Genomic DNA, 72,089 nt, shown 5'->3' with positions numbered 1-72,089 from the left:
ACCACTGACTCACCCATCTTATAGGAAGTGAAGCTCCAAGTCCTCTGACTCCTCCCCAAAATATAAATGGCCATTGTTTAAAATTCCAATATGTTTTATATCTCTTATTTGAACTACACTATGATTAACTCCAGAGCCATTACTTTATGGCAAACATAGTATATGGTGCTCTGCATGTTATTTTTTTTAATCTGCAGAGCTTTCTGTTACAGTTGCTATTGTTTTATAAGTGAGATGTCTTAGGTTAATGAACCTACCGGAAACACTAGGCAGTCACTGGTGGATTCCAGAGTGAAGCCAGGTGTTCTGACCCCTGGTCACACTGCTCATGCTGACATCCCGATAATAGCTCATATGAAAACATCTTCACGTTTATCTCTTTCCTCTTAAAAAACGGTAGTGCTGCTGTTTAGTGATTTATCACCTCACATCAGATTTCATAGTCACCCCCACATAAATCTGTGGTTGATTAATTAACTAAAATTAGAAAATGTTTTGGTGATGAAAAGTGCTAAGTATTTCTATGAATAATAATTAGCATTAGCATGGGACTCCAGCTAAATTATGTATGTCGGTATTGGAAATCAATCAGCAGAAAGGGGCGGGGTCAGACTTTGGATAATCAGAATGATGGATTAGTCAGGGCAGCACAGATAACTAAAGCAGGTACAAGCAGGGGAAAAAAATTATTGAATCCCTGGTGTGTGTCAAGCCCTCTGGAGGGCATACTGACTGAACATGACAGAAACCACCTCTGACCTGCACATCCTGCAGTCACACAGCACAATCAGAGTTTGCCTTGCAGCACACTGGAGCACATGCCAAAGAAGTCTGTCGCTAGCAAGTCTGTGGCCACAGTGACAGTGAGTGGGGTTCCTGCACTCTAAAACTACAACCCTGGTGACACTGGGAGAGCTGATGGGGCAAACAGGAAGACTTCAATATTGTGAGGAAACCAGAACAGCAGGGTGCCAGTGACTCACTTCAGGAATCCTAGCAACTCAGAAAGCTGACAACGTCCTCAGTACTGTGGGAGTTAGACCTGCAGACTTTCTGAAAGCCATGCACAGCACATTTCTCTGTGAGAGGCACTACCCTTAGGTCCAAAACTGTACTTGGGTAGATTGAAGGGAATAAGCTCTTGCCTTATTACCAAGCTTTCTACTAAGAAATGGCCTGAATATCATTGATGTGACCTTGGAAACTACTGATACAGTTTTGGAAAGTACAAGTCTTCTGAAAGCACATGTGACCTGAGGAAGAAATAAAATATCCTCTACATCTTCCAGAGACACTCAAATTTTTATGTTAATATCTATAATGCTAAAAGAAATGTAAGCTTGCCTCTAAGCACTGATACATAGTACTCCATTTCTTGGACTTGATTTGTTTTTGCAAGGTCATGATTTTCTTGCATGAAGCTCCTGTCAAGAAATATGTGTGAATCAAAATGGATTAAGAGCTGTATGTTTCTTCATTTTATGTTAAACCCTGTTAGTCCAGTGAGGATTGATCCTAATGAATGCTTTGGGATAGGGACTCTGAGTATATCACCCCTTCATTCTGATACAATGATTCCAGCAGCTAGATCTGAACCCTGACTGTGTAAAATAAACTCTTGGCCTGATGAAGGGCCTCCATGCTTGTCTTTGTGTATTCAAGAAAGGAGATAGGACAGATGAGTTACTGCCTCTCAAGTTAGAATTCAGAATGTATTATCCAATAGAAGCAATTATAATACCAACAAATAAATATAGATACAATTTGATCTTTATTGTGATTGGGATTTTTTATTTTCTCTCACTTATTCATTTATTTATCAAAAAAATATTTAGTATATTCCAGGAACCATACATCCATCTGAGATTATAAGAAAAGAGATAAAATAGTGGATTTTTTGCGTTGCTTCTTGGCCATTTGGTTAAGATGAAACATAACATTTGTTCTTACCAATTTAAACAATGAGTTTTATAGGTTGGTCTTAATACACGAGCATGACATATAACAGTGATTGTTTAGGAAATAAAATACTCATTCTTGATAACCCTCTTCCAGCATGTAACAATCCTATCCATCAGCTACACCTTGCATATATAAGTAGTCATTTTTCTGTTTATTCATTAAACAGACATCACCCTCAGCATCTAAACTCTACACCAGCTTTCCAGATCTCAGAATATTGGTCATAACATTTCACTGTTTCCCAAGATGTAACATTAAATTTCTAACATGTATTGTCTCAAATAACACTCTAAACCCAAAAACTTTTGGGAGTTTCCATAATAAGTAAAGCACAGTTACTAAGAACATGTGCTTTGGACCTGGGTTCAAACTTTTTTTATTTTTGTTACTTTGCACAATTTACTAAGATCTTGAAGCCCTAAGATCTCTCATCTGTAGTGTGGAGAAAGTTGTACCTGATTTAGAAGGTTGACATGATCAAATGAAATTAAATGAGCATATATTAAGTCCTGCATACCAAGAAAATACTGAAAAATGTGTTTATTAAGAAGAAATAGTTGTACTTCATCTCCGTAATGAACCCAACATTAAAAATAGTTAATTGGTTTAGATAACTCCTGAAGAAAACTAGGTTTGTGTCCTTTTTTTAAACTTAACTTTATTGTCAAGGTGATGTACGGAGGGGTTACAGTTACTTACAAAAGGTAATGAATACATTTCTTATAGAACATTGCTATGCCCTCCCTTGTTTTTCTCCCACTTTATCTTTTCCTCCAACTCCCTCCCCAAGTTGCACAGTTTATATTCAACATGTTGTCTTGGTATTGGTTCGCCCTTTGTCTTTTGTCTCACCAGTTTGTTGTTCCCCTTCCTGTCCTTAGTTCAGATAAATGTATATACAATATATGGGGTACCAAAATCAAATGCAGTGACAACAGGGGCTAAACCATAGGGAAGAAAAATAGAAGAAAAAGAAATAATTTCACATAGTACATTAAAAACAACAACAAAGAAAAGCCTATTGTTTCCATATCTTGGAGTTCATTTCACTTAGCATCATCTTACATAATCCTATGCACATAGCTATTGAGTTACTGTGACCTTCTACTAGGACTATCCTAGACATACACTATCATTATTACTAATGAGGGAAACCATGGAATCTATGTTTCTTTAGGTCTGGCTTACTTCACTTAAAGTTTGTATCCTATTTAGAGAGGAGTACTTGGAAGGTGAAAACAAACAAGTCTTGATAATTAGGTGACTAATTTTCTCTTTCTTTCTATTTAGTATGCCTATAATTTTATCCTATGCCATCATATGAGTCCAAATATTCCTTTTACCTAACTTTAAGACAGGGAATAAAATAATTCTATGAATACAAAGACAACCTAAGCCTGAGAGCTATTGTGAACATTCCAACCAAATTCTAAAGAAGAAGCTAAAAGTGGTATCTGTTTTTAATCAAATCTCAAAACCCATTTGATCAAATCTAGGAGGCAGATGTGGGTCAAACTGATATATGAATTGTCAGATAGCCACTCCTCACAAATAATTTCCCTGCAGGACTTGGGAATGACATTGATTGAGAGGTGGCAGGTGATTTTTTCACAAGGGCTGTTGGCTAAGATACCTCTTTAACATTGCTTTCTATCACCTGACTCCCCAGGGAAGCATTTTGCTCTACAATGCTAGCCTAGGACTGAATTCCTTCTGAAGGAAAAGAAAGTATACTCAAACTCTGCATGAAAAGCTTCTCTGCTGAGAAAACAGGCTCATATGTCTTTTTCCCCAGCATCCATTTTCCAGTACATTTCCCAAGCTTCTGAAAGATGAGAAAAAGCTCTTCCAATCACTCAAACAGCAAGCAAGAAGGAATGAAAATTGAACTTTAATTAACCTTCTAGAAGAAAACTAATGCTACTCTTTTCTCCATAACAAAAGTCTTTCTGAACCTTGATTAGTGTGTGGTTTCAAAGGAGTCAATTAAAATTAAAGCCTACAGCACAAAGCAAGCACACCTGACCCACTTGGTTAAAAACTGTTCCATTTCATCTGGCATTGGTGACCCTGGTGGTGACAACTCACAACAGGAAGGAAAACTTTACCTAAGTGGTTCCACTTCCATTTACTACATATAGGAAATAATCTGTGATTTCATGTTGCACTCTGGCCTAAAATTTGATCTACAGAATCCAAATATCCACTCTTCCAGAATCCAAACATCCATTTGCTTTGTCCTTGTCTTTCCACACACGTAATTTTCTCCCTATATATTTGTGTAATATTCTGAATCCATTTGCAAGGCTTTAAGTCTACCTGGAAAATAAATTAAGACAAGCAGTACTAATTATAACCACACAGTAGATATGGAATTAATATACTGAAATTGTTGTCCTTTGCCTCTTTAGTTTCTCTGAATATTGTTTTTGCAAACTGTATAACAAACATATTTTTGCAGATGTGGAGCATACATAAACAATAACTTTTATGTTGGAAAATGCATGGAAATAATTTTTATCATGTATCTCCATTTTATACAATAAATTCCTAATTAAAAGTTTACACCTTTGTAGTGTTATGTTTAATACTATTTGGGAAATTTTCACTTCTTCTTTAAATCTACAATATTTGCAGCTCAGTTAGACCCAATATGAAATATGTTACTTAATTCAAGGATGAGTTTGAGATTACACTACTTAAATATATCCAATATTAAAAATAACATCTAGTCCTATGCCAGAAATGTATTATGAACTTACAAAACTTAAAAGTATGTTACACTATATGACAAAGTTAGCACTGCAAATCATTGAGAAAAAAAACTGATGTTTTAAATGGTATGGTGTTAGGAGGAAAGAACAAAAAGATAAAACTGGATCTTTATTACACACTAATAGATAGATCAGAATATAAAATTAAAGAAACTCTCCAATAAAAAATAAAATGAGGAAGGTCTTTATATCCTAAAAGTTGAATAAAAATCACTAATTCAAAATTCAGAAGCAACAAAAGAAATAAAATTTGGCTGTACTAAAATAAAAGGTAAAAATGTTGTCTAAGACAAATGCCATAAATAAGCATAAAAGACAAGCTGGGCACTGGTGGCTCATGCTTGTAATCTTAGTTGCTCAGGAAGTTGAAACCTGAAGATCACAGTTTGAAACCAGGTAGAAATTCCAATTAATTAGCAAAAAGCTGGAAGTAGAGTTGTGCCTCAAGTGGTTAAGCACCAGCCTTGAACAAAAACTCAAGTGAGGTGGGAATTAGGGAGACAGCGGAGGAGCTGCAGAGCACTAGCTGTGCTCCCTCCGACATCGTAGTTTTATCACCCCATAGAAACTCTTACCCCTAGAAAGACAGCCAGAGTAAGTTTTAACAGTACAGGGATTCTGGCCAGGAAAGAAAAATCGACTTTGCTCATCTGAAAACACAGATTTGAGCTCCGGGCAGCGTCCCACCGCTGCACCAGTGCCAGCGCCGGCACAGAGCCCGGCACAGGAACCTGCAAGCCACACAGCTAAAACACACAGCATAGACCAGAGAGAAATACTCCAGATGGCGGCTGAGCACGGACGACCTGAAATCGCAGAGAAAGTGTGAGTACCCCACGAAAGATATTCCCACTCGTGCCCACAGAGCAGCTTCTGGAAGGCAGCCCTTCCCCCACCGCCAGAGCAAAGCGCCATCTTTGCCACTGGCATTGGGTCAGACCAGATTGGAACTAAAGCGGGCCTGGGGAAAGTGAGGTCAAAGTAGCCATCTTTGAAAAGGGCAAGAGGGACCGACCAGTGAGAGCCAGCTTCACCCAGGAGAACGTCCCCTGCCCAGGTGGGAGGCATGCCAAGGCTCAGCCAGAGGTGCCCTGTCCTGCCGGCCGGAATTTCTAAATTTAAATCAAATGCAGTGAGCAGATCCTGGTGGCACAGAAACACCAGACAGGGGAAAAAACAGTTCCTGAGAAAGTTAAACAGTCCCATCACAGAGGAAGCCCAATTCCCAGCCAGAACCGGAGCTGCACTCCATAGCCACCTCCACCAAGGAGGCCGCCCCGCCCAGGAGCGAGTAGCCTCCCCCAGGCAAGCAACTCTCAGTCGGATAAAACAGGCCAGAGGCGCCCCACCCTGCTGAGTTCACAGCCTATTCATAGCCAGGCATTAAAGGCAGCGGCCCCACAGCAGACAGAGGAGCTACGGTTCCTGAGACTCCTAAGTCCCCATCTACAGAGGACGCCAAGGACTGCCAGCAAGCTGTGCAAACCACAGAGACCCAGGATTGCACCAACAAAGGTGAAGGATCAGAACAGATCCACCCCCTGCAAACTGAAATCAACTCTAACACAGCCAAGCAGCAAAATAGACTGCAGACCATCGCAAGGAAACCAGAGACTGGGGAAAGACCACCCAAACAAGTAGGACTCCTTTTTTTTTTTCACTTCTGAAACGTCGTCTTTTTGTTTGTTTGTTTCTTTGTTTTGTTTTCCATTTTCACTTGTTTGTTTTTATCAAGTTTTTTTCTTTGCTGTGTTTTTGGGTTGTTCCTTTTCTGGTTATTTTTCCTTTTTATTTTTATTTCTTTTTTAAATAATTTTTCTCTGTTTGGTGCATCTGTCTTCCACTATCTTTACTTTATTTCTCTCTTTGCGTTCTCTTTCTCTAAAAATAACTTTCCTATGAATAACACCTCCACTCTTTTCTGCTAACTCTCCATTGTCAATCATTTTAACCTTGTGCTTTCTACTGATTCTACTCTTCTCCACATTTCCACGTCACTGAAACTAAATCAAAACCACCACCCCCCCTCCCCAATGCATTTTACTCTATTCTCTTTACTACCTCCAACTTACCTTCCTGACTTACTGCCTGAACCTCCAGTTTCCATTGACTCCTGGTTATTAGATAGAGGGTATCCCAGCTTAATCTGAGTGAATCAAAGGGGTTCATAGAGAAAGCCAGTCCTAAAAGAACTTAATATAAAAACAAGAATTGCTTATAGGGCTGTAACAGTAAATAAGTAACTACTGATTACAGGGCCCAGGATCAGTTGCTATATTGAAATTGTATTCTTTAGGAACACCAAATCTAATTTTATAGACAGGTATACAGGGTATCTGTATATAACTGTGAACTTGTAAAATTTACACAACAGTGCTTGGTAAGGGGTGCTTTGGGTCTTAAACGGTGCTCATAGGTGCTGGCAGATTGGCATTCCCAGTCCAAATGGGCAGAAGGAACACAAGAAAGATGGCAAACAATGAAGTCTTATCCCCCACTCAAAACAAGCAGGAAGATGAACAGTCAATCAAAGACATAGAAGAGAACCCCCAGAATGCTCTACAAAGTCTACTGATAAACATGATAAATGAAAAGTTTGAATCTCTTCAGTCAATTATTCTAGAGCATGAGGAGGCAAAGCAAAAATTAATGGAGACAGAAGCAAATAATTAAAATCAAATCAGAATTAAATCAATTGGAGACGAAAAAACCATCAAAACAATCAACAAAACAAACAGTTGGTTCTTTGAAACAATCAACAAGATAGACAGACCCCTGGCAAACCTGACCAAAAAACGAAGGCAGCACACTCAAATAAACAAGATAAGAGATGAAACAGGTAACATCACCACAGAAATAACCAAAATTCAGAAAATAATAAGGGACTATTTTGCAAACCTTTATGCCAACAAATTCGAGAACTTGGAAGAAATGGATGATTTCCTAGAAAAAATTCACACCCCCAAACTCAAACATGAAGATTTAAACCTTCTAAACAGACCCATATCCAGTATTGAAATAGAAACGGCAATAAATGATCTCCCATCCAAGAAAAGCCCACGTTCAGATGGATTCACTGCAGAATTCTACAAGGCCTTCAAAACAGAACTCACACCAATATTTCTGAAACTCTTCAATGAAATTGAAAGAGAACATTCACTACCAGGCAGGGACTCATCACGAAAAGAGGGCTACAGACCGATTTCCCTGATGAACATAGACGCAAAAATTCTCAACAAAATTCTGGCCAATCGACTTCAACAGGTCATCAAAAAAAATCATACACCACGATCAAACTGGATTTATTCCAGGGATGCAAAGTTGGTTTAATATACGCAAGTAAATTAATGTAATCCACCACATCAACTGGAGCAAGGTAAAGAACCACATGGTTTTATCTCTGGATGTGGAAAAAGTGTTCGATAAAATACAGCACCCATTTATGCTTAAAGCCCTGGAAAAACTGGGATTCCAGGGAACATTCCTGAATATAATCAAGGCAGTTTATGACAAACCAACAGCAGCATAACTCTAAATGGTGAAAAACTAAAGCCATTCCCTTTAAAGTCAGGAACAAGATAGGGATGTCCACTCTCTCCCCTGCTCTTCAACATAGTACTAGAATTCCTAGCCAGAGCAATTAGGCAACAAGAAAATATAAAGGGGATCCAAGTAGGAAAAGATGAAGTTAAACTTTCTCTCTTCGCAAATGACATGATCCTATACCTAAAGAATCCCATAGACTCTACCCCCAAGCTACTAGAGCTGATCCAAAATTTTGGCAAAGTTGCAGGATATAAAATAAACCTTCAAAAATCAACAGCCTTGGGCTAAAGACTTACAAAGAGACTTCTCTGATGAGGAAATGAAAATGGCCAAGAGACATATGAAAAAATGCTCTACGTCACTGGCCATAAAAGAAATGCAAATCAAAACAACATTGAGATTCCATCTCACCCCAGTAAGAATGTCATATATCAAGAAAACTAACAATTACAATTGTTGGAGGGGATGTGGCCAAAAGGGAACCCTACTTCATTGTTGGTGGGAATGTAAACTGGTTCAGCCACTCTGGCAAGCAGTATGGAGATTCCTCAGAAGGCTAAATATAGAACTCCCCTATGACCCAGCAGCCCCACTTTTGGGTATCTATCCAAAAGACCACAAACAAAATCACAGTAAAGCAACCAGCACAACAATGTTCATCGCAGCACAATTTGTCATAGCTAGAATCTGGAACCAACCCAGATGCCCCTCAGTAGACGAATGGATCAGGAAAATGTGGTACATATACACAATGGAATTTTATGCCTCTATCAGAAAGAATGACATTGCCCCATTTGTAAGGAAATGGAAGGACTTGGAAAAAATTCTACTAAGTGAAGTGATCCAGACCCAAAGAAACATGGACTCTATGGTCTCCCTTATTGGGAATAATTAGTACAGGTTTAGGCAAGTCATAGCAGAGCATCACAAGGCCCAATAGCTATACCCTTATGAATACCTAAGATGATGCTAAGTGAAATGAACTCCATGTTATGGAAACAATTGTTATATCACAGTTGTAACTACTTTCAACTTCCCATGTGTATCTGTAGCTTCTATTATTGATGATGTTCTTGTATCACCTTGCTGTGGTTGTACCTACACTATCTCTGTAATCTTATCTGAGTATATTGGAAACCGTGTATACTGGTATTGGAACTAGGAAATTGAAAGGGAATACCAAAATTGAGAGACACAGGGTAAAAAAAGACAAACAACTACAAAAGCAATACTTGCAAAACTGTTTGGTGTAAGTGAACTGAACACCTCAGGGGGGGGGAAGCGTAAGGGGGAGGGAGGAGGGTGGTATGAGCGACAAGGTAACAAACAGTACAAGAAATGTATCCAATGCCTAACATATGAAACTGTAACCTCTCTGTACATCAGTTTGATAATAAAAATTAAAAAAAAAAACACTGAAGTGATAGGCAAGGAGATCAAGCCTAGTCTAGGTCTAGCACAAAAAAAAAGAAAAATTAAAAACATACATACTCTATTACAAAATATGAAATCTAATTATGTGTAATATAAATATATTTATTTAATTTAGTTTAAAATTGCTCTTCAGATTCAGTGTAACCCCTACCAAAATTTCAATGACAATTTTCCCAGAAACATTTTTTGAAAACTCGTTGCTAAAATTTGTGGAGAACTAAAAAAGAAAAACCCCATGTAGCCAAGACAATCTTCAGTAAATATAACTAAGCTGGAATATCACTACCTGACTTCAAAATCCAGTTGTCCCTCAAGGCCCATGAGTTCTGCATCTTCACATCAAAAACCTTTGTGAGGGGCTGGGAATATGGCCTAGTCGTAGAGCTCTGGGTTCGATTCCTCAACACCACATGTATAGAAAACGGCCAGAATTGCTATGCCTCAAGTTGCTGACTGCTAGCCTTGAGCAAAAAGAAGCCATGGATAGTGCTCAGGCCCTGAGTTCAAGCCCCAGGACTGGGAAAAAGAAAAAAAAAGAAAAAAAAAACCTTTGCGAAGACAGTCATATGTAATGAATGTACAGCCATTTCTATTCTTGTAATGACTGTACAAAAATTACAACCTAGAAACTATTTACATATCATTTAAATTGCATGAAGTATTCTAAGTCAAAGTCATCTAGAGATGATATAGGATGGATGACCTCAGTAGATAAGATACACGCAGGTTACACACAGGCACTGTACAGTTTACATAAGAGACTTGAGCAACCACTGATTTTGGCAGATGGTTTCAGCACACGAGGGTAAAATTTCCCTTCCTTTGCCTTTTGATTCTTCCTAGGTCTCCAATCAATTATATGGAGCCTACTCACAATGAGTGTAGATCGTCCCAATCCATTCCACCAATTGCCATATCCATCTACTCCAGAAATACCCTAACAGAAACAATGCTTTACCAATCATTTAGGTATCACTTAACCCAGGCAATTTGCCAGCTGAAATCAACCATTCTACCTATAGTAATCAAAACAAGCTGGTACTGACACAAATGCAGACATGTAGACATAAAAAACTCAGACCAAATTTCCAATCCATTGATATTGAACAAAGGTGGCATGTGATGAAGTGCTACAACATACACACACACACACACACACACACACACACACACACACACACAATGGGGGAAAATGTCTCTTCAATACAACGTACCAAGAAAACAATATAAACAAGCAGAAGAATGAAATTGGATCTTCCTCTCACACCATCCATAAAAAACAACTCAAATTGGATTAAAGAACTTAATATAAGATGTGAATCATGAAACCACTAGAAGAAAACATAAGGAAAGGATGCTTCACATTGGTCTAGAGAATTATATTTATATGATCCTCAAAACACAGTAAAAATAAACAAACCTTACAACAAACTAAAAAGCTTCTACACAGTAAAGGAAAACATTCAACAGAATGAAGAAATTTGGGGGAAAAAAAACCTGAAATTACTATGGAATGGGAGAAAATGTTTGCAATCACATATCCATGGTTTACATCCAAGATGTATTTTCAGCACTCGGGAAATTCACTAACAAGGAAACAAATAACCTGATTTTAAAATGAACAAAGTATCTCAGTGTATATTTCTCAAAAGAGAAGACAAATGTACAACAGATATATGAAAAGGTGTTCAACATCATTAATCACTAGGGAAAAGCAAATAAAAATACAATGAGCTATATCACCTGGACCCATTAGGATAAGTATTCTCTCTCTCTCTCTCTCTCTCTCTCTCTCTCTCTCTATATATATATATATATATATATATATATATATATATATATATATTAGAGAATTAGCTCATGTGACTATGATGCTAAGAACAGCCACCTGAGATATACATATATATTATCCTAAAGTTCTATACTGGTTTTATCTATGATACAATATACATCACAAAAATCTACATAAGCTCTTTCTCCTTAACTGACCAATATTATTTTTTGGTCATGTTGGAAGTTTCCAAAAGCTAATGTCATAAACAAAATCATATCCAACAGGTAAACACTACATTTTCTAAAGAGATTCCAGTGAAGCACCACAAAATACACAGCAATAAACATTAGTCAGAGCCAGTCTTAGAACTACATTGAACAAGATCACTTCAGGTGTTTCTGATCACTAATGCTGCTCTTGAACTCCAGAATATACAATTTCTCAATGCAAACGTATTAAGAGTCAGTCTTACTATGTGAATGCCAGCCCCATTGGAGAGCTAATCCTAATTCATTCAAAGTCCTCCAGAAGCCGTACATGAGCAGAAACACACATTAGAAACAATTACCACAGCTGCCAACACTCAATTATGGAATTTCTTACATGTCTCAGACTCTTCTAAAAAGTACTAACCCCACAGATCTAATTCACAAACGTCAAATTAATTCTAGCCCTATCTCCATAACTAGTGATATATCTTCTATATTCAAAGCCTTAAAGTCACCCATGGGATGTCAGGGACAGAAAGGGACAGATGACTAAGAAGGTAAGTTACAAATCAATTCAGAACCATCACATGATTTACTTAAATATATCTAGAATTTTCCTTGCAATTAGGCCAAATATGTTCAGGAAGTAACTGCTATCAAGTGATTGCCTTCTGTTCCTTCAACATACACCCCAGGACCCTGTGTAATTAGATGAGCCTCCAGATGATTGCGATCAAAATGTGACCTACACTTTGTCAAGTTCATCTTGCCTTTACAAAAACTGAAAGTAATACCCTGTGTGTTTTGTATTGTTCAGGGCACTTGACATGGGAATTTCTCAGGAAAAATCCAAGATATTACTAGGATTTCTTCTTCAGACTGGAGCGTGACTTAGCATTTACAACTAATGGTGAAACACACACACACACACACACACACACACACACTAAAAGAGCCTATGTTTTAGAAGCTTCCATTTATTGGCTAGAATAGTCCTAGCTAATAAAACCAACCCAGCCTATTTATTGACTGACCAACCAACCAACCATCTTTGCGTGATTATAGTATAACACCTGGATACTCACTTCAAGAAAAATAGAAACATTAATTTGAAAGAAAGTAAAAGTCATATAGTTAGAGTTGGCAAGGCTGTTCCATGAAACTTTCTATTCTTGTGTTTGGTTCTAGGTCAACTAAAAATCTTCAGAATGGGATTACAAATATTTCTTGACACAACTGTCCTTACATTTCCTGGTGAATGATATGAATGTACCGAAAAGTTATTGTGTGGCCATTGCACTATACTGATTTCCAGCTATGCCTTAGTTCCTTTGAGCTGCTGTAAGACAGATACCATATTCTTGGACTGGGAGTGTGGCTTAGTGGTAGAGGGCTTGCCTAGCATGCACGAAGCCCTGGGTTCAATTCTTCAGCACCACATAAACAGAAAAGGCTGGAAGTGGTGCTGTGGTTCAAGAGGTAGAGTGCTAGCCTTGAGCAAAGGAAGCCAGGGACAGTGCTCATGCCCTTAGTCCAAGCACCCCCAAAAAAGATTTTTTTTTTAAGAAAGATACCAGAATTTTAGTTCTCACAGGCCTGGAGGCTGGGAAATCCAAGACCAAGGTATTGGCAGATTTCATATCTGGTGAGCCCTTGTTTTCTAGCTGTATCCTCACATGGGGAAGAGGCCAGGGATTGCTCAGGGATTGCCCTCATGACCTAGTCACATGCTAGCCACCAGCTAACTCTGCTACTCTAACATTTCAACATATGAATTTGGAGAGACACAAACATTCAATCTTTTGCAATTCCTCCTGAAGAAAACTGAAAGCAGACTGACCAGCATTGGAAAAACATTATGATAGATGATGAAGTCTTAGCTTAGGTAAAGTGGAGAGTTAGGAAGACATCCAGCAGAGCTCAGTCATAGTCACATCTAGACATGAAACACAACTTTTCATCACAAGGTGTGTTTTTTCCCTTAAACTCTTGGACAAATGCAAGTCTGCTTTGAAGACAGTGTCTCCATTGATGAAATTCAACTAAAAATCTTGTCCATAAACAACAAAGAAAATAATAACATTTCACTGTTCCTAAGACTGTTGGAAGTTTTGCTTTCTTGCTCTTGTTTTGTGAGTGATATTCAGCACATGTGAACTAATATCACCTCTGTTTTTAAAGAAACACAATACATTTGAAAAATTGTTTGATAAGATAGATGTTCTTAAGGCTAACCAAAAATTGTCTTCCACTTACAAAAACAAGAAAAGTGGCCATGTTAGAAGCAATCACATCCAAATAGGTGAAAAAATTCATAGACCAACTGATTCAGTTTCTGTAATAAACAACTGTAGGGAGAATTTCAACCTGAAGGGAGAAATGCCACAGAACAAGCAAGATTTGAGAAACATAAAACCAAATCACCATACTGCATTGCTGGTGGGAGTGTTAACTTGTTCAACCACTCTGGAAAGCAGTGTGAAGGTTCCTCAAAAGGTTAAATATAGAGCTCCCCTGTGACCCAACAGCCTCATTTTCAGGAATTTACCCAAAGGATTACAAACAAGACCACACTGAAACCACCAGCTCAACTGTGTTTTTCGCAGCACAATTTACCATCGCTTAAATATGGAACCAACCCAGCTGCCCCTCAGTAGATGAATGGTTCAAGAAAATAGGGTACATACACACAATGGAATAATATGCTTCCATCATAAAGAGTGATATTACCCTATTTGTAAGAAAATGTAAATACTTGGAAAAAATCATATCAAGTGAAATGAGCCAGACCCAAAGAAACAGACTCTATGGTTTCTCTCTTTGGTAATAATTAGTACATGTCTAGGGAAGTCCTAGCAGAAGATCATAATAGCTCAATAGCTATGTCCATATGAACACATAAGATGATGCTAAGCAAAATGAACTCCAAGTTATGGGAACAAGTGATTTACCATTGTTGTTGTTATGTTCAACATACCATGTGAAATTATGCATTTTTCTTTTGTCTTTCTTCCCCAGGATTTTACCTCTGATGTCACTGTTACTGATTTTGGTACCCTGGGTATTATATATACATTTATCAGAAATAAGGAAGAGAAGGGAACATCATAGTGGAGAGATAAAGGGCAAAAAGTGAACCAATGCAGCAGCCATACTTACAAGACAATATGTTGTAAACCAACTGGACAACTTCAGGGAGGGGAGGGAATTGGGGAGGATTTGGGAAGGTGGAAGAAAAATAAGGCAGGAGGTAACAAGTTTGATTTTTAAAAAATGTACTCACTGCCTTACATATGAACCTGTAACCCCTCTGTACATCACTTTGTCAATAAATAATCTAAAAAATAACAAATAGAACATGTGAATTCCTTGAGACAATCATGAAAGAACTATTATAAAACATCATTGATATAAAATATTGTTGTAGTGTAAAGTGTTATGATAGAATTTAATTTGTGTCAGGAAAGGTTCATATTTTCAGAGCTATTTATTTCAGTGTTAAGAGTGAACTTAAGGGCTGGGGATATAGCCTAGTGGCAAGAGTGCCTGCCTCGGATACACGAGGCCCTAGGTTCGATTCCCCAGCACCACATATACAGAAAACGGCCAGAAGCGGCGCTGTGGCTCAAGTGGCAGAGTGCTAGCCTTGAGCGGGAAGAAGCCAGGGACAGTGCTCAGGCCCTGAGTCCAAGGCCCAGGACTGGCCAAAAAAAAAAAAAAAAAGAGTGAACTTAAATGTCTGAGATTTCCTTTGAAATACACTGTACAGCAAAGATAGGAAAGGAAAAAAAAAAGAGATAAAACTTGCATGATTTTTAACTTGGTTGATTCATGAGCATTACTTTGTGTATCTTCCTTAGTATCTGTTTGAAGCAAGTAATGAAAAAAACAACTTACATACCATGTTGTATATTTTGATGTAAATACTAAGATAGTGTTCTCCATATTTTAGAAATAAAATAGCTGCTAATCTACATGTAATTTTTTCAGCAACAATTAGTAGCACTCATTGCCTAATCACATATGGTTGTTTTTGCTGAACTCAATCCTACAAAGGTAGGTTGCTTAGCCTGTGATTCAGAAACAATGAATAAAAGGAAGAGTCATCAAAGATATAAAGGAAAAAAAGAAACAAAAAGAAAAAATAAAAAGCAAAATAAAAGTATAAAGGAATAAGAAAAATGGAACAAGTTTCTATTGTCAAGTTCAGGTTATGTTACTAACAAATTGAATTCTTTATTAAACAGCTTTTGAAAATACTACCTCATCTATTAATTCAATTATGTTTGATAAGCAGTACTGTAAGGATGAGGAAGTTCAAAAGGCCTGACAAAGAGTTAATAAATGAAGGAAATACATATGTATATATATATGTACATAAATATATGTGCGTATGTATATATGTTTATTTTCTTCCTTAAATCCTCTTCCTTCCTCTTAGAACTTAAATCTAAGAACTTAGTTTTTACATAGCTAATGTGCAGTGTACGAATATCACAATGTTCATATTAAGACTTTTGTTTAAAATGGCTCATACCTGTAAACTTAGCTACTCAGGAGGCAGAGATCTGAGGATCACAGTTCAAAGTCACCCCAGGCAGGAAAAGTCCATAGATTCTTAACGCAATTAATCACAAGAAAGCCAGAAGTAGAGCTATGACTCAAGTGGTAGAGTGGTAGCCTGAACATAAAAGCTCAGCAATAGTGCCCAGGCCCAGAGGTCAAGCCCAGCATCAACAAAAATAAAATAATATAGGTCTTCAAGAAGAAATAAAAATTTTCACATTTTCCCTAGATTGAAGCAAGATCTTGCTAACCTACAGATTCCTCTTACCATGACCTCAGCTTATAACCATCCTGACTCAGCCTCGTGAGTGCTGGGATTGCAAGTGTAAACCACAATGCCCAGCCTTCTCTGATCTGTCTTTTCCAGGCACTTCAGTACTGTCTTCATTGTGTTCTGACTAAAAAGTTTTTAAGTCAAGAAGTTGAGTATAATCCCAAGGGAAACCAATTTCCTGGCCTCAAAAATGTCCGATTTATGGGCTGGGGATATGGCCTAGTGGCAAGAGTGCTTACCCTGTATACATTAGGCCCTGGGTTCAATTCCCCAGCACCACATATACAGAAAATGGCCAGAAGTGGCGCTGTGACTCAAGTGGCAGAGTGCTAGCCTTGAACAAAAAGAAGCCAGGGACAGTGCTTAGGCCCTGAGTCCAAGCCCCAGGACTGGCCCCCCCCCCCAAAAAAAAATGCCCAACTTATGTTCTCTTACTCAAACTGTAAATCAATTCATGAAGAGAAGAGGAAGTTTCAGCAATTGTTGCAAAGATAGTTTCTAACATTATCATTTTGATGCAAAGATTTAGCTATTAATTTTATACCAAGCTCTTCTTATGATTAGAGTGAGTTCATTTCCAGAAAAGTTCCATATAAAACTATCAATAGGATTTACTCATTCCAGTGAGTCATTTTATTTGATATGCAAGTCTTTGTTGGACATGAAGAAAACCCTATAGACAGACAAAGAGATGATAATTAAACATCCCTTTGTTGTAAATAACTAACCTAAAAAGGGAAATGATAAACATAATTGATTCTGCATTTTAAAAAGAACTCTAATGCACTGGAATTTTTTTTTTTTTTTTTTTTTTTTTTTTTTTTTGGCCAGTCCTGGGCCTTGGACTCAGGGCCTGAGCACTGTCCCTGGCTTCTTCCCGCTCAAGGCTAGCACTCTGCCACTTGAGCCACAGCGCCGCTTCTGGCCGTTTTCTGTATATGTGGTGCTGGGGAATCGAACCTAGGGCCTCGTGTATCCGAGGCAGGCACTCTTGCCACTAGGCTATATCCCCAGCCCCTGGAAAAAATTTTAACACTATGGATTGCATTGTTAATAAAGAACACCAGCTTCTCTCCTTGGAATGACCTCCCACCAAAATAAATCATATTGGACAGGCCTGTTTAAGTGTATCTTATCCTTTTTATTTCTAATTAATCTTTAAGGAATTAAATATGATTTTAAAATGATCAAAATGCAGTCACTTGGCTATTTATTTGTGTATGATTCTTTGAGATGCATTTCTGGAAGTCTTCAGATGTAGCTACACAATATCCTAAATTTTTCGCTACCTCAAAAAAAAAAATCTGGGACGGGGGATATGGCCTAGTGGCAAGAGTGCTTGCCTTGTATACATGAGGCCCTGGGCTCACTTCCCCAGCACCACAGATACAGAAAATGGCCAGAAGTGGCGCTGTGGCTCAAGTGGTAGAGTGCTAGCCTTGAGCAAAAGGAAGCCAGGGACAGTGCTCAGGCCCTGAGTCCAAGCCCCAGGACTGGCCAAAAAAAAAAAAAAAAAAAAATCTGAGCTGGGCACCAGTGGCTCACACCTGTAATAATAGCTTCTCAGAAGGCTGAGATCTGAGGATCGTGGTTCAAAGCCAGCCAGAGCAGGAAAGTCCATGAGAGTCTTGCCTCCAATTAATCACAGAAAAATCTGGGTGTGGCACTGTGGCTCAAGTGGTAGAGCAATAGCCTTGAGCTGAACAGCTCAGGGACGGTGCCAAGCCCCAGAAATCAAGCGCCATGACTGACAAAAAAAAAAAAAAAAAAGAAAGAAAAAACCTGTGCATCTAATTTTTAGACTTTGTCACAGATAAAGTCAAATCAAAGCAATTAATTCACAATTCATCTCTACTAATGTTTTCATATCTGACTTTTAATAATTACTCTGTGATTTTCCCCAGACACTTGATTATTAATAGAAAAAAATAATATGACTGTATTAGATAACATCAGCTAATCCTCCAAAGCAACTATTCCTCTCCAGTTTGGAAAGAGAACAACACCCCAGGACTCCTTGAAGACATAAAACAGATAAATCTAGAACCTTCAAATTCTCAAAGCATGGTTGAACATCTTTCATTTCTACAGGATTAACTTAATACTCTTAAAGATAACAGAAAAAAAATATCAAGGGCTTTCTACTAATGTGAACTCTATCCACCTATGCCTTTTGAGCAATGGGGCAGTCTATAAGCGGAACAGTAGTAGACAGTCTAGCACTTGCTCAATCCAAGGGTAGAAGGAAGTATCAGTAAGGCCTCACTGAGCTCAGTCCTCTTGAACCATTTTCAACAATGCCTTATTTTCTATTACTGTGATTCCAAAGGCATTTACTAATGATCTACCAAGTGAATCCTGTAGCTAAGCTCTAGGAAGAATATAAGGATTCATACTATTCTGACTCTTTCCTTTTCTTTTCCCAGTTCTGGGGCTTGAACTCTGGGCCTGGGTGCTATCCCTCAGCTCCTTTTGCTCAAGGCTGGCACTCTATCACTTGAGCCACAGTGCCACTTCTTGCTTTTTCTGTGATTAAAGATAAGACTTCCTTCCCTGGGCTGGCTTCAAACTGTGATCCTCAGATCCCAGTATTCTAAGTACCTAAGATTACAGTCCACCAGTGCTCAGCTCTTACCTTCCCCTTAAAAGGTTTACATGTATTGGAAGTCATTAACACAGATACCAAACCATCAATTTATTAAATACCCATGGCAGTGTATATATGATAACCATTTAGTCAATACAAATGCTACAAGGTAGGTACTATTGCCCTTATTGTATACTGGATTTACCGAGAATCTATTCCTTAATTTGGATGTTCACTGATACCCATTTTTTTAAACACATTGGCTTCAGGGAAAACTGGAAGCTCTTCTGTCTTTGTAGTGAGATGAGGTACAAAATCACCTTTTACTTTCACAGCCAGTTTGGTTTTTTTTTTCTGTTATTTGTAACCAAAAGTCCCCTAACTAAAATGTGATATCTTCTTCTAAAGTTAATAGCTTCATAAATAAGTATGGGTTGTTTTTTCTTCATTTTTGACAACAGGAATGTTTGGCTAACTTCATAGTATAAAAGCCTAACACTTCAAGAAATAAAATACTTGCTGGGCTCAATAAGCAAATAAATAAGTGACCAAAGTACTGAATATGAAATGACTTCTGTTTCCATTTTTCCATTATTCTTCTAAAACAAAATACATAACAGCATATTGTAATTGATAATATCCTGTCTTTCATTTAGTTTTTTTCTTTACTGTTGATAATTGTTTAATCTTTATATTCTATAGTAAGTCACATTAGCCCACCCAACCCCTTGTTAACATTATTTTAAATGAAACAGTTAAAATTAGGAGGCTAGTACTCAGAAACTGAAAATAAAAGAGTCAGAGATATGCTACTTGTCCCTTCTTGCATTTTTTTATGTGTCAGTAATACCAGAAAAAAATTAAAAATAGGACAGTAGGATAAGTGTTTTGTTGTTTCCTTCATAGCAGTCAGAAGCACAATACTTCTCACTGACCTGCCGATTACACTTGTTAAAGACATTAATTCCATGACTTAGGAGTCTGTTCTCCAATGCAGCTGACAAATGTATAGAGATGATACGCAGCCTGAGGGAGAAGTGTATGGTATTCTTGAAAAATATTAGTCACCCAGACATACTAAAGTTCCCTCATCTCATGACTCACAGGGCATTAGCCCTCACATTATACTGGGAGATGACTACAGAGAAAGGGGGGAAATGGTTATTTGTTTCTAGACCTTGCCAATTTCCACATTGCTCTCTTGCTGTGTCATAGTCACAGACCTCTATAATAATTTCTTATATTCCCTCTCAAGAACTAATTTTATTCATCTCCACTTTAATTTTTTGTATTTTCCCCATGAATCAGCATGTCAGACTTGATCCAGTTCTGGTAGGCTCTAATCATTTATCAAGATGCCTGTGGCATTAAACCCATCTTTACAAATGAATAAGCAGTAAAGAAAATTATTTCAGCACCAAGGAAAGAGCTCTGTTGTTTTCAGTTGTGTTTGAAAGCATATACTGTGCATAATGCTAAAGCAAAATTTTGAGGCCAGGCATGGGGGGGTACATTCCTGTAATAACAGGACTGAGGAGGCTGAGATAGGAGGATCATCCCTTTGAAGCAAGCCTAAACTGCATACAAAAAAAATACAAAGAAGAATAAATTTTGAAATAGAAAGCTGCTAAAGAAAAACTTATTTCCTTAATGAGACAAATCTTAATTATGGATTACATGAAACATTAACAGTATTTCATGTGTGATGGTGATTGCAACATGTACTGCTCATTTGGCTTGTAAAGGCATTACAATGAGCAATCCTTTTCCTATTTTTAATCATCAAAACCATAATTTCTGCATGGATTTAGACAGATCCAGTGAGATTACAGAGAGCTAAATTAACAGAGATTAAAATTTCTATGAGAGCAAACCCTAAAATAGACCCATTGCTATATCCTCTGTGCTGAGTATGTTAAATGTTCAATAAATAATGAAATAAGGGAAACATAAATTCATGCCTGGCATCTCATTAAATGTAAAGTGTTTTCTTTAATAAAAGACACTTTTTACAACTGGTCTCAAAGATCCTCAGGTATCACACTGCTTAACCTGAAATTTGAACACATTATTTCCTTGACATAAATCAGTGGAATCTCTGGATCTCAAGAAAAATCATGTCTGGAACCATGGCTTCATCTCTGTATATTTCCACTTAGAGCCCTGAAAAGATTACTGAAGTTTCCATCTGTGTAAAGCAGCACCTCCCGAGGACGGGACGTCCACCTGTGGCTCCCCCAATGCCCTTTTACCAGATGGACCCGCCAGGGATGCAAGAGGCTAAAGGCTTACTCTCACCTACCAGGTCCCCTGGTGAACCATAATTATTGTCCCTAATCCCAAGCAATCATTAGCCCCTTTCTCTGGGCCAAAGGGAAGAGAAACACTAGGCCTCTCCCTTCTGATGTTCTTTTTCTGAGAGACACTCGTGAGTTCAAGGAGTCCAAAAATCTAGCTTGAGCTAGAAAGGATAGGACAAGAGTGCAAGTTGGCTCTGAACTGCCACTACAGCCAGACCTGGGCTCTCTCTAGGAGACCAAGGACAGCGCCAAAGGTGACAGAGAAAACAGAAAAAAAGGGGGGAAGTCATGAACAGTATTTAAGCTATTCCCCCCTCCCTCCGTCCCCTGCCTGAGTATGTAAGGAGTTCTCAGGCCTCTCGATCCTTGTCCTTTTCTTTATGCCTATTTGTGCAATGAAATGTGTGGCCAGAATCAAACCTCCTGACACTCAGGTAGGCACAGCCCAGCTCTTGGCTCCTGGGAGGCTTCCAGGCTTTAAGGCTCCACTCTAGTTGGACTGTACTATCAAGGCCCCCAGAATAGGGGGAGCTGCGAGGGAAGGACTGATTTCCATTTCAAACTGCATTCTGGTACTTTGTACTCCAGCACCATTGGCCGTTCAATATTTAATGCTTGGAGATTCTGACTCTGCGGGAGTCGTGTCGGGGGACCTGGGGAGCCAATCTGCTTGAGCTTCTGAGTGATAATTATTCATGGGCTCCTGCCTCTTGCTCTTTCTCTAGCACGGTCCCACTCTGCAGACTCAGTGCCTTATTCAGTCTCCTCTCTCGCTCTTGCCACTGCTGAAGACCCACCTTTGCCTCCACCACTGCTCCGCATCTGCACACCGCTACAATGGCTAAAACAGCAATGGGTAAGGAAGGCATCTGGGCTCGACCCGGAGCCCACCTTTCCACCTCTCTTAGATATTTGAAGGTATTCGGGGGTAATTTATAAAGAAAAGAACGTGGATGGTAGCAAGGGATCTAGGACGATCAAGAGGAAGCTCTGGAGGGGGTGGAAGGAGGGAAAAAAAAAATCCTTGGAAACCTAAAATGATTTTTTTTTCTTTTAGAGATCAAAGCAGGTGAGTGGTCGCCCTTCCCCATGGACAGGGAATTGATTGCGTTTCCATTTGTTACATCCAACCTCCATCAGGAGCTCTAATGCCTTTAAGTACTGCTTTCACTGCCTTCCATGGGGTGAAGGAACATTTCAGAAAGTGCTTTGTAATGTCCTGCAGTGCTTCTGTAGGAAAGAAAGAAAGAAAGAAAGAAAGAAAGAAAGAAAGAAAGAAAGAAAGAAAGAAAGAAAGAAAGAAAGAAGGAAGGAAGGAAGGAAGGAAGGAAGGAAGGAAGGAAGGAAGGAAGGAAGGAAGGAAGGAAAGAAAGAAAGAAAGAAAGAAAGAAAGAAAGAAAGAAAGAAAGAAAGAAAGAAAGAAAGAAAGAAAGAAAGAAAGAGAGAGAGAGAAAGAAAGAAAAAGAAAATGGGGACTGGGAGTGGGAGAGGTTAGAGAAAGGAAAAAATACAAAGTCAAAGTGATTCCCACTTTGCTGTTTGAAAGATGGGTGGGGACGGCAGTGGGGACCGGGGCGCATTTTATGGTATTGTCTCCTTGGGAAAACCGCTAGTCCTGGGGCGGGGAGGAGGGGGATGGGGGAGGGTGGAGTAGGACCTCGGCTCCTTTGTTTTAGGGAAAGGGAGGGAAGGAGGGAGGAAGTCGGGGAGGGCGTGGAGGGCGCGGGTGGGCAGCTGCAGGGGCGGGGAATCGCGCAGTGGGGTGGGGTAGAGGGACCTGGCTCGCTGGGCGCCGGGGTGTGGTTTCTTTGTGTGCGGACTGGCAAGGGTGGGGGTGGCGGGGGCTTTGGGGGCACCTGCAGAGCCGAGCCCACAATGCAGACGGCCCCACCCTGTGCGCTGTCGCCTCAGCATCTTCCACGGAAGCCGGGCCGTGGTGGGGACAGCCGTGAGGGGACCGCAGCGCCACACCCCGCAACCCGCGCCCCGGACTCTTGGTCTCAGCTTCCGAAAGAGATCTAACTACTAGCTCAGCACCTCACCCTGGCTTCATTGTTGGGGGGCGGGGGGAGGGAGGGAGTGGGAACTAACACTTGTTTTTCTTTTCAGAACCACATTAAATAGGATTTAGATATAGTCACCGATAAAGGATTTTTTTTTCAACTCCTTTGATCGGTTTGGGGAAAACCTTTCTGGATTCTAGATATTGCCTAGATGCAATAATACGGAAAAAGATTGACAAATGTAACAGAACGCAAAAGAGATCAAGGGCTGAAGTTGAGACACCTGAAATTTCTATTTTGTAGGTCAAATAGGGCCAGATTCTGGCAATTTCCTAGGCTTAAACTGTATGAGAGAGATGGAACGAGATTCTAGATACAAGGCCTAATACTTTGCCTAATGGGTCTTGCGCCACGAGTACCCGTGGGCCGGGCGCGCTGGCCCAGGGTTGGACACGCAGGGCAGTGGAGAAGGGGCTGCAACCAGCGACGGTGGAAGCATCCCTTCCCCAGAACCCCGCTGCAGGGTGTGAAAAGCAGGGGGTGGGAGGGAGTTGCAGGAAATGGGAGTCTGACCAGCTCCTCCCTGCCCCACCCTTCCCGCGGCTCTGGGGACCTTGGGCTGGCTGCGGACTGGCCCGCTTGGGGGGGGGGGAGGGGGAGGGGAATAGGGAGCCCCGCAGTGCAGAACAGCCTCTCGCACCCCTGAAGGAAGGTGTGCAGACACCTGGCTCGGCCGTCAGGTTCAGCGCTGAGTCCCGCCCAGCCAAGCTGGTGGATCCTGGAGAAAGCCAGCTGGCGCCCCTCTTAGCCACACAAAGGCGCGGCCCCACCCTTCCAGGCCGCCAGACCCCGGTGGTGACCCCGTTCCCTGGGGGCGCTGGGAGGTTTTCTCTTCTCACCTACCCACACAGCCCACAGAACTCAGTGACATTTTCCCCTAGCCCACACCCCATCCTCTCTTTGCTCCCGTTTTTCCCATCCCTAGGATGCAAACCCCAAAGGGGGTTTCTGGAGAGACCTTCGGTCTACCAGCGGGGCGCGGCGCAGCCCACCCCTCCCAGCCGGGGCTGCTTGCCGGGTGGGGGCGCACGTGGCGATCGATCGGGCGCGGCGCACCGCCAGCCCTGCAGAGCCTCACGCCGCGCCCAGTGCCCCCCCTCCGCCCCCACACACACATTCCGTCTTCTCGAGAGCTGGGAGCGCGCCTCGGGGTTCTGCGCAGTGTCTCCAGCTACCCCGGCTTCCTACGATTCTCAGTTCAGGTCCAGAGAGGTTCTAAACGAGGCGGGACTGTCGGGGCTACCTCGCTCCGCGATCCGCACCCAGATTTCTGCTGCAGAACGGCGGCTACAAACTCAGCAGCACCAGCATTGTTACTATTTCCAATCACTGTTTTCTCCGTGACACAGCTTTATTTTTCCTCATTTCCTCAAGAAAAAAGAAAAGAAATGAAGGGGGCGGGGGAGGCATGGACTGCTTTGAGTTAAAATTTAACCCTTGCACCCACTTTTCTTCTTTCTAATCCCCACCTGGGTTGTTCACTTAAGTTATAAAGCAAATTCATCTTTGTTTCCTGCAAGGATTGTGTATGTTCATGTGGCTGGGCCATATGTGCAGGTGCTTGCTAGGAGCCGGGTGTGTGTCAGCCTGGCTACAAAATTCCCCATAGATGAGCGCTGGTAGATGGGTGGGCAAAATGTAGCCATGTATGTGACTGAGATGTCACGATCTTACACATGAGATTATATTTATAAACATTTCAATATAGTTATATGCAAAATCTTAACTGTTTTCTTCTTCTCCTCACCCATTCACCCACCTCTCCAAAAAAAAAAAAAAAAAGTATTCTTTTTATTGCTAGTTCTTGATACTGTCTCAATTCTACACAGAGACAGGAATGGTGAAATGGAAGCCGCCATGCAGTAAAAATCTCACCCCAAATAGGACAAATGCAAAGATCTTTTTCTGCCATAATTAAGCTGCATTAGCAAATCATGAAAAGAAGCAGGACCGCTACAATGTTAAATACTAGCCATTGAAATCATTCCCTTTACAAAACAATAGCTAAAGCGAACGTTTTTTCTTGATTCATTAAACAATTGTTGTATTCAGCATGGTCATATTAAGTACAACTATTGCCTATTCTCTTCTATAATGAAGTAGGCCTCTTCCAAATGAGTATGTAAATAACTGGAGGTAGAAAGCTGAAGGTTTGATCAGGATTTTCAGGATCAGGTGGAAGGGGACATAAAGGAAGCTTTGACAATTAATGACTGTGGATCCCCGTTATTCGTGGTGAGTAGCTGGGACTAGAGGAAATACTGTGTGACCCAGCAGGCAGCCTTGTGAGAGTACTGGGGAACCGATTTGCTGGTGTTTGTCTATGCATTCCATGAAAGAAATTATAGTGCTAAATGATGATTCAGATTAGATGATTTGTGATATTAAAATCTAGATCTTTGTTGAGAGGAAATTCAGAGTGGTTTTGTAATATGACTTACACAAGTGTACTAAATTATACTAAGGGATAGGGAAGAGATTTATTGTTAGAACACTTGCCTTTTCACGGAGTCATGAAAATTTTGTTGCAATCAAGTTTCCATTACCTTCAGTTTTTAATTGCTAATGGACAGATTGTGAAATTAGCATATGATCATTTGGCACAATATAACTCAAATCACTCAGTGGCAGTAGAAATGCTTCAAGAAGTTACAGTTACATTGCATTTATATTGAGGAAATGTCCCCTCAATGAAATAGAGATGATTCATACGATAAAATAGTCTTCCGGGCTGGGGATATAGCCTAGTGGCAAGAGTGACTGCCTCGGATACACGAGGCCCTAGGTTCGATTCCCCAGCACCACATATACAGAAAAAACGGCCAGAAGCGGCGCTGTGGCTCAAGTGGCAGAGTGCTAGCCTTGAGCGGGAAGAAGCCAGGGACAGTGCTCAGGCCCTGAGTCCAAGGCCCAGGACTGGCCAAAAAAAAAAAAAAAAAAAAAAAAAAATAGTCTTCCTCTTTATAGTGTAGGATCAAAACAGCTAGTTCCGTGACTATCTAATAGTAGGTCTCAAGGAGAAATTTTAAGTTAAACCTGAATGGCTGTAAATGAAATTAAAGGTGAATGAATTTACACACCAAATTGAAGATTCAATTAGAACATTCCTAAGCTGCCATCACCATGTTGTTTTTCCTTCACCCAGTAGCTCTTTTCTTGCACACTGTAGGATAAAGCAGCACAAACTAGATCTGGGTGTGGTCCATCCCACATAGCTGAGAGCTAGTCCTAACTCACACCAATTTCCTTTGATTTTGTAAAGGCACACCTTATTCTGTTACCACAAAATCTATGAGTTTATATGAAAGGGGAAAGAACTGGCAAAACCAGAAGGTGATACAGGATTAGCTAGTGACCTAGCTGTTGTGCTAGTGTGTGTGTGTGTGTGTGTGTGTGTGTGTGTGTGTGTGTGTGTGTGTTTTCAGAACCCAGGCTATTTCCTGGTTTTCTTTGGAAAGCCTTGGCGTCTGCATTGACTTTTATCCCCACTAGGGGGCAATCTTTTTTCTAAAGTAGAAGATTGATTTAAAGCTTCAAATATTCACTGTTTAATAAAATCTTTTATTGGGATTATTCAATTGTTTATTCAATAAAATAATGTCATGCTTTGCCATAGTGGATGAAAAGACATTTGCATCTTTTCAAGTAAATAAGATGAATGATCATAATCTACAAGTTAGCATGGCTCTGCATAATTATTCCCTTATGGTTTTACTTTGTTGTTTAATTACCTTTCTATTAAAATGACATTTACGTTACTTTTGGGATTTTATAGTGGCTAAGTGGTGGAAAATAGCAATAAAATAAATGGTAGCAATAGCAATATTATTTAGGAACAGAAGTTTTAGTTCTTAAGTAAATGAATAAATTAAAATCAGTTTATTTATTCATGTATTTTAAATGTACCCTATGCTTATATCACAACTAATGTCAAAGTTAAAAAAGCAAGAAGGGAAAGCAAATAGGTAAATAATGATACTGAGGAGGGTTTTAAGAATTTAATGATTGTCTTATCTTCCATTTCTCTTTTCCACTTACAATATGCCTTTTTAAACCAAGTTTCATATAGTTTCATTCTATTTTTTGTCAGCACTTAATAAATATCACTTGTACTTGGTAAGTATTGAGTGCTGACAAAAATTAGGTTTTACCAATAAAACCTTGTAGTATTTTTATTACTCTAGTCAAAAGATGATGCTAATTTTAAGAAACAAGAGAAGCATACACTAACATTTAGGATCATCTACAGCAAACAATTTAACATTTGCATTAGAAGAACAGTTCTTTTTCTCTCATACTTTATATAACTATAAACTACCTGTAAAATATTTAATTGTGTCTTATTATTGTGTTCCTCGAACTTTGAGGTACTATGAATTACCCATGATTTATATTAAAATCCAAATTCTAACTCTCTGGGCCTGGGTTAAGTAAGGCCTGTTAAAATTTATTCCTGACAAACACTTATATGAAGCTCATTCTAACATCAAACCAGTTCCAGAAATATTAAGTTATAATATTCATGCACTCCTCATAATAAGCTCTAGTATCATGTCCTAACATTTTAAAATTCAAGGCAATCTTTGCAGAATATTTCACATGCAAAGTCATCTGTAGGGATTTTATTCCTTGGGAGCTTATATTCTGTGCCACTGCTTGCTCTTCATTAAACTGTTCCAAATATATTTATATTGCAGGACACAACAGACCACCTCCAACAGAAATGTGGGTACATAAGAATTTGAGTCAGTATTTGTATGTGTGTCTGTCTATGAAATTAATGTAGCTAGTGGCACACTTGAGAAATGATAATAAATCCTAAGTCTAACTGATAAGCATTATGCAGAGTAAAACTTCCACCCAAAGCCTTCTAGATGTGGAATAATATGCCAAAGTTTGTAACCCCATTTACCATTAATGGTTAACTAATTCACCACATATACCTTACAGGAAACAATTAAAAGAGGTTTGAGCCATAGTGAAATGTATATACTCCATGCTTATTATTTACTAAACTATTCTCACAATATTTCTTCCTAGATACCACATGAAAAAATTAAGAATTTATTGAGCACAGTTGTACATTTATACAGGCTATGTTTTATTTTTTTCCCCTCTGTATACTCAATCCTTCAAAGACTTCCATTATTCAATAGTTCCTTTCTATGAAAGTTAACCCACAGGGGCAAAAACAGATTTTCTAAGAATATCAACAAAAATATCATATGTCAGTTCCCCACACAGTGGGTGGGCGGCTGACCACCTCACTTTACCATGCTCACATTACTACATTTCCTGAAACACTACCCTTCAGAATTGGTACTCTGCATGAAATGTCTCAAATTAGAAATACAGTATTTCCTAAATAAGGGACTGAAAACAGCATCCCAAAGACAACTGAGTAGAGAGGTGGTAGAATATACTATTAGTTAATAGGAAACTGGGTTAAGTCTCAGGGTTATATATTGCTTAGTTCTTTTTTTTTTTTTTTTGAAGGTTCATAAGGAGGTTTAATAGTGGGGGCCATAGTTCCCATGGGAGAGAGAGATACATGGGGTCTGCACCTTATCCAGGTGGCAACTTCTCTCTCTGGGGGTAAAGGGGAAGTAGATAGGTAGTGAGTAGGAGTAACTCATTAGGTATGGGTGGGTCTGGGTTCTAGTGGGAGGAGCTGAGGACCTGAGGCTAGAGAAATGCTAACATTCCTCATTTGTTGTTTATTAATAACAGGGGAGGGGTACCAGGTGGGGAGTATGAGCAGAGGTTGTTTCTTCTGGAGCTACTTCCTGCTGTAAAGGGGCGAAGTAGTCAGGGGTCCCTGATTCATCATTTGGCCTGGTACCATCCAAGAGTATTAGTTTGACAGTTTGATTGGTAAAAGTCCTCATCATTTCCATGAGAATGGTTATCAGGGCCAATTGGTGTCATGGTCTCTTCTGGCTACCTCCTGCAGCTTGGGCACATCAAGGAGTCCCTGGGGCTGGGGTCTTCAGGGTCCAGATCTGCACTGGGCAGAGCATTGTAGTAAGAGGATGGCCTTGAACTGCAAGTTTCCAGGTTGTGTCCTGGGTGAGGGATGTTATCCTGTGAAAAGAGACTTTTGGAAAGGTCAGGCAAAAGGCTGACAAGTTCACAGGACCAGTTAACATGAACAATATGGGAGAACATACCCTGGGCACAAGCCAAAAAAGTTCTATTTGGAACATAAACCCAATTGTGGAGGAATAACTGAACTGAGGGCAGGAAGGAAGTGTTTAGGGATGGTAGACTGGTTGGGAGTAACCAGTCAGAAGCTAATATATATATATGTGTGTGTGTGTGTGTATATGTATATATGTATATGTATATATGTATGTATGTACATATATATGTGCATATGTATATACATATGTATATATGTGTGTATATATATACATATATATATATATATATATACATGCATAGCAAGTAACAAAGGCAAGAATGCAAGTTTCTGTCCAGATGGAAAATGGACAGGTATGGACATTAGGTGGGTAAACAACTATTCCTCTTGATCTACAGGCTCTGATTAATTTTGAAAGGGCAAGTTTAAATTGACTCCGTTTAAGATGAGACTTCATCTCCTCTTACTCCTCTCCATGGTTCCTCATTGTCAGGATTGACCTCATCCTGAAGGTCTAGGTGCTCATTGCTTGGATAGTTTGTCCCAGTTGGCATTCACTGGGTTTGAACTCAAGGCCTGGGCACTGTCCCTGAGCACTTCTGCTTGAGGCTAGTGCTCTACCACTTGAGCCATGGTGTCGCTTTCAGCATTTGGCTGGTTCTCTTGAGCCAAGCTTCCAGTCTGGCTCTTTGCTGGTTAGTTGGGAGATGGAGTTTTAGAGGGATATTTTTTTTCTGCCCGGGCTGGCTTTGAACTTCAATCCAAGCCATAAAAGCCCTTTTTATTTCCAATTAGAGCAACAGGAGAACAATAGGAGTAGAGCTTACCTGTAACTTGTTGAGAATTGACCAAGTACTTGCCAGAGTTCTGATGTAACACTTAGAGAACAGCAAACTGAATGAGATCCATGTGCCATCAAATCAAATCATATCACTTAACCTTACTGGCAGGTGGAAGAGAACACAAATGAGTAACAATCAAGAGGGCAAAGGGTCAGGACAATGTAAAAGTCTCAGCTTCAGTGGATCCAAAGTGGCTACATTAGTCAGGTGTGATGGAGGCAGGCAGGAGTGATGGGTTGGATCTAGGTGAGGCTGTAGTGGCATCTCTCAGAGTCCACTGGATAGATTGTCACACCTCCTGCTGGGTTGCCTGCAAATTTCTACACAGACTGGTTAAAGACATTTGAAATCTCCCATTGTTCCCTGGTTGCTTACTCTGAGTACTCTGGGCTTTTGTAGGCTGGTGCCCTACTGGTTTAAGCAGGGTGACAACTTTACAAAGATTTTAGAAGGCTTGGGCCTTTAACCATCTTCCTAGTCACAAAATCCACACAGAGACCAAAAGCCAACCAAGTCTGCTCTCTGCAGCAGCCACGACAGTTTCTGAGACATGGAGGGGGAAGACACCAATGCTACCCCAATGCAACCCTGTGGCCACCAAACACAACTCTGATGCTTTTGACCTTGGACTAAGTCTCGGTTGCAACTCTGTCATGACAGGCCAGCTATAAACCCAACTCTAATCTGGGGGGGAGAGAGGGCAGAGCCAGGGCAGGACACTCTTGGCCTGTCAAAATCTTCACAGGAACACCATCAGTGATTCCTAGATTCCCTGAGCAGTTTTCCATGCAAGAGAGAGAGAGAGAGAGAGAGAGAGAGAGAGAGAGAGAGAGAGAGAGAGAGAGAGAATAAGGAATCACTAGTAGTGAAACCAGGCAGTTTGGGAGCAGACTGTGGAGGTAGCTTCCTGTAGCCACGGACCGCCACAGTCCACGCAGTTTATTGTTTAGTTCTCTCTGGAAAGCTGGGAAACTCAATTGTTACAATTCCATCACACTAAAAGGAAGAAAAGTGTACTAAGTCAGCATTTTAAGAATTTATATTTGGGGTTGTTTTATACTTTTTCTTTTTTAAATTTTATTGTTAATTTTTGAATTATTATTGTAAAAGTAACATACAGAGATTACAGTTCATACATCAGGCAAACAGTACATTTCTTTTTGGACAATGTCACCCCTTCCCTTACTCTCTCCTAGTTTTTCCTTCCCACTCCCACCCACAAAACTGTATGTTTTAAAGCATGCTCCTAGCAGTCTGTCTATAATATTTGGAAATGACAAAAATCCTGAACTTGCAAACCTTGAACCAAAAAGTCTTCCTAATTCTTCTTTTAATCAGCACTTTCTTGCTTTCTTTTTAAGAATCATTTTTCTAGTATAGGTATAAACTGTCCATTTCTATAAAAAATGATTTATTTTTACCTTTATGTCACATACATACATATGAGGCTAAAATGTCACACATGCTGTGTTCATCACCTAACAATCTTAGCAAGAGCACTCCTAGTACAGTTGAGGAAACTGAGGCACCAAATGTTAAGGTGATTTGCCCAATGAGTGCAGAAACCTGTGTGGAACCTATGTCTGCATGCCATATCTCTGCCCCCACCATGGAGGTAAATACTGTCTAACAAGCCCAAGATGCTCTGTGCCTTTCTGGATGCAAACTCACTTTGAGGAAGTACTTTCAAAATGATGGTTAGGATTAGCCAAGATTTATTATGATAATTCTCATCACTTAGACTTTGGAGGAAAGAGAGTTTTGAGACATTGGAGGCAGTAATACATGGAACAAACACAAGTCTCAGTAGAGTCAGTTCAGAGCACTGTAGAGATTTCAAGTGTGAATAAGCTATTGTGAGTTGTTCTAGAAAAAAAATGGATTCTTAACTCCTTTCATAGGCCTCAGAAATTTAATTTGGATATTATGTTTTATTAAATTATTAAATTTAGATTGAAAAAAGAGACATACAGCCCAGGCATCCACTTTTAATATAATTATTAAATGTTATTCAATATGCTCTTCATCTGATTACCTCAAAAGCAGGCAGGCAAGCCAGAGAGATCACTAGGAAGGCTCTGAGTCCCTTATGAAACATGTTTAATTATCTTTAATAAAAGAATCAGACACTGTAATTTGTCAAGGAGACATTTGCAGTAGTAAAACCTGTGTTTATAATAACCCATTTTATTAATCATGATTAAGGATAACTTTTTGTTTATATTTGTTCACACAAAATACTTTTATGTGACTGTAAAGGTTAATTAATGTATTCAGTACACATTTTGCTAGTCATCCGAAATATAGCTTCTCTAAGATTTGTACTTAAGAGTAGCCGCATGTTATACATAAAACTAGTATAAAAACAGTTTATGGTCTTTCTCCTTATAATGATATGGACCCTGAGACTAAAATACTTAATACTCTGAAAAATTACAGGTTCTAAATTTTGTTTTTGTGACAAGACATACAAAATTATAGTTGTCCAATAAAACAGTAAAAGTCATTCATGTTTATAGAGTGAGAATATTATCTAAGAATGAATTATTTTTAATCAGCATTATACAGCAGTGCCTGAAAAATGCCCACTTAACAGTTCTTCAAGCCAAATCATTGAATCAAGGAAGTTGGAGCTTGCACAATTCGCTACTGTCACAGTAGTAAGCAGAACAAAGGATCATCAGTAACACACATCAGTCAATCTTTTAGTTGCATACCTGTCAGAATAAAGACAACCGGATGACATTTGTCTAAATCTAGTCCTACAAATAATGTTAATATGTATTTAAGCTTAAATTAAATTTTTATTAGCCTTCACATTTTTAGGAGATTGTTTTCCTATGACTTCAGGCATAAAGTTTAATTTCCATTATACAAAACTGCTTACAGTCATCCTAATTATAATCTTCCAGTTTGGGTTTCCTTGTAGAGGAAAACTGATGTGAAAAAAAAAAAAAAGTCCCATCAAAATGACACTGTTACTACTTCAGCCTGAGTACTATAGGCAGTTCACAGACCCAGTGAGATTGGATTTATCACACCCTCCCTGGGAGCCCCGTCCCTGGACATAATTATCTCTCCCACTACATCATTCTCTTTATTTCCAATGCAAGTATTTATTATTTGGAGAGTGTTATAGAACAATTCCAGTTAGTGTCTTCCTCATAATTGTTAAGACACATGAAGCATTATCAAAGTCTAGTCTTTTTATGTCACAGGATTCTCACTCCCATCACTTAAAAATCTTTCATTCTACTTTAGAACAACTTTTGCCTCATTTAGTTAAAGAGTAGATAAGCATAGAATATTGAAAACTGTTCCCTAAGAACAGTTAGACAGCATGACATATCTATAGAGGACTTAGTAGTTTTTAGAAAACATTTATTAGTTGCATCTTTTTTCAATCTTCATGTAATCCTCTAGGCGATGGAGATGTGCAAATAACTCATTCAATCAAGATCACACATAGTAAGCAATTAAGAAACACTTATATGCAATTAACCAGCAAAAGGTTGGTAGTAGAGAAAAGGCTCAAATAGTACAGCACCAACTTTGAATGAAAAAGCCAAGCAAGAACAGAAGGCCCTGAGTTCCAGCTCCAATACCAACACCAAGAAAAAAAAAAAAAAGGTAAAGACTTCAATATGGATTAGATGTGGATATGTAACTGATAAGTTTGAATATATCATATGCTTATCATATATTTAAATATGCACAATAAGGAAACTGAGTACTAGATATTATAAGAATACAAGTAAACATGGTCCTCACCATTTTTTTTTGAAGAAAACAAGGTCTTCTACATACCAAAAATAAAAGAATAGCAATCATGAAAATTTATAACTAGGAATAGAAGAGTTTGCCTTTGTTACACCATTATGTCTATCCTGAAAGACAGTGCATGTTTTAATACAAACAGCAGTTCAGAAGTACTAAAATGCCCTGAATGGCTTAAATAACTAGCCGGTCCAGACAGAATCTTTTAGCTAAAATCCATCTCAAGTCTTCCTGAGCATCAGCAGCACATGGGGGGCTAGGACCCTTTCCCATATGCTGTGATTCTGTGGGTGAGACATGGGCCCACGAACTTGCCTTCCAAACCCGTTCCCAGATGGTGCCAATGCAGCTGGGCCAGAATCAAACTTGGAGTAAATTAAGCAGCACAGCAGTGACCAGTGGGGTGCCTGGGGCAACATGGCTCCCCAGCAGGAGAGTTACCTCCTCTGACTAAATCCAAGCCCTTGACATCTCTCCATCTCTAAACCAAAACTGTGATGTACTCAGACCAAAGAGTCAGGAGCCCTAACTTTTTCTTTTATTGTCACCAGTTGATTTTGGTTGAGGTGATTTGCCTCTCTGCACCTGCCATTCAGTACCAATCTATCAGCATTGTCCCTGTCTGGTAGGGATCATTATCAGGTCCAAGAATGCAAATGGGAAAGACATTAGTATCTGTCAAGTGCAATATTATTGCAAAAGCTTCCATTCTTCTATCATTTTTTAAAGATAAAGACTTCTTAATATATGAATGTGTGTGTATACCAATGGGCATGCATTTAGAAAGAGCAAACAAGAACACAATCAGAAGCTGAGTCATTTTGTTGTTTTAAGTATGTCCTAAATAATGAAAAGTAAGTCAAGATATTGATTGAATCCCTTAAACAATAGTATTTGACATTTTGAAGAGTTTGTGATGAGTACTTCCCTGACCATCTCTGAGCCTTCTTCCTGAAGACTAGCCCAAAAGGAACAATGAAGTCACCCAAGGTTTTGTGATAGCCCTTGCTCAACTTTTCTCAGATCCAATCTTCAAGGGTAAATCCTGGCCCAAGATGAGAATCAACACAACCCAGGCAGCCCAGGTAGTAGACACAGAAAACATGGGTGGGTAGATAAGACAATCAGGAAAGTACTCACCTTTCTTCTAAGTTTGTGTTGGCCCCTCATGGCACCACATTGGCCTTCCATTGTTTGGGTCCACCTGAGACTGAATAAGCCTTGCATAGACAAAGTAGCCCAGGCCTGAATTCTCAAGGGTGCTGAAAGCTTGGTTCAAAGCTTCCTTTAGAGGCTAAAATTGAAGAATATACCTGTAAGGAGTAAAAAGAGCAAATCAGGGACCTCAGAAGAGTGTAAATGACTGTGAAAAGTAAAAGGCAATCCTGTAAGTTCCCCCTGAAATGCTTGGTTAGTAAGGACTGCTCCTGTTTCAGGCAGGAAGAGCCATAACAGGGTGCATTAGAGAAGCATTAAACCCTGTTCCACTGCTTGCTACCTGGGATTGATTCCTTGAGCAATTGAGTCATCATTCCTATACTATAGTTTTCACCACTACAAAAGGGAAAAGTAAGGCCCAGTGGTGGTGGCTCATGCTTTTATTCCTAGCTACTTAGGAGGCTGAGGTCTGCAAACCACAGTGTGAAGCCTGTCTAGGCAGAAAAGTCCCTGAGGCTCTCATGCCAAAATCTTATTGCAAAAGTCTGCAAGTATAGCTATGTCTCAAATGGTAGAACTCCAGCCTTGAAAAAAAATCCAAGCAAGAGAATGATATCCTGAGTTCAAACCTCAATAAGAGCACAAAAAATATTTTTAGTTTTTTCAAGTGAGAAAAGTTATCCCTAAATTGCATAAATCTTAGGAAAATTAGGTAAGCAATTAAATAACAAACAATGTAAAAATACATTGATCTCTTTCCCTGATTCCTGAGATGAATGATAAATATTTAAAATTAAAATAAACATCCCAATGTTCCTGTTAATTTCAACACCTAGGACCAAAGTTATAAAAATTACTTAGAGCCAGGCATGAGTAACTCACACCTACAATCCTCCCTACTCAGAAGGCTGAGATCTGAGGATCACAGTTCAAAGCCAGCCTGAGCAGGAAAGTCTATGAGATTCTCATCTCCAATTAACCATCAAAAAGCCAAAAGTGGACCTGTGGCTCAACTTCTAGAGCACTAGCCTTGAGGGACCAAAACAAAACAGAATCTCAGGGATATGCCCAGGTCCTGACTTTAAGGACTGACACACAAAAAAATCATGCTTTTGATACAGCTGCTGATGCTGTATGTCTCCAATGTAAATCTACTCTGAACAGTGCCACAACGTCATACATATACACATATATATGTATATATATGTATATATATATATATAAAATAACAAAGCACAGTAGGTATGAAGGTTCATAAAGTAATAGTCTATTTCTTTGCATATTTTAATCACACTTTCCTATTATCATTAATCCCGTTCTACTTAAAAAATATGCATAATACCAATAAGACTGAGCCATCTCTACACAGGATGGCACATCAATAGAAATAAAAACTAGTCCAGAAGCATTAAAATGTAAAATTTTATACTGAGGTCATACACACACACACACACACACACACACACACACACACACACACACTCACTTTAAATGTTCCCGACACATAAATCCCCTTAGCTCCCAGCTCACTTGAGCCTGCCACCTCCAGGCTCCTAAGTCTGACTTCCTGTTCTCCAGCCCCATTTTCAACACCCTTCCTTCAGCTAGGTGTTTTCTTTGAGCAAATGTGAACTTCCTGTTCTCCAACCATTAGTAGATGAGCACAGCAGAAACACTGCAGCTGACAGCACAAATGAAATACTCCTCTCATGGGTGGAGGGGAAAGGAGATAGAGACATGACTTCAATGTTATTCTTCCCATTGTACATGAAGGTAATACCATTCAACCAGTAGTGATTCAGGAACCAAGCACTTCTATTGCTATTGTTTAAAAATGTCTATCAGGAGTTAGCAGAGCAATAAAAGTATCTTGAAAAATCAAGATACATTCATCATGCAGCTGACTTTATAAAGGCTTCAGGGAGAATAACATTATAGAGTGACATTTTAAAAATAGATTATCAGTAATGTATGCCAAATTCTAACTCATAATTATCTAGATAGGTCAAACATTTGATTCTATGTTTGCCTTCATTTTTATTGGAAATATTTATAACCAATAAACATAGTATTTGTCACTGGAAATAATATTCCAGTCTCAGCCATTTATAACTAACATGTAATCTTTATCATCTCCTAAGACTATTATGAATTAAAAGGGAGTTCTAGATGGTGTCCCAAAAGCTTATGTTTTATGTATCACTTACTCTGCCTGAGAAATGAATATTTGAAGTAAAAAATAGATCTTTTATGTAGTACAGGAAAGAGTAGAATTTTCCCTGATAGTTTAACAATTTGAAATGCAAGACATGAGTTGCTTCATGAAGAATTTGTTAAATTGTTTATAATATTCACATCTAGCATCTACCTTGTATATAATATTGGGAATCAGCAAAAAAATTAACAAAATGGGAATACAATGATTCAGGGTTTCTTTTCCCCTTTAATATGAGGTGCTATAAAAATAGTTTGTCTAAAATAAGGCAGATTAGAAAGAGAAAAAAAAGCCCCCATCAATATGGTAGCACATGGGCTGGGGATATGGCCTAGTGGCAAGAGCGCTTGCCTCGTACACATGAGGCCCTGGGGTCGATTCCCCAGCACCACATACATAGAAAATGGCCAGAAGTGGCACTGTGGCTCAAGTGGCAGAGTGCTAGCCTTGAGCAAGAAGAAGCCAGGGACAGTGCACAGGCCCTGAGTCCAAGCCCCAGGACTGGCCAAAAAAAAGAAATATATAGTAGCACATGACTCTAAGCCCAGCTATTGAGAAGGTGGAGTCAGGATGTCAAAAGATTGAAACCAGTTTAGGAAATTTGGAAAGAACCTGTCTCACAAACAAAATATACAAAGTGGCAGGCTGCTAGATTGCTTGTCTAGTGTGCAGGAGTTCCCTGGTTCAATCCCCAGTATCCTGGGAAAAGAAAGAGCATACTACAGCAACATGTAAGGATGAATGTATATTAATGGGATAATCACTCTGCTTAAAAACAACTTGAGCATTGAAAAGCCAATTGCAGATGACAAAGTCCGGAGAGGTAAAGATGTTAGCATTAAAAAAAAAAAAAAAATGAGCCAGGTACCAGAGGCCTGTGATCCTAGCTACTCAAGAGGCTTAGAGGTGGAGGGTCAAGTTTCAATGACAGCTTGAGCAGAGAATGACTCCTCTAAAATAACTAGAAAAAAAGGGGGGTGGGCTGGAGGTGTGGCTCAAATGTTAGAGTGGCAGCTAAGCAAGTAAACCCAACAAGCAAGAGTCTCTGAGTTCAAATCCCACCACTGCAACAATCATGACAAACAAATTTGAAGTCAAGAAAAGTGGTTGATCTTTTAAGCCAATCACATCTGGTACAAGTTCTCATAAAAGGGAGAAACAAAATTGCAACAACCCAAAGCAAGCAAAACTCTTTGTGATGCATTTATTTCCTTAAGGAAATAAACAGTCCTGGAAATGAACAAAGGGTCCTGATCTGACATCATTCTTATTTTTAATTGCAATTTTTTAGATTTGGTGCATTTTTAAACCCTCCTGTGAAAGAATAGTTTCTAAGTTGTCCAGTTCTTCTACACTATGTAATTGCTTGTTTCAGTTACCACTAGCTCTTTTTTGCTTCAATTCTTTTACAGGTATGGTCTCATGCTTTTGCCTAGGGCTTTCCTAAGACCACAGTTCTCCTACCTGTGGTGCCCATGTACCTGGATTATGTGTGTACTAGCACACCTAACTTGTGTTTTTGCAACAGAATTTCACTAAGATTTTTGCCCAGGTAGCCTTGCATAACAATCCTCCAATTTCTACCTCCCACTTAGCTGGAATCCCAGGCACAGGACAACACATCTGGCTAAGTTGCAATGTTTGTCTTTCTCTGTCTATTTGATTTCACTTAACATGTTATCCAGACTCATTCCTGTTTCTACTAATGTCAGGATCCCCCTCCTTTTTAACACTACATACTCCATTGTGCATGTATCTGTGTGTTTGTGTGTGTATGAGACCCACTCACCCAATGGTGCACATTTAGGTTTACACCATATTTTCATACTATATCTTAACTATTCTGAATAATGCTCCAATAAACTTTAGTAGTGCAGATGTGTCTTCAAAATACTCAAAATATTCATTCATTTTCTTTAAATATATACCGAGAAATTGGATTACTGAGTGGTGTATAGTATGAAGAATCTCCATACTGCTTTCCATTATGACTGTACAAATTCATATTTCATCATCACCATACAAGAGTTCCCTCTTCTCTACCTCCTTGTCAATACCTCTTTTCTCTTTTGTCTTTTTTTTTTTTTAATAATGGCCACCCTAGCCGGTGAAAGCTGATACCTCACTGCCATTCTTATTTGCATTTACTGATGGCTGGTGATGTTGAGCAGATTTTCATCTACCTTTAGTACATTTGTGCATGTTTCTTTGACAGATACCTTATCAAGTAAACATGGTGCTTGTGTTTCTGACTATGCAGAAGAAACAGGGAAACTTGGAAAATTCTTCCTTGACTAAAGTGTTCCTGTATATTTTAATTCTTTTTGAAACATAAGCTCAGTAACGCAAAACCCCAAAGACTTCGGGTGCATTACTTACTTTCTTTGTAGATGGCTTTAGATTCCTTGCAGAAAATTAAACTAATTAAAGTTCTAGTACATAATTTGATGAGACCTATTTTGGAAAATGAGTCTGCACATGGCAAAGCTGGGAGTAGCATTTGAATTTCAAAATGAAAAGGCAATTTTCAGTGCCATATCTAGGTTAGCATGAAAAATTTCCTGCACACTGTTGAGTGTGTCTCAAATGGATGCTGAGGATAATTACATTATGGAAGCAATATTAAAATGCCTCAGATGCATCTTGCAGCCTCTCTTACTCACATACTGCCAGAGTTCTTCAAAAATAAAATTACTTCAATCATTATAATATTAGTTAATTATAAGCCTTGCCATTATTTAGATTTGCTATTTTAAGTAAGTACATATATGTGAACATATATATATATATATATATATATTCTTTCTATTCTCTTAAACTCAAAGTGATCATAGGACATATGACTTGATTGTGTCTAGCACAACATCAGACTTGTTCTTATTCTGAGGAGAATCTTATGTAACCATTTATTTACTACACCAAGTCTATAAACCATTAATGCACAATTTTTCAAAGTGATTAAATTAAAACAAAATTTTATTTAAAAAATAAAAAATAATCTTTGGCCAGGCATAGTACATTCTGCTATCTCAGCACATTGAGAGGCTGAGATAGGATGAACACAAGTTAGAGGTCACCATCACTAGTGACCAAAACATTTGTGATTCTGAATATTGACCCTACAAATGCAACCATTCTGCAGAGGAAGTACAAGTTTGGCTGAATTAATCATGGATGGAAGGGTTTTTTCCCATGCTCTTCAGCCAAAACTTAAAAAGCAATGAAACATTTTGACCACTTGGGTGTCATATTCAGCCATTTTAGGGAAACAACCCAGAGGTGGTCATGGCAGCCTCCATTCATCACACAGGAGCTTCTCAGCTCAAGAAGCCATGGAAGGGAAACAAAGCCTTTTATGGGGACTCCCCTTAGCCTGATGAACAAATCTGTTTTATTCACCCTGATTTTGTTTCATGTAAGTCCCACCAATCTAGCTAAAAATCACAGCACTCTCATTATTACTACCTGGAAGTATTTAGGAGGATAAGAGGGATAAAGAATCCTTCAGGACTCAGAATTGGGCTTGGTGACAAAATCTTGACACATACACAGAATAGATTCATTCTAATACTCTAAACCATATTGTGGTTGGTCCTCATCAAGGACTGAAAGAAATTCTTCTTGGGGAAGAGGAAGTAAAAGACAAGACCTTTCATGATGAGCAAGAATTGTCATTAAATACAGCAGGAGATGTAATGAATCAAGAGTAAGGTGCGATCTCAGGATGAAAACAATTTCCTGCTTCTGCTGCAAGATTAATCACAAGGCCTGATTTGTATGATCCAATTTCTTTTCCTTGTCCCCACTGTCAAAACCAAAAGTCCATTGAACTGAAATTTAAGAGCTACATGTTTCTGTAAAACCCACTGACTGATTACACTTCTTTGACCTTCTGAAATGTTCCTTTATTTGGTTTGATTGTTATAATTTACAGAAAAACTGGTATGCTTTGGTTACTCAAAATATGAATCTTTCAGAATTTCCCTGGCTTCGGAGACCATAATCCTTGTAGGGAGAGCTGAGTAGAGTTACTGGGAACAGAATCTAATTTTATGCTAAAGCAATCAGCATTACATCATCATAGCAGAAATATTCGGAACATTATCTCATATCACTGATCTGAGATTTTTAAATATCTGAATTATTTTCTTTTTAACCTTTACCTCTTCAGTAACATATTCATCAACCAAAATCTTTTATGCTCTAAAGTAATATCCTATTTTAAAAAAAAAGTATTTCTTGCCAAAGTAAGCATAAGGACGCACACCTGTAATCTCAGCACTGGAGTGGTTGAGATAAAACCAGAGTTAGGCCAGCCTATGCTACATAGTGACAACCTATCTCAGAAAAAAAGGAATATCTTAAACAAAATCATGGTAGTCTGTTTCATCATTAAATAACAGCCTAAGCATCATTGGCCAGGCTTATAACTGCAGCTACTCAGAAGGCAGCGATCAGGAGAAACATAGTTCAAGATCAGCCCTAGGAAAAAAGTATGAGATCCTATTAGTGGAATAAAAAAAAGGGGATAAGGATGTGACTCAAGTGGTAGTTAGAGCAAGTGTAAGGTCCTGAGTTCAAGCCCCAGTACTGGATTGGGGAGTAAGCATTAACAGTGATGGGATTTCCAAAACTATATTAAACAAGATAAGCAATATTATAAGAATTGACAATTCTCAAACAACATCTGTGCCTTTTATTAGAAACCAAGCAAATCTAATTGCTGTAAACCAAGTACAAAAGATTTTGGTCCTGCATTTGTAGTATCTGATTTTGACCCTTTATTCTCTCCCAGACAGCTTTCAAAGCAAGAAACAGGTTGGGTCCAAACTCACTGGTTAAGGCTTGCGAAAACCTCCCTGTTAGACTATTATGGCAGGACAAACAAGAAAAAGGAAAAAAAAATAAGCAAATGTGCTAACAAACTCTAGAACCAGCCTAAATGCAGGTCATGATCTACATCCTTATAGTCATCTCACAGATAGCGATTGGATGGGCTGGAGGTGTGGCTCAGTGGTAGACCTCCTACCTACTCAGCAAGAATTCCTGAGTTCAAACCGCAGCTGTGCCAGGAAAAGAATGCCAGTGTATCAGAACACAGAGAAATAGATTATTCAGGGGCTGAGATATTTTCTCCCAGAAGTAGTCTATGAATGATATATTTCCAGAGCATTTTTACTATCTTTTATAGGCTAACAAAGCCTAATGAGTTCTTTTATATATTCAACATTAGCCAAAATTCAGAACTGAAATGGAATTTTGCCCAAGATGAATAAACAGAAGAAATATTCATGATACTACCAATTCTAGATTAAATAACAATGAAATTGTATGTATGAGAATTAATTAAGTAGAAAGTGTCAAAGAAAAAAATTTAAAGTCTTTTAAAAATAAATCACAGTATATTTTATTTTCTCATTAAAAACATGTAGACAGTGAAGACAAGGGTAGAGCATGAGAAAATTCTTGAGTGAATGGACGGTGTTAGGAGAAAGCAGTCAGACTGACTTTTATCACAACTAAACTTCACAATCCATTGAACCATAAACAAGTTATCTAAGCTCTCTGAGTCCTTCCCTTCACCTGTTATTTTGGACAAATTAGAATAACTTGAAAATATCTCTCTAATAGCATTGTTGAGAGGATTAAATGAGAAAATGCATGCAACTGTATTTTTTTTGTTTCAACAAATAGCAGCTGTTACAATTACTGATGGTTCATTGTAGCCATTTGGAAGAATGGAAATACAATTAAGTGTTCATACATCATTAGGCTAAGTGATATAGAATCATTATACTTCATATGGGTTGAATTTTAAATGAACTCGCTAGAGAGATGCATTTACTTGAAAACATTAATAATTAAGAGCAAATGTAGCCAACCAATAAAAATGCTTACAAATATGTATTCCTCTCCACATCATATTGAAGTACAGTGGAAAGACAGAACATTCATTGTTTTCCAAAAAACAATGGGAAAAATGACTGCGAATTCAAAATATGTAATGCCAAAGGTGAAATCTTATTAACACATTTCTCATAGCCTTTTGCATTTACTGGGGATTCTTTTGTTGATTATTTTTTACTAACTCAGATTATTTATATTTCAGTGTCTCAACTCACATCCAGTTTTCCTCAAATCATTATACTCATCTGAGGAGCTTTCACTTCATGTCACATTCTTCAGAAAGTCTCTGAACTTCTTCCCTCCACACTCTTGTAAATCCTTGCCCCAAATTTAGTTATTATTTTCTATTTGTTCTCTGTAAAGTCTCATTCTTGCATTTTCATTTTTAGTTTTTATTATTGTTTTGTTTTTTGTGCTAGGCACTGTCCTTGAACTTCTTTTGCTCAAGGCTAGCCACTCTACCACTTGAGCCACAGTTCTGGCTTTTTGGTAGTTTCTTGGAGATAAGAGTCTCACAGGCTTTCCTGCCCAGGCTGACTTTGAACTGCAATCCTCAGTTCTCAGCCTCCTGAGAAACTAGGATCCCAGGCATAAACACCAGTGTCAGACTTGTGCATCTATCTTTCTTACCTTTTCATTTCTCCTCAGCCATACCACATTACCTGCTGAACTTCATTCATGTTCTTAATCTGCCTCTTGCCTAAAAAGACCACTGAAAAACTTTAAGAAGAAAAAAAAGTGGTTCAACCTCCTTAAATTGCAAAAGCACTTAATAAATCTTACCAGGGTCCAGGCACTACTAGCTCACACCAGTAATTCTAGCTACTCAGGAGGCTGAGCGCTAAGGACTGTGGTGTGAGTCCAGCCAAGGCAGGAAAGCCCATGGAACTCTTATCTCCAATTAACCACCAAAAATGCCAGAAGTGGAATTGGCTCAAGTGGTAGAGTACAGGTCTTAACCAAAAGTTCAGGGGCAGTGCCTAAGCTTTAAGTTAAAGCCAAGCCCCAGGACTAGCACAACATATAATAATAATAATAATAATAATAATAATAATAATAATAATAAATAATAAATAATAAATAATAATAATAAATAACTTATCAGGAGTGTTGCCAGGTCTTGTTATCAAATTATGTTGCTTGTTGGAAGCAGATAAGCTAGATATTCTTATATTTTAAGCAGAAATATATAAAATTGACAATATTTGATATTTGCTCATCATTCAACTATATGCTGACAGGCCCAACCCTGTGTCTATTAGGTGTCATCATAAAAGGAAAGCTAGAAGACTGATTTGCCATATTTTAGCCAGAGTCCCATCTTAAGTACTGGCTGTATATGACTTTGCCATCTGCAAGGCTCAGTTACCTCATTTATCAAACTGGTGGTTAAGTCATGGATCACTGACTAAATCTCTTAGAAATTTCTCAATTTAACATTCTGTGGCTCTTAAAGCCTCTACTTATTGACTCTGTTTCCTGCTGGCCAACAAATGATGTCTTGTTAATTTACATCCAAGACCATGTTCTGGGAATTCCATCCTTCCCAAGGGACTGGGGGTTACATTGAGGACTAAAAGACCCTGCCAAGATTCAGACAGTACCTATGAGGCTCAATGTGCTGGGCCATAGCCGTTTATACTTCATCACAAGTCAATTCGTAACCCACATATCATTTTTCATTTCTCTTATTTTGTTAATTTTATTAGTTACATAATCACCTCGGTCAGAAGACCTCCCACCTTCTTATCCCCTATCTAAGTGGTCTGATCTGGAGGCATTTATCCTGGGGATAACCAATAGTAATGAGGGCTCCTTAAGTTTACTTGGGAAGGACACCTCTAGAAGGGAAAGGAAGAAATGAAACAGGGCAGGAGTAAGAAGAACAGAGCCAGAACACTCTCCTGCAGTTGCTCTGAAAGGTTGTCACTCAAACTGGGTTGCAGAGAAAGGAAAGGCATCTCATCAGATCTCACATCCAGGCATATGTGGGGAAAGGGAGAGCTGAGAAAATGCACTTGGGGATGAAAAGAAAGCCAAACAAAGGCCCCTGGAAGATAGATCTGCTTAATAACTATCCCCCAGTGAATAGTGGTGATTCAAGGCCAGCCCTCCCGAATCTTACATATGTACAAGAGACCTAGATACACAACTTAGTATATGGTCATCTCCGTTCATGTTGTCTGTTTCATTTTCCTCCCTATTTCTCTTCTCTTCACTTCATATTCTGTCAGATCTCAATTCCTTCTGCTTTCCTTTATTTTCATGAACTCCCTTTTATTACCCAACCCTGCTATCTTATGCAATTCATGTACTCTGTAATGGGAATATGCACCCTGGAGTTCTGTTTTCATCTTTTATTTATTTATGGTTTATGAAAGAAAAGCAATGCAGAAGTACCTGGCACTGTTCATTCTGCAGGTGGTTGTAATTATTATTCAAATATAGAGGAGCATTAAGAAGAAATTCAGGAAATGAAAGATCCTAATGTTGAATCTTTGGTTTCAGCCTACAAGGAAAAAATGAAGGAGCTGTCCATGCTGTCACTGATCTGCTCTTGCTTCTACCCAGAACCTCGAAACATCAACATCTACACTTACGATGGTGAGTGCTGCTGCAGGAGCTGCCCTGCTAGCCATGTGACTCACAAAAATGCATAAACTGTTTCTCCTGCAGAGCTCATGACACAATGAAATTATTATTTTGTACATCTCACAGTCAACCCAATGTGTTTAACTATGAGGTCTGATGGATTGTCTATTGCTCCCAGCAGTTTGAATTTGTCTACTAATAAAAATTCATTACTCAGGCTGGGACTGTGGCTCAGTGGTAGAGTGCTTGCCTAGCATGTGTGAAGCCCTGGGCTCCATTCCTCAGTACCACCTAAACAGAAAAAGACAGAAGTGTCACTGTGACTCAAATGGTAGAGTGCTAGCCTTGAGTAAAAGAAGCTCAGGGACAGTGCCCAGGCCCTGAGGTCAAGCCCCTGGACTGGCAAAAAAAAAAAAAAAAAAAAAAAAAAAACATTACTCTCTCTTAAGAAAGGGATTGGATTGGATTGTTGTTAGCAACCACATCCAGCACATCAATATTCACAAAATTTCTAAGGCCTTTTTTGTTTGCAAATAATGTAAGTGCTCAGTTGTGATTACACTAGAATCTGCACTAATTACACTAATTTGCCAGGAAAGAAAAATGCCCTTTGCAGTACTCAAGATAAAAAATCAGCAACTATCACTGGTTTTTTTTTATATAAAGTACTCCTATTTTGCTCACGAATGTCAACAATCTAATAAAGACAATTCAATTAATAACTAAAAATGACTTACAATTGAGGCCCAGGTAGAAAAGATTTGAAAAGACAAATGTGAAGAGTTGGCATGATAATTAACATTACTGAGTTCAGTGTTTTAGATTATATTTATTATGAGTCCTTATGCTGGGTGTGGGTTTCTTCCTCACTGCTGGCCACTCTCCAGGTGGCCTGGGCAGCCTCAGTTAATCCAATAATCTTCTCTGGGGGAGCTGTGAGGTTTAAATGGTGCAATGCTAGCAGAATACTCAGCACCAAGCACAGTCCCTGTAAGCACTCTATAATAGTACTCTGTCCACAAGGTCATTCACTTATAATTCAGTCCATTTAACCACAATGTTTCATCCAGTTACATGCTTACTAGATTTAGCTTAGGCATATTTTGCTATTAGCACCACAATTCTCTTTCCTTTCCACATATGGAAAGAGAGGCATCAAAGACAAGGCAGGGTGACCTTGTGGCACAACATTCTTTTGTGCCTATAAAGCATACTTAAGGACTCAAAGGCCTTTTCCTCCCAAGGTCACCCTGTCCTATCACAAACATCCTGAGACTGCCTTAGCTGCCCTATGTGAAGGAATTTCACTTTCCAATCATAATTTTCATTAGCATGCAATCCCAAGGCTCACTTTGTATAAGTTCATTCTATCAACATATAAACTATACCATTCTTTATTTTCTGCTAAATATAGCCTCAACTAGGAATCCAGCTGTGTTTGTGACATTTCTGGGGTTTGAGCTGAAGGCATTTCTCTTGTCACGCTATAGTAAGTGCTTTAGCACTTGAGTTGTGTCCCAGTCCTGATTAGTTACTTCTTTTTAGGTTCGATCTGTAAATGAGATTCTGTCTTTATGTGCCTGGCTCTTTTTCACTTTGCATAATGCTCTCAAAATTCATTGGTGCTCTTCCTGTGGTTGTACCTACACTATCTCTGTAATCTTATCTGTAATCTTATCTGAGTATATTGGAAACCGTGTATACTGGTATTGGAACTAGGAAATTGAAAGGGAATACCAAAATTGAGAGACACAGGGTAAAAAAAGACAAACAACTACAAAAGCAATACTTGCAAAACTGTTTGGTGTAAGTGAACTGAACACCTCAGGGGAGGAAAGGGAAGGGGGGGGTATGAGGGACAAGGTAACAAACAGTACAAGAAATGTATCCAATGCCTAACGTATGAAACTGTAACCTGTCTGTACATCAGTTTGATATTAAAAATTTGAAAAAAAATTCCTTGGTGCTATCAAAAATGGCAGGGTGCCCTTCTTGTTTGGGGCTGAATAATTTTCCATATAGATATGTATGAATTAGAGAATTAGAGGCTGCTTTGCCCTCCTCTACCACAATGTCTCTTTCCCTGGCTCCTATTTGAGGAGCACTTTGAGAGGGTATTGTAATATAATAGGAGCAAGACAGGACAGCCATGATATTTCAAAAAAAACAAATCCATACTACTTGGCTTTCATACAAAATTCATCTGCTCAAAAGGAAAATTGAGCTTCAAGTATAACCTTTTTTTCTAAATGTGCCTGTCATTATTGAACTCTCTGTAGCCATTATTAAATTTCTCAACACTGTAAATGCTCTTATTCTATCAAACTATATCCATAGTTGTGCTAACAAGAGACTAATTATATGCCCAAACAACATAAGCAAATTGCAAGTACCATTAATCTATCTCCTGGAATAACAATGCTACTTTCAATTACTGGACTCCGAAGTTTTAAACTGTGTTCTCAAGACACTCAATGCTTCACTGGCCGCTCAAGCTTAACTTTCTCCAACTTCTCAGATATGGAAGTGAAGCAGATCAACAAACGCGCCTCTGGCCAGGCTTTCGAGCTGATCTTAAAGCCACCATCTCCTGTTTCTGAAGCACCCCGAACTTTAGCGTCTCCAAAGAAGAAAGACCTGTCCCTGGAGGAGATCCAGAAGAAGCTGGAGGCTGCTGAGGAAAGAAGAAAGGTAACTTTGCCCGTAATAGTTAAGCTCTTTCCTCTCCTTTCCCTTACTCTCCTTCCCTCCTCTTCCTCCTTGTTCTCTCTGTGTCTCTATCTTTCCCTCTGTATGTCTGTCTCCTCTCCCCTCCTCCTCTCTCCCTCTGATTGATTCTGGTTTTCGGCTAGCCCAAACCTGAGCTGTGGTAGATCACCAAAGCTTTAGTGCCTCCACATTCCTCGTCAGAGCTCCTGCTCTAGATTACTCCCCTGTGTTGGGGCTGAGGGGTAGGGGTGGAGATCCCCCTTCTCAGGATCCCCATGTTCCTCCCAGTGCAAAGCAGAGCTTTGCTTCGAACTACCAGGTCCCAGGAAGAAGTGTAATCCAGAGGGCTGGAGCTTGCCCCTTCCTTTCCCAGAACCTCACTGTCTTCGCGTGAATGTAATCCTCACAACAAAAGAATCTAAGAGACCCTACATTGTCTTCTTCTGCCCATTTCCAAGCCTAAGGGAAATTGGTGACTCTTTTTGTCATTGGTTCCTGCTGTGTTACAGATATTTTCCATAAAAATCTTTGAGTTTTTGCCAAACCTTTAATTTTCTCCAAAAAGGTGCTAAGAAAAGTCAAGGACATTCAGATTTGAGGTCACTAAGAAATCCGAGCAACTCTGTTCTATCGAAGTTACGTGAGAGTGGACATACTCCAGCCGTGCTCTATGGCTGTGATTCACCTCTGGGCACTCCTGACCCACCCACCCCTCAATGTAGAATTCTCTCCCTACATCAGATTTTCCCTGAAAGTTTTATCATGCATTTTTAGACTCTTGTAGTCACTATAGCTAGAAGACATTTTGAATCCCTTTCAAAGCAATATTGTGTCATATTCCCGTTGGTATTTGTTAAAATTTCCATTACGCAGAAGTGGCATTATGATTCAACTAGCAGAGTGCTAGCCTTGAGTCAAAGAAGCTCAGGGACCCTACGTAGGCCCAGAGAGTTCAAGCTCCAAGACTGGCAAAAGAAATCCATTATGAAAGACACTATGGAGATTATCTTCTACTAGTAGAGTTTTGATTAGAAGGAAGTATAATTAATTAAAACAAAGTACCAACTTAAAGAGAATCATCAATTGATTTTACTCTATTGGATTATACTGGATTAATTAGTGCCTGTTTGAAGAACTGTTAAATCTCATTAAAATCTTCAACTAGTACATATATCTCAGTAAATATCCTAGCAAGGGCACACAGAAAACCAAAGTGTAATTCAATTAGCTAAAGCAAAAAGCGAGTGTGTGCTTTGAAAGTCTTGGAGTGTTTACAGCATCAAGAACAGCAGAACACAAGGCTGCAAGTTCAAATCCCAGTGCCACCAAAGTTAGAAAGAAGGGATCAGGAACAGCTAGATCCACAAGATTAAACTGTATTGTCAGAAAACTTTCCATCATTTCTTCTTACTTCTGATTGGCTTCATGACGAAGGAAGTTTAGCTTTAGCTGGTCCCAAATTATTTCTCTAACAATTCCAGCAGAAAGAGGACTTCTCTTTCCTCATAGTTCTAAGTCCTAGGATTGCAGCTGTGTGAACTCATCTAGATCCGCCAATTGCTGTGGCCAAGGTGTGCAATAACTTGAATATTTTTAAACCCTATATCTTCCATTAGATTATTGACTCCATAAAGATAGAAGGATGTGTCTATTGTCTAATCGTGATTGCAATAGATCATACAACACACTTTTAATTGTCTATGGTCATACTCTGTTCCATCACTTACCTGTGCCCTCATGCAAGTCACCTGTTTATCTTTTGCTCATGAGTAGAATGAGGCTTGTGCTAGGTTCTGAATCATGGAACTAAGGGAGAATTAGGTTCATCAACCTAACACACAAAACAAGTACTGTGGGTATCTTGTCCATCATTCCTAAAAATACATCCAGTTCTAGACATCACAGAGAGGTTTGATAAGGAAGATAACTTTGATTAACACAGATAGGTAGCAAAATGTTACCAGACAAATCATTTAAAAAATGTTTTTAAAGACCGGGGCTGGGAATATGGCCTAGTGGTAAAGTGCTCGCCTTGTATACCTGAAGCCCTGGGTTCAATTCCTCAGCACTACATATATAGAAAGAAAAAAAAAAGCCGGAAGTGGCGCTGTGGCTCAAGAGGTAGAGTGCTAGTCTTGAACAAAAAGCAGCCAGGGACAGTGCTCAGGCCCTGAGCCCACGCCCCAGGAATGGCAACCAAAACAAAACAAATAAACAAAGACTGGGCCTGGGAATATGGCCTAGCAGCAAGAGTGCTTGCCTCGTATATATGAAGCCCTAGGTTCGATTCTCCAGCACCACATATATAGAAAACGGCCAGAAGTGGTGCTGTGGCTCAAGTGGCAGAATGCTACCCTTGAGCAAAAAGAAGCCAGGGACAGTGCTCAGGCCCTGAGTTCAAGACCCAAGACTGGCCAAAAAAAAAAAAATGTTTGGCCCCGCCCCTCCCCCCCGCCGGCCTGGTGTTGGAGGCTCCGCGCGCGGCGACCCTCCAAACCCCTGCGGTCGATCATGGCGCTGCTGCGAGTGGCCCGGAGCCTGGGGTCCGCGGCCCTGGCGCCGGCCGCGCCCTGCCCGCCGGGCGCCGTCCGGACGCTGTGCACAGGGCCTGCTCTGCTGTCGGTGCGAAAATTCACAGAGAAACATGAATGGATAATCACAGAAAATGGAACTGGAACTGTCGGAATCAGCAATTTTGCACAGGAAGCTTTGGGAAATGTTTACTGTAGTCTGTCTGAAGTTGGGACAAAATTGAAAAAGCAAGATGAGTTTGGTGCTTTGGAAAGTTTGAAAGCTGCCAGTGAACTCTACTCTCCTGTGTCAGGAGAAGTAACTGCAGTTAGTGAAGTGCTTGCAGAAAAGCCAGGACTTGTCAATAAATCTTGTTATGAAGACGGTTGGCTGATAAAGATGACACTGAGTAATCCTTCAGAACTAGATGAACTAATGAGTGAAGAAGCATATGAGAAATACATAAAATCTATTGAGGAGTGAAAATGGAACCATGAATAAATTAGAGTGAAGTAACTTACTGCAGCATAGTTGTCTAAATTAGTGGTGGATGAAAATTTTAACATTTTGCAGCAATTCAACACTTTCTGGTAGGAAAAGCAATGACTCAACACTGCTATGAGAGAAATACCCTTCACTTTCAAATGATTGCAGACAAACATCATATGTTTTGTTTTTTTTTTTTACAATAATGGGTTTTAGACTAAACTCTAGGATTTGGTATTCAGAATATGTTGCCCAGGGTAAAATCTATAATTATGTATCTCAAGGGTAATACTGTTATCATACATCCTGTTGTAACTTTAAGTCCACCTCTGGATTTGGAATGACCCAATGACCTCGCCATTTGAAGTAACTGGGAGTGGAAGAAAGTGCTTGTTGGACAACCTCAGATGAAGAATTCTAGCTCCATTTTATAATGCACTGCATTTGCTGGTGCTGTTTTTATACAATGAAGCAACAGGTTTGCAGAAAGTAAGAAAATAAATAAAATATTAAACCTCTTTAAAAAAAATGTTTTTAAAAACCATAAATGCCCTACCTAAGTAGGTCAGTCCAACTAACATGACGCAAAACAATTAGTACCGTGGGGAAACAAATGATGAACAGCTAAATGGCAACACTGCATCCTAAAATAGACTAGATTAAATTAAAAAGCATTCCTCAAAAAAGTACAGTGGGATTTAATTCACATACATCCCCAGCACAGAGAGCTCAGGTCTCCGGAAGCTCTGAGATAAGGCAACTGAGATGGAAACCAGAAAGGGGGGTTGGTTTTATAACTGTGGGGTTTATATAATCCTGTGCTGGCTTTTCACATTTGCTATTCAGGAAGATACTGTGACCCCTCTACCCCACCCAACCCCACCACAAAGCCTCCCTGACACTATGCCTGGGTAAATAGTCCTCACTTTGGTTACCGTCCCCAAAATCTCTGTCTAGGAACAGATGGGCTTCAGAATGAGAGGGGCACATTCTCAAATGCTTTGTATTTTATTCATTATTAATTTCATCTTACACCTCTGACTTTCTAAAACAAAGTGACTCTTGCCATCCTTGGTTAATATAACTATACTAGATTGTCATATTTCAACAAGGCATCATTTGTGACTGTAGATGGGTTACAGTGCGTTGTTAGCAGAAAAGCTTATCACTACAGATACATCATCCAACCGGCAAGTATTCAGGCATGCGTGTCTTGGGCATTTGACATTTGATAAAGTTTTCTGAGTTACAAAGGATAAATTCTCCAGCATGATAGACAGGGACACAAAAATGAGGTGGAAGTAACATGTTTACTTCAGAAATGAGTGAAAAATTAGTGCCATTGAAAGCCTAGTCTTCAATGAAAAAATAAAATTAAAAAAAAGAAAGCCTAGTCTTAAGTCTTAGTGAAATGAGATTTATGTACCCATTCACTTAAATTTATCTTCCATTTCATTTGCACAGCCACTCAACTCTTAAATTCAGCACTTTAAAAGAATGGCAATTAACCTCTGTGGGGAAAAAATGGTAAAGTGTTCCTAAATGTCCAATAACTCTGATCCTCTGCCTCATTACTTTCCCTTCTCTTACATCTCATAACGATTGCAGCCATTCTGAGCTCGCACAGAGGCTATATATCTATTGCTCACCAATAATGTGTCTCCGTTTCTATATCAACAATAGACAAGAGAGATTGATTTTTGCCTTCACAGTTTCATTCTATCAGCTGATTGCTACCTTAATCATTAATTGTCCAAGTTAGTACTATAGCAACCTTCTGTGTGAGGTGTAACTTCTACCACAACTTTGTATGTCGCATGTCTTCATTGTGCCTAGTGTCAGGTCATGTTTGGTGCAATATTTAGGGTTATTTTTAGTTAATGGTTGTGTTCATTCATTATAAATACTAGGATCAGAGATGGTCACTGGTGGCTCATGTCTGTAATCCTAACTATTCAAGAGGCTGAGATCTGAAGAGTGCAGTTCAAATCCAGGCTAAAAAAAGAATTCCATGAGACTCTTATCTCCAGTTAACACCAAAAACAAAATAGAAGTAGAGCCATGACTTAAATGGTAAAGCACTAGCTTTGAACAAAAATGCTGACGGACTATACCAATGCCTTGAATTCAAGCTCCAGGACCAGTACCCCCCCCCAAAAAAAAACCCCTAAAATCAATACTATTTTTCTTCATAGCATAACTGAAGTTTAAATTATATCCCTATGAAAATAAATTTCTCCCCAGGGATAAAGCTAAAGACATTGTAGGTAGCAGATGGTAGGCCATGAAGAAGGGGTGAGACTCAGACTTTGAGTAGAGGTGCATTGGTCACCTGAGGAGGTAAGCCCCACCCCACCCCCAACCAACTCCATAGAGGAATTCTCCTAAGCATGGACTATTAACAAGTAGGAACCAAAAGACAGATACCCAAATATTTTCTCAAAAAACAAATTCCACATCTTAGTATTTTTTTTCATAGACCTGAGCTTTAAATATGTGAAGTATAGACATTTATAGAGCCCACAAATGCATTAGTTGAAATAACGGTGGATATAAGATTCCCTTCAGTGTGGAAGGCCAAGCATACAGAAGAGAACAGCCCAGGACATCTCTGTCAGTCAGCAACAGACTCAGATGATAACCCTCCATATTCCCTTCTGTTTCTCTGTTTCTCTATCACTCAGTTAATAGGGCTAAAGAAAAAATGCACTTCATACCTCTACTGTAAGATCTCCTGTAGCCCCAATGGCTGCACAAGTACTAGCTCTACTATGGCAGCCATTTCAGAGCCAGCCATTCCTGCATTGTTGTAACTGCAATAATCACTACTTACAATGTGAGTTTTCTGTGACTCCTAATGCAGACTGGGGGAGTTATGCCAACCAAGTCTGGCCCACCAAGGCAAGAAACTTGAAAAGGAATGTATTGCTAGGTTACCCTTTTCATTTTGATGCATTCCCTTCTCAACTCGCCTCTCCTTCTGTCTCTTCTTAATTTTGGCTCTATTGCCAAAAAAAATTAAGGCTCAAATATGAACATTAAGTGAAAGCACAAGTAAACAAATTACTCGAGTTACTTTGAGTTTCTGGAAATGAACATTTCAGTCATTTCAGGTCCGCAGTAACCATCTCTGAGCAGAGGCAGCGTCACCGCGCCCCCTGGCGGTTAACTGATCCACAGTGCCAAGGTGGCCTACACACTCCCCTGCAGTAGGATGAAAAGAGCTTCTAGTCCCACGTTGTGGCTAATTTCCCTGGGCCACAGGAACTCCTGCAAAAAGGCTACTAGAATCAAAGGGCTGGAAAAACCAGGAGGATCTTGTAGGGGCAGCGTGGGGATCCTCATGTAAGAGAAGGGGAGGGAAGGAGCTGCTAATGCTAAACAAATCTCTAGCTGACCTTACAGGTATAGCCCCTGGACCAAAGGGACATTACCTAACCATACATCCAGGGAGAAAAGTAATTTAATAGTGTCACACTGGAGGATTTTGAATGGTTAAGTTCTGTTTTGCTTCATTTGGATTTGCTTGGTTTGGTTTTATTTCCTGGGACTGATGCCAGGAGAGTCTGTGCATTAGGAAAGAGGCTGAAGGCTCCTATCCAACCCCTAATTCTTGGACACATACCCATCTGTGGTGATCACCAGCCTTCTTCCTCTGGCCTGGAGATTCCAGATACAGAACTTTTTAGAATGAAGGGTTAAAATGTGAGTATCATTTCACTGTGGGGTTGCCTATTAATATTTCCCTTTCAGTTGACATTGCCTATTCACATGACCCCCTTCAGTAGACAGTGCATGGCTGGGGATGAGGGAATTTTAGAAAAGGGCTTAGGTTGTATTCAACCATAAAAGCCCCAAAATCCTTCTCCTCATCCTCCTCCCCCTTTCTTCCTCCTTCCTTCCCATTCAACCTCTTCTTCCCTCTTCCCCTCCTCCCTCCTCCCAACCCCCCTCCCAACACCACTCATATTTATTAATCTTGGTAACCCTACCTAAGCAAAATCTCTATAGGCTCCTTTTATCAACAGGCCCCTTAGAGGTAGAAGGGTGAAAGTACAACATAGTAGGTAATTCATTTTTATTTCTAGAAAGCTTCCATTCCGAAGTTGTGAAGTTTGTACATGTTACCATTTTCTATGCCTTTCATATAGTCTTTCACACAAGCTAAAACAAAGGAACAATATGAGGAGTCCACTAGAAATGTCATTAAAACCATTGCAGGGTGAAAGCAGGAAGTAGGCTGGTCGCCAGGATTTTCTGCCTAATCCTTCACAAAGCCACAGATTTTTGAATAGACACATCAAACACATCTCAAAAAGAAAACCAAAAACCATTGTCTGATTTTACCATTTCTTTAGAATTTTAGATGAAGAGAATAGATTTCTTTTTGAGGCCCAATATTGCTTAGGCATGAGCTTTCCAATAAACTACCACAATCCCTATCATCAACTACCATGTTCTCCCAGTGATACTTTCTATGGAAATCAATATTCAACAGGTCCTTTGGGGATTTTTTTTCTCTACCATTAGTTACATAATCACATGTTTAGAGCCTTCCCTGAAGTGAGCATTCACCTCATAGTATCAGCCAGTCTCAAGGAACTGACCAGGAACAATGAATGTGTGGTCATTTGGTCTTAGCCTGGATAGATTAGTACAGATAAGATTTCTCTTTGCCATACAGTGTGGATGAAATAATAACACTTCCAAGGTTAGCAAGGCAGCTAAGGTTCAAACATACCATTGAGGGCACCAGTGCCTTTTGCACAAAGCAGACTGGTTCTTCCTGCATTACAGTCACTGGAAGATATAGATTGTAGAAGATATAGATTCCTGACCCTCACCAGAGAATCTTGAAATCATAACCTCTGGAGGTTTACCAAGTACCCCAGTGAAGATGTGCACCCTCAGAGTGGAGCGCTTTCTTGCTACCAAAAGAGAATTGCACTTCCCCAAATTGGGGAGGGCCTGAAGGAAGCACCTCTAATTTCTGACTGGTGTTTCTGCTCTAATCAAAGTAGCCACCATGGGATTTCAGTGCATACCCAGACTATTTTAAGTGAAGATCAGAATAAGAGCTTTCTGCTAGCTATGCCCAAGTGGGTGTTAAGTTAGTGCTGTTGGTAGGTTTTCAAAGACAATCTAGCTCATGGAGAGAAGGAGGCACAGACATAGGATAAGAAGAAAGTGAATTTAGTTAGGTAACAGTGGTTTATACCTGTGAGTCCCAGCTACTTGAGAGGTTAGATCAGGAAGATTGTAGCTCAAGGCCAGCCTGGACAGAAAAGCTTACAAGACATCTTCTCAACCACTATCTAGGCTTTTATCTGTTGTGCTAGCTATGGCTGAGGTCAGGAGGATCTTGGGTCCAGGACAGCCTGGTCAGAAAAGTCCTTAAGACTCCATTTCAACAGAAGCTGGGCATGGTGGCAAGTGCTTGTCATCTCAGCTATCATAGAGTGCCTAAAATAAGTGTGCTGCAGTCTAAGTATGTGGCCTGGGAAGAAAGTAAGACTCCTTCCCAAAAATAACCAGTGCAGCTCGGCACCGGTGGTTCACACCTATACCCTAGCTACTCAAGAGGCTGAGATCTCATAATCTTCGAGAATCTTCTCCCCAAGTAAGTAACAAAAGACTGGATCTGTGATAGATGAACATCCATTAGCTAAAAAGCCAAGCAAGACCATGATGCCCTGAGTTCAAGCCCCATACCAACACAAAACCAGTCACCAGTGTTAAAAAGTGTTGGAGGTATGGCTCTATCTAGTGCAAAGCTCTGAGTTCAAACTCCAGTACTACCAAAAAAAGAAAGAAGTGAAGGAAGGACAAAATGAAGGTAAAAGACAATGATTTGATTTTTTTGGCTGACAAAAGTCAAAGCTCATTTTAGGGTCCAGCTTATAGATGGCCAAAAAACAATGGAGTAGAGAAAGGACTGAAAGGGAAGGAAAGGGGACCCAAGTATTTACCCATGTTCCTCAGGTTTCAATGGATTGTTGCTATCAAAAGATTAATTATAGCACTTCCTATTACAGAAATACTTAGTAGCAACTTATTTTTTTAATGAATGAGGGTTAAATGCTTCTTCTAAGACAATCTATCCCCCCAAAAAATTCACAGCTTGAAAATTCAGCTAGCCACATTTCCCCAGCTAGCCCCATCCCCCCCCCAACCACATTCTGTAGAAATTGCTACACTGCTCAATTAAGTATGAAACTGAAGGAAGTATGCTAGGCTGCAAGTAAGGCTCCTTTGAAAAGAAGGACCTTCCTTCACTCCTGCCAGGCATTCAGAGATTATCAATTGGCTATTTATCTTCCTCAGTCTCAGGAGGCCCAGGTGCTGAAACAATTGGCAGAGAAGAGGGAGCACGAGCGAGAGGTCCTTCAGAAGGCTTTGGAGGAGAATAACAACTTCAGCAAGATGGCGGAGGAGAAGCTGATCCTGAAAATGGAACAAATTAAGGAAAACCGTGAGGCGAATCTAGCTGCTATTATTGAACGTCTGCAGGAAAAGGTAATCTCAATAAAGTCCTGAACATGTGGATGCATTTGTAGTACATACAGCTAAGTGAACCCCGATGCTCCCCAGGAAGATACTTAGTCAAAATTTGCTTCAGGTCAAAGTCCATGAGCCCCCATGATCAGGGTCTCACTATGCAGCATTGACTTGATCTGGGATATAGCACAGTAGAGAAAATGAGCATATAACATTTGCATGAGAATTGTATTTGATTTCCCAGTGGTGAATAGGCTCAGGAAGGCTAATTCATGCTTTTCAAATGTAGCCTTCTGTACAAACATGAAGACCCAACCTACTTAAAAAATACTATCTTGGAAATATTGAGTATTATATTAGGATAGTAGTGCATAATATTAGTGCAATGTAAATATTATTTGGTTTAATAAATACTTGTATTTAATATAAATATTAAACTGGAAAAAATATATTTGTCAGGAAAAGCTTCTCTGAACATCTTAATGGATAAGCCCATTCTCTGCATGTAGGAAAACCCATGAAGAATTGTGTGGAACTGATAGCAAAGAGGATAACCCATCGTGTTCTGGTACAGTGGTGTCTTTCTTTTCAGCACTCAGCATGTACCCATCGCATCCATTAGGAAGAGCCATGAGATAGTTCCTCAAAAATGTTTCCCCTTCTGTCCTGCAGGCTTTATGTACCTAGCCCCCAACAAATTAAAATTCATTGAGTCTTATCTAATTTCCAGAGATTGACTTAAGCGTAAAGACTGGGAACCAGCCAGACTCCCATAGCTCACACTTGAAATTCCATCTACTCAGGAAACTGAGATGTGAGGATCAAGGTTCAAAGCGATCCTGGGCAAGAAAGTCTACCAGACTCTTATCTCCAACTAACTACCAGAAAGCCAGAAGTAGAGCTGTGGCTCGGTGGTAGAGCACTAACCTTGAGTGAAGAAGCTAAAGGAGAACGTCTAGGCCCTAAGTTCAAGCCACTGTACAAACCCAACACCACCACCCCCAAAAAAGAAAGACTAATAATAATTATTATAATTTTTCCTGTTGTAAAAGTTACATTTTTATGAAGCTTTAAACTTGAGTCTGGTTTTTCATTGTTGCTCTTTTATTTTGTGTTAAGCAAGGAGAGATGGCCCAGACTTTTTCTTAGTTTGTGTGTGTGTGTGTGTGTGTGTGTGTGTGTGTGTGTGTGTGTGTAAGAGCTCAGCTCTTACTAGTGAATCTCTTTTTGCATGAGAAAAAAAAACCTGCTATGTCTTTTTCCTGGTATTGAGAGAGCAGAAAAAAGAATGAGTTGCATCTATGCTCATTTCCTCTACAACATTTCCCAACAGGACTTGATTTCTCTATACATTCTTTTTATCTCTTCTTAACTTTGAATATATATTTTTAAACCTCATTTAAGCTAACTAAATAAAGTTGCTTTGGAATTCTTTCTGTAGAGTCATCTTCCTGCTTCCTCCGAGTCTGTGCTTTTGAGGAAGTAGAGAGAGCACACTATTCTTTTCTCTCCCAGAACCTACACCTGACAGGTCAATTTTTCTGTATTCTCATGTGCAGCTGTCTCTGCACGGTAGCACTGAGCTTGCAGTGCAGTGATTGCATGGATGCACTGTAGAGCCAGGCTCTCTGGGGTTGAGGCTCAGCTCAGACACCAGGATTTATGAGAACTTCATCTTCTCTGTACCCTAGCTTCACCTGTAAAACAGTATCCACTGAGGTTCTAACATAAAGATTAAGGGAATTAACACAGGGAAACTATGTATTGATGAGTGTCTGATATATATTAAGTACTCATTACATGCTCGGTATCATAATATAAAGTGTGGATTCCTTGAAGTTATTAGAGCTTTGTAAGATTGATTTTAGATCTGGCCACAGTCTTTGGTTCTGAACTAAAGGAAACTACATGAAGGAGAAGTAATATAAACAATATTCATCATTCAATATAAGCAATATTCAAAATGTAATATTACTAATAAGTTACATTTTAAAATTCAGTTTAATGAACACTGAATGCCTATAATGTTGCCTTAGTGATATTCATATGGCTAATTACTAAAAAAATACTGGGCCCAGAGTTGAGCTCCCAGCCCAAGGCTGGCATCTTTGTTCCTCATGTAAATAAACAACCACCAATCACATGCTGCTTGCAAGTGGAACAGAATTTTCTTTAATTAAGTACCAGTCTCTTGGTGAACTTAGAGTTAAATATAACAAATGAGAAAAAAATGGGTATTCTCCTTAAGTTAAAACAAAATGACTGCCAAATAAAATAGAAGATTTATTTATGCAGGTGTTCAAAGTAAGATTAGTCACTGGTGGTCTCAAGAAAATGTTTGCAGAGAAAGAGAGAACTGACTGTGACAGGGCTCACAGAGTGAGTTGATGCTGGCAACTGGAAATTGCAAGCACTGAAAAATCACAGGAATCAGGAGCTGGTGGCCCATTCCTGTAATCCTACCTAATCAAGAGGCTCAGATCTTCAGATTACAGTTCAAAGCCAGCCCAGGCAGGAAAGTCCATGAGACTTTTATCTCTAATTAAATGCCAGGAAACCTGATGTGGCACTGTGGCACAAAGTGGTAGAGCACTAGCCTTGAGCAAAAGAGCTCAGAGAAAGCACTCAAGCCCTGAGTTCAAGCCCTACAACCAGAAGAGAAAAAAAAAAGGGGGAGAGAGGGAGACAGAAAGAGAGAGAGAAGGGGAGGGAGGAAGGAAGGAGGGAAGGAAGGAAGGAAGGAAGGAAGGCAGACAGGTAAGAAAGAAAGGGAAATGAAAAAACACCATTAAAATGGTAGGGGAACCAACAAGGTGACTTATCTCTACACTTGGATTTTACACAGAAGTCATATTCACAGTTCTCTTAGACATTTGACTTTTTGCCATAGGTCCAACCAAATAAGTATTAAGTATTACTTTAAAGTCACTATAAGGCCAGGGTTTGGGGGTATGGCTCAGTGGTAGAATACTTGCCTAGCATATACAATGCACTGGGTCCCTGTAAGTCCTAGGGCCCACACTCACATTTGTGTGAAATCTGCACTGTTCCTTTTAGGAATCCCTGCCTTTATGTAGACACCAAACCAAGTTACTTGCAGCCATGCACATGCTAAGCAAAGCAAAGGGCAGGCCATGCTCCTTCCATGCGGACCAGACCGCTTGCACTCTGTGACATTCTCCCTTTGGTATGTTGTAGGAGAGGCACGCTGTGGAGGTGCGCAGGAACAAGGAACTCCAGGTTGAACTGTCCGGCTGAAGCGATGGAGGGTACGGCACACCCCTAACCAATAGTAATCCCCCTGCCTATATTATAATGGATCATGTGATAACAGTATGGGAAATGTATGACATGGTTTAAAAAAGAACTCATTATAAAAACAAAACAAAACTCAAAAATGAAAACAGAATCAAAAATAAAAAAAATCAATGCGGTCTCTTTGCAGAATGTTTTGCTTGATGTTTAAAAAAAAAACCTTGGATCTTATTTTGTAAATACTTACATTTTTGTTAAAAAAATACAAGTATTGCATTATGCAAGTTATTTCATAATCTTACACGTCCTGTAACAGGCTTTTGATGTGTCTTTCCACTCAAATGAATTTGCTAAGTCTGTTCTTTTTGAAGCTCCCCAAGTCTAACTCCATTCCCTGCCTTCTTCATCCCAACAGAAAAACAAAATGAGGTCAGTAGACAGTCTATGGTGCTAGAAACCCACCATTGCCTAATGACCTAGATGAGTTTGTCATTTCTGAGCTTGACTAAGACTATACCTGCATCCCAGGTATCATGGCAACACACGAACTTCCACATTTGTTCGCTTATAATCTACTGAACTGCCTGGAATCTACAAACCCAGGCTAAGGGGAACCACCCGTCCTAGCATTTCTTTCTGCTTCTAATGGTTATGTGCTACAAATGTGCTTTGGCTTTAGAAAGGGATGGAAGAGAGGACAGATCTTAGATGGATCTGGGTAGAAGCATAGGGTGGAATCTTTTCAAATGCAGAACACAAATCCCCACCCAAGTGGTTCAATCAGCCATGAAACCACTCTTCATGACATGGGCTTTCTTCTCTAGTTTCAGTGCTTTCAATAGGGTGAATTAATTAACGTGTCAGGTGGCTTATTTGTGGATGCCATGGTCGATGATGTTCATTTTAAGCTTATACCTATAGTACAAGTACATGATGCTATGGAACCTTTTATTCCTCTTGGAAACTGTGAGCTGGTTGTTGCATTCAAACACAAACAAAAACAAAATCACAAAACACTGTGGACTTTCACACAAGCTGGTCTTTCTTCTTCCCCAGTGTGAGGCAATCCTGCCCATATATATATATATATCACTCCATCTGTGAAGCAGACACAGTTCAGGGGGTCTAGGCAGGGCATTTGTGCCAACTAAGAGAATCACCAGAAAACCCACCATAAGTACCTATCGCAGTTTTGAAGTCATTTCTCCCCTCTAACTCCTCCCAACTCCTGAAGGTTGCTGCCTGCATATTTACTCCTCATTAGTGCTATTTTCCTGTATGTCATTGTGAGCAAGCTGTGATTAATAAAGAATTGGAGTTCTGTGAACTAATAAAGGTTTGGTCTGTTCTCTCACCTCTTGGTATTCTAACTCTGGTGTTCAGATTAGAGAAGGGACAGCTATTGGGTTGAACCATCTCACAAGCACAGAGAGGCAGTAATTAGTTTGAAGGCAGCCAGTGCCCTACTGGTTCACTTCCCTCTGGAGCAGCAGGTCCTCTTCTCTTGTCCTCCTTCCTGCCACAGGCTGCCACAGCGGAAGAGGCCTTCAACCCGTTCCCCTCACAGCACTCGTGACTGAAAGAGAAGCCAAAGGTTGCTGGTGGTAGTGGGGAGGAAGAAGGCCCCTGTGCAGGCATTGGGAGGCTCTTGGCACACTCACATTCTCTCAAGTGGCCCCCCAGGATGCCTCCCCCAGCCAAGGCCGTCTGTTAAAATGAGATTTCCCTGGCCTACTGCCAGGCTGTGTACTGCCAAGAAACAAATTGCACACATGGACACAGCACGGTTTGACAGTGACCCAGATGGGTCTTACAGGGCCAAAGGAACAGCATCCAATTTTAGCACAAAGTCACAAATAATTGAAGCTATGTAGTTTTATTAATAAGGACATTGAGCTCTCATCCACAGGAACGCTAAGTAGCCACCTAGAAGGGGTAGGCCGCTGGCCACTGTATTAAATACCCTTCAATATTTGTAGACATAAAATCCCTACTTAAGAGATCAATGTTTCTGATTGGCACTGTATACATCCTTTTTCACAATGATTTTATATAAGTTAATCTGAAATCATTACTTCCACAATTTTCAATGGGCCAGGCCCTATGATTAAGCCCTGACAACAAGAATACAAATGGCCACTAGCTCATAGCAGCTTAATTTGTCTTCCGAGTCATGAACGAGATAAGAAGTGCCACATACACAGCAGCACAGCAGTCTGTGCAGCAAATTGACACCACCTATAATTTCCATGATTACAAAGAATTGCCAGGCACCAATGGCTCATGCCTGTAAATCCTAGCTGCTCAGGGGGCTGAGATGTGAGGATTATGGTTTAAAGCCAACCAGGGCAGGAAAGTTCATGACTATCTCCAATTAGCCAGCAAAACTTAAAAAAAAAATTGGCAAACCTGTCATATAGCACTATAAGTTTCTAAGCTGGAGTTGCTAGCCAGGCCAACTGCCTCATCTCAGAGATGAAGATGCTAAAATATCTAAAAGTTTAAGAATCACTTCCTAAGTGATTCACTACAGACAACAACACTTCCTATCATTCTTTTTCTCCTTTCTAGTAGTTTATAGGCAAGCCATCCCCAGTTCTTACCTCTCCAGGAAGGACTGGTTTTGTCAGTGAAGCTGCCCTGGTCCTTAAAGGTTAGTATTGCCTCAGAGATAGTTGAGGAAGGAGGCTTAGGAAAAACAGCAGAGCTCCATGCCCAGATTTTCTGATGGTGAGGGCTGTGCTGCAAAGCCTGAATGTGTCCATTGCAAGTGCCTTCTCCAGGTGATGCTAAAATAACTTCTCTCCACCTCACATTAGAAGCACTGCTAGGAGCAAAGGGGTCCACGTGTGTTGGTTCCTGATGGCTGCCACCCTGAGGCTGCTTCCTTCAGGTCATGTCCCACAAATGGCAGGTGGCATAGAAACTCATTCAAGCTGGGTGCCAGTGGCTTGTGCCTGTAATCCTAGCTACTAAGGAAGCTGGGATCTGAGGATCACGATCTCCAGTGAAGCACCAAAAAGCTAGAAGTGGAGTTGTGGCTCAAGTGGTGGAGCAAAAATTAATAAATATATTAATTTAAAAGCTCAGGGACTGCTCCCAGGCCCTGAGTTCAAGCCCCAGGACCAGCACAAAAGAAGGAGGAAGAGGTCAATCTTACTCAAAAAAGTCAGAATGGTTCTCTTTACTAGGGCTTGCAGATGTGGGATTGGGTGACACCTGGAGCAAGACAAAATGAATTGGCATCTCGATCCTCGCTGTGTCTGTTTCCTTTGCAGCCCTAACCTTCAGCCTGAAGATAACTGCCTTCATTAAGACAGGAAACACTAGTTCAGAAAAGAAACAAAACCTGGTGGCACCCAAGTTTCTGGCATGTTTCAGCCTAGTCCCAGAAAAGACCTGAGTATTCCTCAACTTTGTTTTTCTGTATCCCTCCTTCTTCTTCTAGTCCTATCCCTCCTCAACTCTTTGAGTTAGAGACTGATGTGGAAGCAGCCACTAATAATGTTCTTTCTTCTCCTTACAAAAACACTGTATGTAATCCAAAAAGAAGAAACCAAGTGGGCAATACAAGCATCCTTGACTTCTCAATCAGGCTATTTGCTGGAAACTGCTAAGGTAAGCAAAGCCCAAAGCAAAGTCCTTCAAATGAGGTCAGAGTTTTCATGCATTGCCCACTGCCCCCCATCATCATTTCCAACAGATCATCAAGTAGCAGCAATTTGATCCTCCACACACAGTGTCCCTCAGTCATTGTTCATTCTAATTGCCTAACTCTACTTAAAATGGGTCCTATTAGACTCTGACCTCGAAACATGTCTTTTTTCCAATCTACTCCTACACAATGATTAGATCTTTTCTCTACTTTATCATCCCTTCCTTTTATATGCAGATTAAAATTTAAGATCCTCTCACAACATTGAAGCACCCACCTTTTCTCTCTTTCTCAGAAAAGCTACTTATCTTACACTGCAAACTATCCACTCTGCCACAAGGTGACATTTTGACTTCTGAATACATGGTGTATTCTCTATAGAGTTATCTTTACCACTTTAAGTCAAGAAGGACTGAGTTATGCTGTCACTTGAGGTAGAAAAAAAAACAACAGATTTTAAAATAGTGGTGAATGGTGAATTAAAACCATCAGGGTTTGTTCCCCACTCTTGCTACATACCCAGTGGGTCACCATGCTCATTGGTGTCATTTCTGGCTCTGTAGCCAAAGGACAGTGAAGTCACTCTGCTGCTCACTATGGGTGGCAGGAAAACACCCTGTTCCTTATAGTTTCCACTCACAAGCAGTGTCTATCATATTCCACTGCCCCAAACAAGCCATCTGATCCCATTTATCTCCAAATAGATAGAAATGCACAACTGATCACTAATGCAGAAGAAGGAAAGCCTCCTTTGGATTATTGTTGCCATTAAAGTGTCACATCCCCAGCCCAGAAGCTCACACTGAGGGGGTCAAGAAATTGATATTCTGTAAATTTTCCAACAGCAACAAGCAAACAGTTAATACACACACACACATACATACACACACACACATACACACACACACACCCCACATACACAGTTATAAACTGAAGGTTAATAGCATTACACACCTCAGAAGCTGTAATGCAAAGGACAAAGGCCTGATATCTAAAATAAACACAGAACTCAAAAAATTAATTTCCTCCAAAACAAACAATCAAAGAACTAACCGCCCTCTCAACAAATGGGCTAAAGACTTAAAAAGAAACTTCTCTGAAAAGGAAATGAGAATGGCAAAGAGTCACATGTAAAAGTGCTCTACATCACTGGCCATAAAAGAAATACAAATCAGGGCTGGGGATATGGCCTACTGGCTAGAGTGCTTGCCTCCTATACATGAAGCCCTGGGTTCGATTCCCCAGCACCACATATACAGAAAATGGCCAGAAGTGGTGCTGCTGTGGCTCAAGTGGCAGAGTGCTAGCCTTGAGCAAAAAGAAGCCAGGGACAGTGCTCAGGCCCTGAGTCCAAGGCCCAGGACTGGCCAAAAAAAAAAAAAAAATACAAATCAAAACAACATTGAGATTCTACCTCACCCCAGTAAGAATGTCCATTATCAGGAAATCCAACAATAACAAATGCTGGAGGGGATGTGGCCAAAAGGGAACCCTACTACACTGTTAGTGGGAATGCAAGCTTGTTCAACCCGTCTGGAAAACAATGTGGAGGTTCCTAAGATGGTTAAACATATGACCCAGCAGCCCCACTTGTGGGCATCTACCCAAAAGACTACAAGCAAGACCACACTAAAGCCACCAGCACAACTACGTTCATCGCAGCACAACTTGTCATTGCTAAAACATGGAACCAACCTAGATGCCCCTCAGTAGACAAATGGATCAGGAAAATGTGGTACATATACAATGGAATTCTATGCCTCCATCAGAAGGAATGACACTGCCCCATCCATAAGGAAATGGAAGGACTTGGAAAAAATCATATTAAGTGAAGTGACCCAGACCCAAAGAAGAATAAACCCTATGGTATCCTTCATAGGGAATAGCAAGTACAGAATTAGGCCAGTCATGGTAGAAGATCAAAATACCCCAATAGCTGCACCCATACGATCACAAGTGAAATGAACTCCACGTTACGGAGACAAGAGTTATACCATTGTTGTAATTATTTCCAACATGCCATGTTGCCAGGCTCAGGTTGCCTCCCCTGGCGCAGAGATCAAGGCTCAGCTATGCTTCTAACAGCTCCCTTTCTCAGCCTCTCCCCTGGTCACCCGACCCGCAGGTAAGGCCAGGGTGGAGTGGGGGGCCCAGGAAAGACCACAGGTGCACGCGGTCGTACGAGATCGCTTTACCTCCCTCCTTACCCATGAAGAAAGCCAGGCGTACGCGGACCTCGGAGACGCTTTGTGAACAATCTGATTTATTAAGGTGGGTGCAAGGACTAATATGGTAAGAAGGGATGAGAGAAGGCGATCGGCCAGGATGCTGATGATAGGGTACGAGCTTGTCATATGACCCCCTCATGAGCTAATGTCACTCGGAAAGCGCCAGGCCAGGGGGAGACTGGGGGCGCATGGGCTGGCGAAAAAGTTTGGGGGCTGTTCGCAAAGCCGGTTCTTCTGGTTCCGAACCCAGAGAATTGTGGCCTGCTTCGGCATTTCCCAGGGCTGGGGGAAGGGCGGTGTCTCGGGAGCGATCCCAATGCCCATCCCCCATCAAGTCCAAAGGCTGGACCCCAACACCATGTGAAACCGTACCTTTTATATTTTTTATATATTTTTTCTTGTCTGTTTGTTCAATTGTTTTGTTCAGTTTTGTTTCTCTTGTTTTCCCTTCCTGTAGTTGTATCCCTGCTACACTATAGCTCATCCGAATACCCTGGATACTGTTTATACAGGTATTAGAACTGGAGAAGGGAAAAGGAATACCAAAATTGAGAGACAAAGGACAAAAAGACAAACCATTCCAAAAGCAATACCTACAAAAACATTTGGTGTAAATCAACTGCACAACTCAGGGGGAGAGGGTAAGAGGGGGGGTATGAGGAAGGAGGTAACAAGTTGAACAAGAAATGTACTCACTGCCTTACATATGAATCTGTAACCCCTCTGTACCACACTTTGACAATAAAGAATAAAGTTTAATTTTTTTTAAAAAAGCTATAATGCAAATGAAATAATTGGCTATTTTAAGCACTAAAAACAATGTCTGTAAATTGAAACCTCCTTTGTTTAGCTACTTAAGGATAATAAAAATACTGAATTAATTAAATTTAAAATTTAAAAACTTGTCTAACTCCTAATAGAACATACGATTCACAAAGTTTGAAGCATTGGAATTTTTTTTTTTTTTTTTGCCAGTCCTGGGGCTTGAACTCAGGGACTGAGCACTGTCCGTGGCTTTTTTCTGCTCATGGCTAGCACTCAGCCACTTGAGCCACAGCGCCACTTCTAGCCGTTTTCTATCTATGTGATGCTGAGGAATCGAACCCAGGGCTTCGTGTATATGCGGAAAGCACTCTTGCCACTAGGCCATATTCCCAGCCCAAGTATTGGAAATTTTTATCTAGAAAGAATGGAGATATAAGCTTGTCTTTCATGAACTTTACAGTAAATTCTTCCCAAATAGCTTTTTGAAAGATCTTTTTTTAGCAAGTATGCCTGGATTACTAAAATTCATTTAGAAGTTTTACTAGAGACCTAATTTTCAAACACATTTTATCTATGCTGAGACATATATATACATCTGCAATATATATATATACCATATGCAATAAAATATTGTACATATACAATCTATACTACATATGTGCAAAAACAATACAAATCATACATGTCTCAGAATATTTTTGAAAGAAAAAACACTCCCTTGCCTACAATTAGGAACTATGTTTACATACATGTATCTGGATTCATTTTAAAACAAATGGGGCATAAATAAGTCAATTTCTGCCAACTTTGTGTGCACACACATACTAGTCATGTACATTTACTGATGAAGGAACATATCACCCAGCACAACAGAAAGAATCAATTATAAACACAATCAGCTGTTGACAACTTTCTGTATGCAATCCACTGGTTTATTAATCCACTTGCTAGCAGTGCTATTTCGCATTTATACTTTTTTTCCCCATTATCTACTGGAAGATGAATGATTAATGAGAAAAATATACACCATAAAGAATTATTGGGAAGCAGCCAAGCGACTTGGGAGTATTCACAGTTTCCCAGACAGGTGTTACATGAAAGAAACATCACTTCTACTACAGAGCTAGAAAGCAAGTGCAGCGATAAAAGAGGTGAAAAATCTACTAAACATGAGAAATGCCTACCCTAACAGACCATGATAGAGTCAGATGAAAGCATCTAAGTTAAACTAACTTGACTGCATTTTTATTTTTGTAAAATGAGTGATGCAGGAGATGAAAAAGAGAAAAGCACTAGAAATAGGGCAGTCTTCTGTAAGCTAATGTACCCATCTCCAATCCCTTCTGCCCTCTCCAGCCAACTATGTTTCCTTTCTACTTGAAAGCATTTTGCACACTTCTGTACCTTGAAGAGAGTTGAAATTCCCTCGCAGAGTTCACAAAATTGTGATTGAGCTACTCTCCTCACTTAGCAGATGAAGCCACCTTATTTCCTCTAGTTTCTGGAAAACTCTGTGACTCACTATCCACAATATTTAGAGTGCCAGGTTTATGGCAGAAAGCTAATAAATACTTGTTGAGTGGATAGCTCATTGCGAATGAATGGATAAGATAGGGAATATGGAAATTTTCTCTATAATTTCACTTGTCTTCTCCCTTCTCTGTTGCAGTCCATAATCTTGCCAATGACAATTTTTTAATTCAAAATCTAGGCTGAAGAAAAAACTAAAACAAAACCTAGATTCAAAGTAATCTTGAGCCAGGCACCGGTGGCTCACACCTGTAATCCTAGTTGGTCAAGAAAGAGATAGCTGAGGATTGCAGTGTGAAGCCAGCCAGGGCAGGAAAGTCCATGATACTCTCATATACAATCAATCACCATAAAGCTGGAAGTGGAGGTATGGCTCAAATGGTAAAACACTAGCTTTTGTGCCACAAAGCAAAGGGAGTGCACCCTGACCCTGAGTTAAAGGCCCAGTACCAGCACAAAAATAAATAAGAAGTCTTTTTTTGTATTTTTTATTTACTTAGTTTTGTTTTTGTTTTCTAGTCCTAGGGCTTGAACACCAGACCTAAGCAATGTCTCTAATCTCTTTATGCTCAAGGCTAGCACTCTACCACTTAAGCTCACTTCCAGCTTTTTCTGTGATTAATTGGAGATAAGAGTCTCATGGACTTTGCTGCCCTGGCTGGCTTTGAGCTGTGATCCTCAATTCTCAGCCTCTTTAGTAGCTGGGATTTCAGGTATGAGCCACTGGTGCCAGGCTTTAAAAAGTAACTTTTGAAGGATTTAACAAGTTGATTTCTTAGTAACTAGTTAACACATTGCAATAGAAACTAGAACAACTGGTAAATTTTATGTTATAAATCATGGTCATTTCAAACACATTTTGAAAATTAACTTCTAAAAGCAAAGAGGAGTAAGTTCCTCTTTGAGAGACACCATAAATTATTTAAGGGACATAATTTATTTAAAATATAATTGAAACCTGGTATGATGCATACACTTGTAATTACATCTGCTCAAGAGGCAGAAACAGGATGAGCATAAGTTGGAGAGCAGCCCATGCAAAGTTAGCAAGACCCTAATTCACAAGGAAATTATAGAGGCTGAGAATATGGCCTCATGGTAGAGTGCTTTCCTTGCATACGTAAAACCCTGGGTTCAATTCCTCAGCACCACATACATAGAAAAAGCCAGAAGTGGCACTGTGGCTCAAGTGGTAGAGTGCTAGCCTTGAGCAAAAAGAATTCAGGGACAGTGCTCAGGCCCTGAGTCCAAGGCCCAGGACTGGCCAAAAAAAAAAAAGCAGAAGGAAATTACAAACAAGTAGGTTGAAGGAGTAGCTTGAGAGGTAGAAAATACCTAGTATCTACAAGTGCCTGGGTTCAATTCCCAGTACAGAACAAAATCTGACATACATGTACATACACATATAAAACTGAGATTTCTGATCGTTTCTTCTCAGTTCATAGTTGAAAACTTACACAATGTAGGTTCAATCTAAGAAAATCAGTCAGGGTCTTTATACAATGAATCAGTACAGGACAGAGAGCACCATAATCCCAGAACAAAAGCAGAACTTGATTAATGAAAGTGGCACAGACCCCAGCATGCAGCAAACACTGCTTTTTTAGAACCTGTAGAATTGCAACAACTTCAGGTTAGTATTTCTCAGTAACTAGCTGTGACATTTGCTGAGTCAGTCAACATTCTAGCATGTGGATCTAGCATGGAGGTTACACAAACTGAGGACACTATTGTATCCACCCTCTAATCTCTTTTATTACACATTCTTGCCAATTCTTCTTTTAACTTACGCCTGTGTCTGCCATGCTCAAGATTGTCTTTATCTCATTCCTCTTCTCACTGATTTGTGCTTGCATTCAACATGTGTTCTGTGCTTTCTGTATACCATGCCCTGTACCTCAGTAAATAGAACCCAATTCTCAGCTCTGAAACCACTAAGATTCTGTCCTCTTTATCAAAACACAGCAAAGCAAAACACACCCTAAAAAACACATGGAGCTATTTCATGCTCTTCCAATAGCTGCCAGTTAGCCACTGGAGCCTGAAATGCGGTGTGCACACTTTCATTAATCTACCCAGCCACAGCTGGAATATCACTCTCCAGCTTCCCTGAATGGATGCCAGAGCTCCTTCATACTACAAGCTCATGCCACTTCTCACACTATTCTCCCTGCACAGGAAGTTTTTCCTCTCCCTTTCCCTGTGTGCCAACCTCCTCTTGCTTTCCAGTCACCCAGAAGGCTTTGATCTCAGGGTCACAGTTCAAAGTCTACCTAAGAAAGGAAAGTCCAAGAGACTCTTATCTCCAATCAACCACCAAAAATCTGGAA

General features: G+C 39.8%; 2 protein-coding genes across 2 annotated transcripts; both read left to right on the top strand.

Moving 5' to 3' along the window:
- Window positions 1-22,216: 22,216 nt before the first annotated feature.
- Stmn2 (stathmin 2) lies at window positions 22,217-62,653 on the top strand. The gene is made up of 6 exons (XM_048358679.1): window positions 22,217-22,282; window positions 46,039-46,134; window positions 48,641-48,813; window positions 58,153-58,344; window positions 61,525-61,595; window positions 61,997-62,653. The coding sequence occupies exons 1-5, from the start codon at window positions 22,264-22,266 to the stop codon at window positions 61,582-61,584; spliced, it is 540 nt and encodes a 179-aa protein (XP_048214636.1). The 5' UTR covers window positions 22,217-22,263; the 3' UTR covers window positions 61,585-61,595; window positions 61,997-62,653.
- Window positions 51,343-51,963, top strand: LOC125361003 (glycine cleavage system H protein, mitochondrial-like). The gene has a single exon (XM_048359205.1). The coding sequence runs from the start codon at window positions 51,343-51,345 to the stop codon at window positions 51,823-51,825; it is 483 nt and encodes a 160-aa protein (XP_048215162.1). The 3' UTR covers window positions 51,826-51,963.
- Window positions 62,654-72,089: the final 9,436 nt, after the last annotated feature.

The sequence above is a fragment of the Perognathus longimembris genome, chromosome 12 (assembly GCF_023159225.1).
Source record: "Perognathus longimembris pacificus isolate PPM17 chromosome 12, ASM2315922v1, whole genome shotgun sequence".
NCBI classification, from domain to species: Eukaryota; Metazoa; Chordata; class Mammalia; order Rodentia; family Heteromyidae; genus Perognathus; species Perognathus longimembris.
This window is presented reverse-complemented; position numbering and strand designations above follow the sequence as displayed.

Excerpts from the sequence above, each read along its gene's own strand:
- Stmn2 (XM_048358679.1), top strand. Across the intron at positions 48,814-58,152 it reads CTGCTGAGGAAAGAAGAAAG|TCTCAGGAGGCCCAGGTGCT; the intron begins GTAACTTTGCCC and ends TATCTTCCTCAG. Across the intron at positions 58,345-61,524 it reads TTGAACGTCTGCAGGAAAAG|GAGAGGCACGCTGTGGAGGT; the intron begins GTAATCTCAATA and ends GGTATGTTGTAG.
- LOC125361003 (XM_048359205.1), top strand. The coding sequence starts at position 51,343 with ATGGCGCTGCTGCGAGTGGCCCGGAGCCTGGGGTCCGCGGCCCTGGCG.